At 45.5% G+C, this 56,743-nt stretch overlaps 2 protein-coding genes across 2 annotated transcripts; one reads left to right on the forward strand and one right to left on the reverse strand.

The window, feature by feature from the left end:
• The first annotated feature begins 3,350 nt into the window (after window positions 1–3,350).
• Window positions 3,351–7,176, forward strand: LOC122944242 (filamin-B-like). The gene is made up of 4 exons (XM_044302477.1): window positions 3,351–3,462; window positions 4,291–4,350; window positions 4,612–4,815; window positions 5,880–7,176. The coding sequence occupies exons 1-4, from the start codon at window positions 3,351–3,353 to the stop codon at window positions 6,065–6,067; spliced, it is 564 nt and encodes a 187-aa protein (XP_044158412.1). The 3' UTR covers window positions 6,068–7,176.
• A 15,475-nt stretch (window positions 7,177–22,651) lies between these two features.
• Window positions 22,652–55,527, reverse strand: LOC122943784 (deoxyribonuclease gamma-like). Its single transcript, XM_044301815.1, has 8 exons — window positions 55,361–55,527; window positions 52,292–52,380; window positions 37,163–37,252; window positions 36,445–36,557; window positions 32,126–32,229; window positions 30,421–30,578; window positions 22,969–23,065; window positions 22,652–22,884 (listed from the first exon to the last, which is right to left on the reverse strand). Exons 1-8 carry the CDS (start codon window positions 55,490–55,492, stop codon window positions 22,801–22,803), a joined length of 867 nt encoding a protein of 288 aa, XP_044157750.1. The 5' UTR covers window positions 55,493–55,527; the 3' UTR covers window positions 22,652–22,800.
• Between the last annotated feature and the right edge of the window lie 1,216 nt (window positions 55,528–56,743).

Below are 56,743 nucleotides of genomic sequence, written 5' to 3' on the forward strand. Positions count from 1 at the left end.
GGACCCTTATAGAGCAGCAGCAGCTGAGCAGATTGATATATAGTTTTGTGGGAAAAGATGGAATTAAAACATGTCATTTAATACATTTATATCTCTTTTTCTTAACTTAGATGACCTGTCACCTCTCCTGACATGTCTATTTTAGTACCTATTTGCATCCCCCATGTAATAACGATCCTGGAGCATCTATTCTTACGGCTCTATGTTGTGCCATTCCTTTATTATTTCTACTAGAAGTTATGAATGAATTACTAGCAGTCTGCAGTAAGGGTACAGAGGGGTGTTACTAGTTGGGGATGTGTCTCTGCAAGTGTCTGACTCTATCCAATCTGTGCTGCCATTGTCAGACTCTGCAGGGACACCCCCCAAACTGGTAACACCCATCTGTACCCTTACTGCAGACTGCTAGCAATTCGTTCATAACTACTAGTAGAAATAATAAAGCAATGGCACAACATGGAGCCGTAAGAATAGATACTCCAGAACTGTTATTACATGGGGAATGCAGGCATGTCAGGATAGGTGACCGGTCCTCTTTAAGACCACCCCCATGTACAGTTATCAGCGAGTGACAGCAATCTCTGTATACACACTTACACAGAGAATGCTATCAATCACTGATGCCACCTCCCTTGTGTACTGAGAGCTGTTCACGGAGGTGGTCTTAGGTTAGAAAAATCAGACAGAGATATAAAGCTATAAATTACAATTTATACTGAAGACTGTGCAGATTGCACTGCATTTCACGGTGACATCCCTGACATCGGCCACCATACGTATCAGCAGGACTGGACAATACATATATTAATGGGTATGGCCGGCTGTAGCTTCTGTTGGCCTGTTGATTTTATTCAGCCTAGCAGATGACTAAGGAGCCACATAACTCGGCAACTGCAGAAACCAATACTTATAATAAAAAGGAACTCATGATTAGTAATGTATCCATGGCATCATAAAAAAGAGAGCGTGTCCTTTCTTTATAATCACACTTAGGATCTGGAAAACTTAAAAGGATTGCCCGGGCGTTAAATACTGATGACCTGTGCTCAGGATAGGTGATTAATATCTGATGGGTGGGGGCCGGCTCCTAGCACCTCCACCAATCGCCTGTTTGAAGGGTCTGCAGTGCTCGGGCAAGCGCTGCCTATTCCTGCTCGGCTTTTGGCGTTACATGGCCTTTCTACAGCTCAGTCCCCTTCAAGTGAATGGGACTCTGCTGCATTAAAAAGCACAGCCGCTATGCAATGTAAGGAGCGGTGCTTGGTATACTATGCAGGTGCTGCGCCAGGAGTCAGATCCCTACCGATTTAGATATTGATTTCAGTTTAAACATGTAGTCATGCAGCTCCTGTGTCATATGTGACGTAGGGCATTGTACATGTAGTGAGCAGTGAATACTTTGAATAGAATGGTGTCCTATCCAACAGCGCAGGACTTGCATAAACAGGATCAGATTGACCCATCCGATGGACCCAGGCTCTGATACCATAATGGACCAAGAGAAAAGCCCATTTGGCTTCCTTTAGAGCCAGTTATTTTCACCTTTTGGAGCCGGTTTTTTGCACTAGAGTCTATTTTTATTTTTTTATTCAAAAACCAATGAAACTTTATTGATGATAAAGGGGTTTGGCCCTAGGAACCCCAGTCTGACACTGTACATGAAGGTTATCTTTTTCCATATAGACATAATATATGTTAACGGTCATTGTCCTACTACAGATTGCATTATTTATTTTACACCGATCCTACCCTGGTTTATAGTCCAGAGCTGCATTCACTGTTCTGCTGGTGGCTGTTGGAAACTGCTGATAAATTTATCACGCTCCTTTTTAAAGGGACTCTGTCACCAGTTTCTGACCCCCACTTTTAAAAATATTGTTCTGTCCATGGAGCCCTTGTGATTACTAAGGTGTTGTTATAAGCTAAATCTGCTGGCTCGTTTTGATAAAAAAACGTTTTATCTAACCTGTCAGTCATATAGTTAAGGTGCCCAGGGCGTTTCTCATGGCCTGAAGATGCCGCCCGCCGCCGTTGGTGCCCAGCTCCTCCTCTGCTCTTGTCAGCGCCGCCTGAAAATCATGAGATACGCCTCCGGCTCTCCCTCACTCCCCCCTCCTTCTTTTCTAAGATCCCGCGCGTGCGGCAGTGTTCGCGTTATCGGGAGGTTGAACCGAAAAGTCCGCACGGGCACATCAGGCACAGGCCTAGATTTTTGTACTTAACGTGAACTTTCTCTTCTGTTCATTGGGGGGGACACACTTGACCATGGGTATAGCTGGTGCCGCTAGGAGCTGGACACTAAGCACAAAGGTGTGAGCTCCTTCCCTTCAGCTATACCCTTCCTACAGGGACTAAGCTAAATCAGTCAGTGCAAAAGCATTAGGAGAAGCAACACAAAAAAATCACACCATGTACAAACCCAGAACCACACAGGCCAGCAAATGCCCAAAAACACGAGAATGGGTGGGAGCTGTGTCCCCCAATGAACGGAAGAGAAACAGATTTTATAGTAAGTACAAGAATCTAGTTTTCTCATTCGTATCATTGGGGGACACAGGCTTGACCATGGAACGTTACAGAGCAGTCCCCGCGGCGGGCCTAACGAGAAACCCTCCTGCCAATCGGAGAACCGCCGTCTGCAAAACTCTACACTCCAGAGACGCGTCAGCAGACCCAAAAGTGTGTACCCTATAAAATTTGGAAAAGGTGTGCAAAGGCGACCAGGTCGCCGCCTTGCACACCTGAAGGGCCGAAGCCCCGTGATGCACCACCCAAGAGGCCCCCACTGCCCAAGCAGAATGAGTAGTCACCCGGAAGGATGGAGCCCAGCCCTGAAGGCGGTACACTTCCACAATGGACGTCTTCAACGCTGCCAGCCCCGTCTCGGCCCCTCTTGAATAACAGGGAATCTGTCTGCTGGAAAGATGCCGTCTGGGACAGACTCGAACGGCCCGTACCAAATCCAGAGTATGGAGCGACCGCTCCCGAGGATGAGACTGTTCTCCCTTCATTTTGTCAGGAACCAATCTCCTCATTTAGATGGAATGCCGATACCACTTTCGGAAAGAAGGACTGAACAGGCCAAAGGACTACCTTATCCTGATGGAGGATCAGGAAAGGCGACCGACATGACAGAGCTGCGAGTTCAGACACCCTCCGGATAGAAGTGATTGCCACCAAAAAAGCCACCTTGTAAGACAGGAAGCGAAGCGACACCTGCTGCAAAGGCTCAAACGGTGAAGATTAAGATCCCAAGGGTCCAACGGAGGACGGAGAGGGGGCGCAGCATGCGCCACCCCTGCAGAAAAGTCTGAACCGCCAAAAGCGAAGCTAAATTCCGCTGAAAAAGAATGGAGAGAGCCAACACTTGCCCTTTGAGGGAGCTGAGAGCGAGCCCCAAGTACATGCCCGACTGCAGGAAAGCCAAGAGCCGCAGCAAAGAGAACCAAACAGGAGACAGCTGTAGCAACCCTAAATTTGGGTGGAAGATCGGCGACTGATACAGGAGGTCCTCCCGAAGAGGAAGGCGCCATGGCTCTTCGGCCAGGAGGGTGACCAGAGACGCATGCCACACCAGGCGTGGCCAATCGGGGGGCCACAAGAATGACGGGCAGTCCTTTGGACCTGGTCCTCCGGAGGAGACGCGGAATGAGAGCAGGAGGCGGGAACACGTAGGGAAGAGTGAACGGAATCACGAGCACGTCGCACGCCAGGGCCAAGGGGTCTCTGGACCGCGCGACGAAGTCCTCGACCTTGTTGCCTACAGACACTAAGCTAATAATGGATTTAGCTTGGTCCCTGTAGGAAGGGTAAAGATGAAGGGGAGGAGCTCACTGCTTTGTGCTTAGTGTCCTCCTCCTAGTAGCAACAGCTATTCCCGTGGTCAAGCCTGTGTCCCCCAATAATGTGGATGACAAATTCAAATAACCGGCGCAGGCTCTGACCAGTGAGCAAGAGAAGCTGAGAGATTTCAGCTCTGAAGCATCCAGAATTGTGAAGGCAGCTATGAACTATGTTACAGACTGTAATGCTGCAGGAGTACAAGATTAGGAAAGCAATGTTTTTGTAGAAAATGACAATCCTAAAATTGTGTTATGTTCATGGTCTGTAAGCCGTAGTCACAGTTTCTATTGAGCCGTGCATCTCAACCGCCCCATTGTTTCAGGAGATTGTCCCATGACAAGGACGGCCTACAATGCGATTCGGATATTGGTAGATATGAGTAAAATTATTTATTTAAAATTTGCCCAAACTTGCTGTAATACTGCTTTGAATACGTTTGTTATTTAGGTCAGTTACCCCCTTTATGGCATGAGGGGATGGAGGTGCAAAGTGTTTCTCTTCAGGAAGGTAATAGAGAACATGGACTGTACTAAAATGCGTTAACACATCTTATGTGTTGTAGTAATGTCCGATTACAAGATGCCAAAATAACGGCCTAACCACAGCTGCCCGTAATGCTGTAACCTGTACGCTGCGCAATGCGGTTTAACAGGAGTAACTGATGTGAAGCTTTATGTTTGATGTGTCTTGATCTAAGTGTTTGATGTATCTTTTTAATTTTCCCTTTATTCTGAGTATTAACTGTGTGTCCCATCTCTAATTCTGTAGGTCAGCGACTAGTCAGTGTTGGCGGTGTCAGTGAGACGTCATCGATAATCGTGCAGTCCGTCACTCGCGCCTCCACAGAGACCGTATACAGTGCGCTGCCTAGGTTTGCTTCAGACGCCAGTAAAGTCACATCCAAAGGAGCAGGTCTGTCGAAAGCCTACTTGGGCCAGAAGAGCAGCTTCACTGTAGACTGCAGTAAAGCAGGTGAGCATTTAGTCAGATGCTTAAAGGGGTTATCCAGTAAAATTTAATGATGACCTATCCTCAGGATAGGTCATCATTATCAGATCGGCGGAGGTGTTAAGGGGAGCCACCGCTCACCAGAGCTCTGGCCGGGATCTCTCCCAAGCACAGCGCCAAACATAGTATAGTGGCAGTGCTTGGTATTGCAGCCCATTCACTTCAATGGGGCTGAGGCGCAACCAGGCCATGTGAATAGGATATGTTATCAGTATGAGATTGACGGTGGTGCGACTCCTGCCAATCAGCTGTTTGAGGAGGCCGGTGAGCACAGCAGCTTACCAAGCACAGCGCTATCCATTGAATAGTGGCCGTGTCTGGTGTTGCAGCTCAGCCCTATTTACTTGAATGGGACTGAACTACACCTGTAGTGACCGATTAACATGATGTCACAGGCCTAGGAAGAGGCCGTATCTCTTCAAAAAGCAGGTCAGCAGAGGTGCCGTGAGTCGGACCCCCACCAGTCTGAAATTAATGACCTGTCCTGAGGCTAGGTCACCAATATCAAAATTTCAGACAGCCTCCTTAAAGAGCTTTTACCCTTGAATGTATGTGCCCACTGAACCCGCCACTCTCGGGTGCTTTATAAGAATGATATTACCTGTCTGACCTCTATTGAGAGGATTATGGGGCAGGACCAGCCTGAGAAATGTGCAACCTGTATCTCCTCACCTTTCATGACCAAAGGGGTCACCATTGGCATCGATGGCCTGGGCACTTTTGCACCCTTTATCTCAAACTTGATGGCTGAACCTATTGCCAGGCAACTGCACAGAATGTGGTTTTATTCCCTAGGGGCACTATATGATATGGTCTACCTTACCAGAAGAGGTTGCATTGATAGAAGGTATTGCACATGGGTCCATCCAACCCAAGGTTGGCTTTGACTTGGACATTCGTTTGAGTGGTGGAAGCTGGACAGGTGGTTACATCCCCTACCTTCCCAAAATGACATTACCCTCATTGAAATGTCTGAAATTATTGGAGATTGCACAGTTGGAACCTAATTTCTACCATTTTCTCCCCAGGTTCTAACATGCTATTAGTTGGTGTACATGGGCCCACAATACCTTGTGAGGAGGTCTCAGTAAAACATCTTGGAAGTAAGCAATATAACGTCTTCTACCACGTCAAGGAGAAAGGAGATTACACTCTGGTTGTAAAGTGGGGAGAGGAACACATCCCTGGCAGCCCCTTCCATGTCACCGTCCCATAATGTAGAGAACCTCCCAAATCGGGATTCAGCAAGGAGAAGAGATTGTCGTCATTTGATCGCGCGGAGCTGACATCTGCAGATTGTATGAAGTGGAAAGACTTCCAGTGTAATTTTATATGTGACTTTTTTATACTAGGGAATTGGAAAATTTGTATGTGTGTTTTAGGTGTCCATTTGGTAATTTAATAGCAAATCTCTACTGCTGGAAGGGCTTATTATTTATACTTGTCGATATTGTGTAACTCCTCCGATGCCAAGTAGAATAACCTGTTCCTGGTAAATTGAATGAATCATTTAAGAAGGGGACCAATGACATTTGTCTAAGGATCAATATGAAATAAAACTGGAATTATTTCCTGACTATTCGATATGTAATAGAACTACTGATTGCCCCAGCTTGTATTCCTCAGCCTAACGTTCGGTCAAGGAAAGTAGTGAGAAGTCTGGTACTTTCTTTATTAGCGCCTGTTGCTCACTGTTCAGTCATTGGGATGAGCAGTAAAAAGTTTATTTTAATTTTTTTTTTAAATTTCACAATACCATTGAAGTGATAGGAGTTTCTCAGTGACACTAAATTATAGTCCGGATTAATCTCGGCCCTTAACATTTTAGAGGAATGTGCATTTTTGCTTTTGTTTTTGGACTAAAACCACCAATTTACTATTGTCTTTTTCTGAAATGAAAAAATAAATAAAAATCAGCACTTAAAGGGGTTGGCCTATCTCAGGCATTGATGACATATCGCTAGTATATGCCATCCGGGTGAGATAGGTGCTGGTCCCGCTCCTTTCTCCAGAGCAGGGCCTCCAAAGTGAAGAAGATAACTCCGCGCCTGTGCGAAGTGCACTCTTTTCACTTCTATGGGAGTTCTGAAACTCCTATAGTGTTGAATGGACAATGCACTGTGTGTGCTCAGCTATTTTTGGAACCAGCCTTGAAGGGGAAAATAGCCACGCTTGCACAGAGTGCTCTCCTTAACTTTAGGGGATCCTTTCTGGAGATACAGTAGGAGCAGGGGCGTAGATAAAGGCTCATGGGCCCTGGTGCAAAAGTTCAGCTTGGGCCCCCCTTCCCTCAGTGCTTTGTGGCCAGGGAAGAGGGGCCCAAGATGGCTGAGGCAAAAATTGAAACGGCACCTCCCCCCCCCCCCCCCCATGTCAAATTCTCGACCTAACCCCTTCCTTCCAGCCAGATTAACAGTGTAACTTGACCAGCATGCACTTTCTATAATACTAGTGTCGTCTTATGTGGCACATGGGTCTTTGGGCCCCCTCAGGCTCCTGGGCCCGGTAGCGACTGCTACCTCTGCACCCCCTATAGCTACGCCCTTGAGTAGGAGCCAGTCCTAGAGGTGGAACCTGCACCTGTCTGACATTGATAGCATAAGCTGACAATGTGCCATCAATGTCTGAGATGGGCCATCCCCTTCAAATGACTGTTACTAAGGCCTCGTGCAGATCAACATATTAGGGCTCTGTAAAACCTCCTATGGGTACAGTATTATGGCTGAGTACAATTAAAAGTCTATGGGACCATACTATACTTCCCATACGTGGCATGCTCCATTGGATGCCATATTGCAGAAATATCCGGAGTGATAGTTCCACCTGTGACGGAATGATAATACATTTTTAATACATGAGGATTCTGTTGCAGATTTGCCACAGATTTCACCCTATACATTGGAAAGGGGAAAATCTGCTTGGAAAATCTGCACCACAAGTCCATTTCTGTGGCAGATATTTCCAGAAGCATCTGTATGAGTTTTTAAAAAATAAAATAAAAATCTTATCTGCTTTGCTGCTAAAATACATAATACAGTTTGGCTTGTCTACCTGCAAATCCAGGTGTAAAATCGTCAGTGAATCACCACAAATGTGAACATACCCTTAAAGTTTTTCTGAGATTTTAATACTGATGATCTATCCTCTGGATCTGATCGTTGGGGGTCCGACACCTGGTCCCCCCGCTGATCAGCTGTTTGAGAAGGCAATGGGGCTCCCGTGAGTGCCGCGGCCTTCTCCGTGCTTAGCAAGCACAGTGACGTATATTGTATAGCAGCTGTGCTTGGTATTGCAGCTCAGCCCCATTAGGCCACGTAAATGATGAACGTGACATCACTGGCCTAGAAAAGCAGAGAGAAGGCCATGGCGCTCAGAGGCGCACCTAGGGTTGTTGCGGGTATCGAAATATTGATACCCAATCGATACTTTTGTCCCGGTATCGATACGATACTGGGATTTGACATTTATCGATACTAGGCTGCGCTACTGCGCAGCCTAGCATCACAGAACATGAGCGCGCTGCTGTCAGCGCGCACAGTGTTCTCCTCAGCAACACAGGGGAGAAGGATTCGCTCTCTCCCTCCCCCCTGTCCCGCTGCTGCTGCCAATAAGAAGAGAGAGGGGCGGGCGCACTGCGCCACAAATGAAAGTTAACGTTTAATACAAATACAGGTGCCTGCAGCAGCATCACATAGCTGCGATCAGCGGCAGTTAACCCCTCAGGGGTGGGTCCCAGCTTTGTGATTCTGCTGCAGGCACCCGCCTCCTTTATTAAAGGTTAATTATCATTGGTGGTGCAGTGCATCCTCCCTCCTCCCTAGTATTAAAATCATTGTTGGCAGTGGCCACAGGGTCCCCTCCCCTCCTCCTCATTGGTGGCAGCTTCTGTGTAATCCTGGGACTCCGATCAGTTACCATGGCAGCCAGGATGCTACTGAAGCCCTGGCTGCTATGGTGAGCTCCCTGCTGCTGTGTGCACAGGGCAGCAGGGAGAGTGTGAGATCCCATTCGCTCTAATAGAGCTCTACTAGGGTGAATAAGAAAAGTGATAAAAAGATCCCAGGTTCTAACCCCTAATAGTTATTAAATAAAAAGTAAACAAAAAAAAGTAAAAACAAAAACAAATTATTAGTATAAATCACCCCCTTTCCCAATTTTACATATAAAATATATAAACAATAAATAAACATATCACATATCACCATGTCCGAAAAGTCCAAACTATTAAAATATAAAAAAAATCTCCTAATGCGGTGAACGCCGGCACAGAAAAAAATGTATTTTTTTTAAATGCGGAATGCACATTTTTTTGGGGTGTTTTATTTTTTTAACGTGGTATCGAATGGTAACAAGTATCGCAATACTTTTTTATGGTATCGAAATCGAATCAAAATTTTGGTATCGCAACAACCCTAGGAGCACCACTGCTGATCGGATCTCGGATCGGATCCTGAGTAAAGATGATCAGTATGGAAATCTTGGAAAACCCCTTTAAGGTTACACTGTTTACAGATGAGATGCGTTAGGTCACATACCGTATACTGTAGGTCCATATATTTATTTTCAGAAACATGCATGCATCTCGCCATTTGAAAAGGGAATATTTTTTTTCCTCTCATTTGATCAATTTCTATTTTTCTTTAGAAATATATGGACCTAACATAGAATGAAATTACAGCCATTTATAAGTGCTCAGTCAATAAATTTCATTGTTGAATTTTTTTTTGCCTCCTCAGCCCCTTCCAGATATCACACTAATATTGTACCACCCATGGTGCTTAATTTATGTAGTTTGTTTTAATTTTTATTATTATTATTGGTAGGTCATATCAATGACAATTCTTATCAGCCAAAGCTATTTCTTCTCCATGGCTTACTGCATATGGAGACATCTGGGATATAGAATCAATCTTTATTAATTGGATACCAGATATGGTCAATTCATAGTGACATTTGTATTGTTAACTCCCTGAGGGTAGCAGATCATGTTTTTAGGCTATTCTGTAAACTATTTGGTGGGTGCAGTAAAGCATGTTAACCTGATCACAAAACGAAAATATCAAAATACTACCTTGTAACCTGATGACTATGTATAGGAATTAGCTGCATTTACCAGATATGAGCACAAATGGGGGGAAAAAAAACAAGGTTAACCCAGGTGTGTGCATTGTGTAGGTACCCATTGCGGTTCCTCAAATTTCTTTATTCATGTAGAAAATCTTAAGGTAAAATCTTTTCATGGGAGGTTTTCAATGATAAAACAGAGTCCTTTTTTAACAAATGAAATGTATTTTGTTTTGTATGTAAAATATCTTTAAAGCAAAATGTTATAAACTTTTCTAGAAAATTCTGTATGTTTTTAACACTATTTTGGAAACCCTATAAAGCAGAACTAGATAGAAGAAGCTTTTTACTGTGCATTGTGCCTCACTGTGAGCTCACTACTTTGTAAGCCCCAAACAGAGAAACCAATAAACTGGAATAAATTGTTTAGTATCAAATGCAAAAACTCTTGGGTGTATATTTGTGTTCAACTTTTTAACTAATATAAAATTAAATCTATGGGGGAAATGTATTAAAAATGCTGGTCCTGATATCCCCATGCATTGCCAGAGGCTGTGCTTAATTAATGACTAGGTGCACTCCTCATCATAAATTAGGTGCAGCCTCTGAAAATCCATGCGCCTAAACTAAAATCTATAACAACCCCTGGCGTAGAAGAAAATAAATATGCTGGGGCCGCTGGCTCCACGCTTACCATGCCCCCTTTTTGGGAGAGTGGCAAGGGCAGCAGAGAGCAAATTCATTGCAAGGGGTGCTAAAGTCACAAACAATATTTTGAGACACAGACCTGTGGGCATTGGTTGTAATTGATGCCAAACTGTAACTTGCTTTATCTAAAACCAGGAGCAATTTAAAGGGAACCAGATATTCCATGTTGTAAGCCAGGTTGGGATCAAGTCTTTAATGGTGGTTTCAGGTAGTTTCACAGTTCTGTTTTGTTTTTTTTGGGCTCAGTTTTTTTCTGGCGTTCTTTAGGCAAAGTAAAAAACATCTATTGGAAATGGTGTAAACCTGTGTGGTCTTTAGATAGGTGATACCTGTCATTGTAATCCTGCCTGTGATAATGAGATACATGCTGACTGTGCAGAATAGGAGGTATCAGCCTGTTATGAGGCTCAGTAGCCTGTGAAAACTGCAAGATCTCAGGATTATTTTTTTTATAGATGGTGACTCAAACATTAGGTCATTCATCACTGATGAAACAGCCAGTTCCTTTACAGGGACACTGAACACAGAAAATGCACACAAAAAAATTCCAGCTCTTTCCTTCGTCTCCTCCTTTCCATTGATCCTAGTTTTTCTAAACACAGTTAAAACTGAAAAATAATATAAAGAAATCTTCTCTCTGTGTCCCAAGAGGTCAGCCACGCTCTTCTCCTCCTGTCATGTGACTGTCTATAACAGGGGTGGGCAACCTGTGGCACTCCAAAAGCTGGGGTGCCGCAAGTTGCCCACCCCTGGTCTATAAGATTTCTGACTATTACAGAAGTCTCCTTACCTCCTCCCTTGTGGCCTCTTGGATACGTCCTGCCCTCTTTAGTTAGTCTCTAGACCAACATGAAGCAGATCAGTAGGAAATAGACCCCTGTGTTCTTTGTGGGATTTTTACAAGACTGTTCGATAGCATGTTCTTCATGCCTCTTCCAGTGAGGAGCTCTATTTTTTATTTACTTTTAGCATTCATTTCTAGGTTTTGGGTTCCTTTTAAGTCGAGAAATGTGCCAATATTTTGCCAAATAAAATGATCCCTCAACTGGAACCAAAAGAGAAGGTAAAGAATGGTATTTCACGCTCGAGGAGCAACCTGAGAAGGAAGGATGGGAGTCACTACTAGAAACGTTACCTAATGCTGGAAGCTTGTGCTTGTAATATATTTCCTTCCTGTCTGTAAGTTGTGCTCCCCTCAGCCATAGCCCACTGTCTTTGGGGAAAGGGGTGTTGTCCAGTCGATGGTAAAGGAGATGGCCACCCAAGTAAAGTCAGTCACCCAAAGGCCCACATATACCTGGTGTGGTGCCTTTATGCCTAATAAATGGCACAACAAGAAACCAAAGTGGTTGCTGACAGGCACTGTCACATACGCCCCACAGGAGAAAATCATAATCGTTGTGTCACTTAATGATTAACGTCTTTTAAAAAATGCAGTTCCCCAGAATAGGCTACTTGCAAATGGCTTCTTGTTGTGTAATGTTCTAATGTATTTTACAACCCACTATAGCTCTGTATGGATCAGTCAAGGTTTTTTTGGTTTTTTTTTACTGTAGATTTTTATTACATTTTTATATGTCAAAGACACTAGAAAAAGAGAATGAAGAAGGTGCATCGTCTCATAATGAAAACAACCCGGAGGACATCCAGGGAAAAAAAGCACTTAATCAGCATGTACAACAGAACATACTTCATATTGATGACAGAGACATACACTTAATACAAGGATATATGACAGACGAGCACAGGAAGAACATACAAGGAAGGGAGAAGGCCCCTAAGAAGGAGAGGCACACAGCAAGTAGGAATCCCAAGTAACCAGGTAGATTGAAATTGCTCAACGGAGTTATTAAGGGATGCCATACGTTATTCCAGGGATCTAAAGTCTCAGACTCTAGCCAGAAACATGGATTTTGTATGAGGGCTAGTCTGTCTCCAGAATTTAGCAATCATGGATTTAGCCGCAGTGAGAGAAATGGCCTGGAGGAGCGCTTACCCAGTCCCGTAGGTGGGAGGTTGAGTAAATATACTTTAGGGTCCCATGGCACAGGGGACACAAGAGATTCGGCCTCAGCCTTAACCTGTTCCTAGAATGGAATGATGCGGGGGCACGTCCAAAAAATGTGATAGAGGGAGCCCACTTCATTCAGACATCACCAGCAAAGAGACGGAGTGTGGTACCAGTACATAAGCAGCTTGTACTGGATTTCCGTATAGGTGGTACAAATAAAGGACTGAGCCGTCCTATTCCATGTGGTTTGCCAGGTGGTGCGAGAGAGTAGAGACCCAAGGACGTTAGTCTATTTATCCATATAGGAAGGTGATGGAGAAATCGGGGCTCTCATCCCCGCGCCTAGTCTGCATAAATGTTTAAATGGGGTGGGGAGTGACCACATAGTGGCGGATATGAAAATGGTGAAAACCCTCAGTTGCCAGAACATTTGACTGTACCTGCAGCTGCACAAATTATTTAACCAACAGCACAGGAACCTCCACAATATCTGCCAGGCAGTGACGCACATAGAGAAGTAAGGGTTCATAGCAAGGATCAAACCAGGCCCCCCACACAGGACAGAAGGGTTTCTGCCTAAACACCTTTCAATGATCCTTGGGCCATTTTTTTCCACTGCCTCATTTGCTAAAAGTTGTTCCTATAGAGGGTAGAGTCCTGACCAAGTTTTCACCCCCTGTAGAAGAGGAGATATTCCCAACTGGGGCCCCTCTTGTCCTGCTCATAGCAGTCTCAAAGTCTGCCAATATGGTAGTTACGCCCCTGCTGCCAGGCGAAAGAGACCCAACAATGACCAGACCCGGACCAATGAGGAGGACAAACTAGAGGGAATAACCAGATTATACAGGACAGAAATCATGGAAGAAAGCGGAGAGGCTAGGGCAAAAAGTCTGACGCGTGTCCCATATATGTTTAGTGAAAGCCATAGGGCCCAAAAAGCCAGTGTTCAGGAATTTGATGCCACAACAGGGCATTATGGTGGATTAGGGCAAGCCACAGTTTTTCAATCTCGACCCACTTGATGTATGCTAATTGAGATGCCCAGAACGGTATCGCACGGAGATGAGTGGCCCAATAATAATGTGTAATATTAGGGACCGAAAGCCCGCCTCTATCCGTGGCAGTGAGCATAACTTTACGAGGAATGCAATGTTGTTTTCCCTGCCATAAAAAGTTAAAAATAGTCTGTTGTAGGAGGCGCAATTCCGACCTGGGCACACATACTGGGGGAGTCTCAAAGTAGTAAAGTAATTTCGGAAGAAGGGACATTTTCACCACCGCTATATGGCCTAGCAATGATATATAGTGGCTTCCATTTAGCAAGGAGGGACTTAAAGGGGTTATCCAAATTTAAAAGATTATCTCCAATAACCGGGCACCCCGTATACATTATACTTACCTGCTCCCCGGCCCCCGCGTCCCTCCGGATCCCTGCACAGGCGCCGCTGCATCTCCCTGTTGTACGGACGCAGGTGCCTGGGCGCAGGTAAGTATAATATATACGAGGGGGTCTTTTAGAATTCGGATAACCCCTTCAAGCTTGCGGAGGTTAGTCAGGGTGAGAAGGACATCATCGGCATAGAGGGAGATCTTGAATTCTTTGTCTCACACTTTAAGTCCATGAATATCTGGGTGTAACCGAATATGGGCAAAGATAAGTGGAGAGAGTGGACATCCCTGACGCGTACCGTTGGAGATAATAAACATTGCAGAGGAGCAGTGGGGTAGTTTCACAAGCGCCGATGGAGCGGAATAAAAACTGAGAATAGCCTGTAGGAAGGGTCTGAGATGCCGAAGGTTTGAAGGGTTTCAAATAAAAAAGACCAGTTGAGCTGATTATAGGCCTTTTCAGCGTCAAAGCTCAGTAACAATGTAGGGGTCACAGTTCGAGTCGCCATGTCAATCAGGTTTAGGGCCCGGCTGGTGTTGTCTCCTCCCGGCTGACAGGGAATAAACCCCACTTGATCCTTGTGGATCAGGGTAAGGAGCCAGACATTCAGACGGGTCGCGAGTATGTGACTGAAAAGTTTAAATCCACATTGAGCAGGAATGATCGGCCGATAATTTGCACAGTCTTGGGGATCTTTACCAGTTTTGGGGATAACTACAATGTGAGTAAAGCATAGACGATGAGATAGGGGAGCCTGTCAGGAACTAATTAAATAAGGCTAGTAAATGAGGGGAGAGTTCAGACCGAAATGTTTTATAGTACATGTCTGTGAAGCCATCAGGCCCTGGGGATTTTCTTGCGGGAGGGCCTTAATCATTTCTGTTAACTCCTTATCAGTAATGGTACTGTTAAACGAAGCAACAGCCTCCGGCGAAAGTAAAGGTAATTTGCAAGAGGATGAATATTCCCGAATGCAGGTTAAGGAGGGGGGGGAGGGTTCACGTGTTCCCTTGTCGGTTAAATTCTATAACTTAGAATAATGTCTGTGAAGGTTCTCATTTATCCAGGTCATGGTATATCTGTAAAGAATAAATCAAGGCAACTGGACTTGCTGTAGATTTCTTGAAAACGTTTCACTCGTTCTTCCAACGAGCTTTCTCAATTCTGAATGACTGTACAAGAATTCTCTGGGAATAAATATCTAACTGAGTCAACATCTGGTAATTATACCCAGCATGGGGTCAGAGGTCATTATACCCAGCATGGGGTCAAAGGTGTTGATTCCATTATCCTAATTGGAGTCAGTAGGTGATAATGACCTCCCAGAAAAAGGTGTCAAGACAGCATTGTATGTGGCAGACAATAGATGTCTAACCCCCCCCCCGCCTCTATTCAAGCTTGGCTTCTCCATTTTTACATAGATGGCCTCCTTCACACCTCGTTTGTACCAATCGGCCTCCTTATCCAAAACACGTACTTGACGGTCTTCAAAGGTGTGACCTGTTTCTTTTAGATGTAAGTACACGGCTGAATCTTGACCAGAGGTTTCGGCTCTTCTATGGTGAGCCATACGCTGATGTAGTTGTTGTTTTGTTTCGCCGATATACAGTTCTGAGCATTCCTCATTGCACTGGACTGCGTACACAATGTTGTCCATCTTGTGTTTAGGCGTTGGGTCTTTTGGGTGAATCAGTTGTTGCCTCAGTGTGTTGCTGGGTTTAAAGCAGACAGGCATGTGATGTTTATTAAAAATCCTTTTGAGTTTCTCCGACACCCCAGCTACATATGGGATAACCATATTATTGCGTCTGTCATGCTTCTCGCCCTCACTGGTAGTCTTGGTGCAAAGAATTCTTGTACAGTCACTCAGAATTGAGAAAGCTCGTTGGAAGAAAGAGTGAAACGTTTTCAAGAAATCTACAGTACGTCCAGTTGCCTTGATTTATTCTTTACAGATGTAACTTAGAATAATAATCACAGAACAAACGAGCGATAGCTTCAGGGTGGTATTTAGGGCAGCCTGCCGAGTCTCACGGCCTGGCGAGCGCGTTTGGAGGCGGCATCACGCAACTGATGAGCCAGAATTGTATTGCATTTATTCCCCTTCTTATAGTAACACTGCCTAGAGTAAAGCATTAGGCGTTCGACATTTTGTATGGCAGCTTCCTTCAGTTGTGCGTGGGCCGCCACGAGCTCCTGAAGGAGGGAGTGACTCGGTTTAGTAAGCAACGGGACTGCAAGGAGTCAATCTGCGCCATGAGTTCTCTGACCCGCAGAGTTCCATGTTTTTTAAGACTCGAAGCCAGCGCGATCCATTGGTCACTTACAACATCTTTTTGGGCCTCAATGTACAGCCAAAGAGGAAACCGAATTAGAATTTCCGCGAAAGAAGTTGTGACTATATCTCTCGACATCGGTTCATGTTTAAGCCCCAATGACAGGTGCGCTGGGGTGTAGGCAGGGAGGAGAGAGTGAGGGTAACCAGGGCGTGATCTGACCAAGAAATGGGCGCAATGGAGACATTGCGCATCATATTCAGAGTCGGAGCATTGGCAAAAAAATAATTATCCTAGTGTGGAGGTTATGAGGGGACGAGAAAAACGTGAACTATCTACCAGAGGGGTCGATAGTGGGCAAAGTGCCGTATTTCACTGAAAACCTCTGGCCAGGCGACATTGGGCTGAAGGGGGAGAAATGGAGAGAAGGGACAACCGGTCCACACCTTCAGAAAAAGGCATATTAAAATCGCCCCAAAGTATCCACGCAGCGGGTGGAAGTCGCTGAAGCTTACCGAGGACGCGGCGTAAAAACAGGAGTTGGGCGGTGTTTGGGGCATATATATTACAGAGTATGATAGGACGACCCTGAAAAACCCCTTCAAGGATAATAGAAAGACTGACTGGGTCCGTATGAGAGGAGGTCACCGATATTGGACAAGAGGGCGACAGCAAAATAGCAACACCTGCTTTTCGACGATTGTGACCAGCTAAGAATGCGTGTGGATAAAAGTGCTGAGCGAAGCTGAAGGATCCTGTCAGGTCGAAGTGGGTCTCCTGCAAACAGGCCACATCCGCCTGTAATTGCGGAGTTCCTGAAGCACCAAATGCCTCTTGACATTAGAGCCTAGCCTAGAAATGTCTTTGTAAGTAGAGGGTGCAGGGACGGAGCAGTGACTGCACCGCTCCCCGTCATTGTACCCCTCAGATGCTGTCTTCATAGTTGATTGCAGCATCTGACAGTAATAAAACAGTGTAAAATAACGATAAATACTTACCTCATCCATTTGCTCGTGACGGCTGCCGCTATCTTGATTGAAGATCTAACTGTGAATCTCGCACAGCCCGTGATGATGTCATCATGTTGGCCGGCGTGGTGACATCATACGTGATCACGCACGGGATTTTGTGCGAGATCTTCAAGAAAGAAGGCGGCTGGCCGTCGCAAGCAAATGGATGAGGTTAGTATGATTTTATTTTTTTTTTTTTTTTTTTTAACACTATTTCAGGTAAAATCGATTCGCTATTACGAAGTATGAAGAAATTCAGCTTTGCGGCGAATCGAACTTATCCTGAAATTTCAACACTAGTCATTAATATGTACTGGCTGCACAACCCCTTTAATAGGATAACCCCTTTAAGTGCCTTAAGTGAGGAGATTTCACAAAATAGCACCACTTCTGTTCACAGGCTGTGTCTGGTATTGCAGCTCAACCCCATTCACTTAACATGCTCTTAGCTGCAATGTCAGACACAGTCCACGGGCAAAAGAGGTGCTGTTTCTGGGTGATAAAAATCAGTCGCCAATTCTCTTAATTTTATTCTTAATTCTTTGTATAATTTTGTTGTTATATGACGGTATTCTACGGTTAAGTTACACTGAATTATATTAGATGTATGCTACACTTTCGTGTAACATGTTATACGGTGAGCCAGAATTCTGCCCCATTTTGCTTTCTCCCGATGTATGTTATAGACTTGGTCTAAGGGTCTCATGCTGTACAGCCCTTGCTTTCAGTGTAATAGAACCTAATACGTTCTTACATGCCTTTTATTTATTTATTTGCTGCGATTTGAATAAAATGAACGATATAAAATATTAGAAACATTTCTAGAACGTCAACCATAGTTTGGAATCAAAGGTATATGAAGGTATACGGAGAGGAGCTGTCCTTGCATTAGTTCTTGATATTCTTGTGTATTATTGTGCTTTTCACTTATTCATGTCTTGTTTTTTGAGTTTCCCTGTTTAGTGCTTGTCCACACAACCCCTCCCTGCCCTGTCCCTCTGCTCGGCCGTCTCCTTGGAGATGTCAGTAAACTCTGACTGAGCTCCTGATCACATTTCACAGGCCTGGCTGCTGGTATCCTCGTCTTCTTGGATCTCCTCCATTGCCCCCCATTAAGAAGCTGATTACGTAATTCACTCCTCAACATGAGAGACCTGCTGACAACTAGAAACCAAAATTGCTGGAAAGAACTCATTGAGAAGGAGACGTTAAGCAGGATGTCCTGGAAGATCAAATATAGCAAAGAGCACCCAAGGCAGCACCAACTGGAGACCACCAAGAAGAGGAGAGAGGTGTTCATTCCTCAGGTTACGACCAGTCTTCCTCCTTTGAATAAGACGCCTCTACCCTTGGTGAGCAGGTCTGAGGAAAATGACTACGACCAGTTAGATATACTGAACTTGGCTGAAATGAGGCCGGTCACACCTCACGCCTCCCATGTACTTTATGATGGTTTCTCAAAGGAGGGAAAAGGAAGGTCCCTGTATCTGAAAGTGAGAAAACAGCTGGGTCCGGAGGAGAAGTATCCACACCCCCTATTGTCCTCCTGGGATTATGGCTGGAGGCTCGGTAAGAGGATGTATGAACTTAGTTATGTGTTCCTGTTGCTTAATTCTGACCCACTTCAGTTCCAAGCCGTTGACATGATGTTGAGTCATTGCCTTAGAACTACTTCTAAAATCTGGCTTGTTGGCACCATTTCTGGCTTCATCCCCCTGCTAGTACCCTCTTAGCTACATGTTGATGTTCTAGGTCTATGTCTAAAGAGGTGAGCCTGGTTTTCATAAGTCACAATGAAAAATTTCTCTGGTGCCAACTTGAGGACTCTGCTCATATAAGACAGTGGAGGCCAAAATACAAATCCCCACACAACGGCATTGTCTTATATGGGGGGCTCCATCCCCATAATGGTAAATTATTGATAGCTGGTCCAACTCTAGTGAGAACACATATTGTAGTGCAAGTGCAGTCATTGACCACACAGTGCTAATGTAGCATGACATGCCAGCCATTTAAATAGATGGGTACCCAATACGGGTCAAGTCAGCCAGATAGACCACCAATGTTTGCAGCAGCTCTCTGCTCTGGGGGGGGGGTCCTAAATGGACTTATGGAAAGGCAGACACACCTCTACTGATTGGCGTGATATTAATATAGGTAATATACAGAGGTTTCTTACAGGTTTGTGTGCGTGGATCTGGTTTTCCAGCTTCCATTTACTTCTATAGGGATAACTACAGAGACGTGATGCAAATCTGTAATATGGTTATTAAATCTAGTTATTGTCCTAATAGATAACCGTATCGGTGTAAGGCTCACTGTCCGATATTTCCATTTCAGGTGACGTAGTGAACGAATTCAAACTTCCGTTCCATGGAAGGTCCCGAATTGTGAAAGATACCTTCTACAGCAGGAACGGGATCCTTTCTATCCCCTCCAGCAATGACCGGATGCTGTGACACATCCTGGAGCACATCCTTCTTTATGTTCAGTTTCCGATGGGCGTAATATGGGCACACTTTAATATCTGTATTACGGCTGCTCGAGCTGGACCCCTCGTAAAACCACTGAATTGACCTTACATCACCATAGGCTTCTAGGATCAGTCGGTTCAGGAGACCCATGGCAGGTCCAAGTCTTAAGGTTTTATGGTGATCAGTCGGTTGAGCAGACCCGTGGCAGGTCCAGGTCTTACGGACACGATACAGATATTCTAATGTGGCCATATTATGGCCTGTTTCCGGTTTGGATTTTTTGTCATTACTCTGATCTTTTTAACAGCTTGAAATGAGCAGTCAGACAATAAATGGCCAAGTGTCACCCGACACTGTAATTAACATTATGTGGCTTGTCTTTATCCTGTGTATTATTTCTGCATTGTGTTCTCGTATATTAGAAGCCTCCGAGCAGTTACTAAGCAGAGACACAACAAGGACTACCAACAGGCTATACCAAACCGGTTCCCCAGAAGCAGCTCGAATCTGGCATCGTACTCCTTTCTACATTGTATTTAAAGCCTTCAGGAGGTCACACTTGTTGCCTTAGGCTGGACTCACACATAGTTCTTTACTGGTGTTTGTGGTGTTTTGTTGTCTTTACAAACTCTAGACTTTAACTTAAAGACTCTAGAAATTATGAAATACAGGGCATACAATCTAGCATCTTAGTTTTCATAGTTCTGTAGATTTTGTGGTAAAACAGGGAAAAATTGCATCCACACATTTGTTTTGAGAAAAAAAACCTAAAAAAAGCAGGCAGCTTTTATGGTGTGTTTTTTTTATTTTATTTTTTTATGGTCAAGAAAATGCCATATAAAATTGTTGTGTAAAGAAGGAAGCCTTAAAGGGGTATTCCCAACAGTAGGATAAGCCATCAATGTAAGATAGGTGCGGGACCTACCTCTGGGACCCACTTCTGTCTCCAGAACAAAGCCCCCAAAGTGAAGGGAGAGCAGCCATGCATGCCATTGACCTCTATGGGATTTCTCCGTTCACTGCTATGGCATTTCCAAAAATGGGTTGAGTGCACTTGCTGGACTATTTTCGGAAGTCCCATAGCAGTGAATAGAGAGAATGCTGCTCATGCGCGGCTGCTATCCTTGATTTCGGGGGCCCCGTTCTGGAGATTGGAGTGGGTCCTACCTATCTGACACTGATGGCATATCATAATGATGTACCATAACTACCAGGGATATAGATCATAGTCTTCACTGTGCTAGACTTGGATGATTTTCAATACTATCTGGCCGGAGGCTATCTGCTGCTTTTTAGTCAATTATTAGAGTGTTGTACATTAATATTTATTTGATATGGTTCTGTATTGCCTGGCTTCAAGGGAACAGGTCCCAAGGTGCCCCCTCCCTGGCTGCAAGCACTTAGGGTACGGCCACACGGTCAGGTTTCCTGATGGAGTTTTGGAAGCGAATATCATAAAAGGAGAAAAGGTAAAAAGAACAGATACAATTTTTTTTATTTTAATTTCACTCTGGTTTTGGCATCCAAAACTGCGTACAGAAACAGACTGTGTGGCCGTACCCTTCAAGAGATCATTGGCAGTGATGCAGCTGAAAGTTATGTGCAGGCCATAGCTGGACAGCGGGTAGAGAATTTTGCCAGGAGGAAAGGGCCAAAGCTTAAGTTTAGACCATTTTATATGCCTAAGGCCTCATGCACACGACCGTTGTGTGCATCCGTGTCCGTTGTTCCGTTTTCCGTGATTTTCTGACTTTCAATGGGTCAGTTGAAAACTCGGAAAATGCACCGTTTTTCATCCGCGTCCACGTCCATGATCCGTGTTTCCTGTCCGTCAAAAAAATATGACCTGTCCTATTTTTTTGACGGACAACAGTTCGCGGACCCATTCAAGTCAATGGGTCAGTGAGGCACACAAGATTGTCATCCGCGTCCGTGATCCGTGTCCATTTTTTCCTATCATTTTCCAGGCAAACTTGACTTAGATTTTTTTTCACTTTTCTGGTCTGGTGATCTTCCAAAAATCAAGGAAGACACACGGAAGAAAAAACAGACACGGATCATGGAACAACGGAACCCCGTTTTGCGGACCGTGAAAAAATACTGTCGTGTGCATGAGGCCTAAAACAGACATAGAAAATGATGAGACAGGCCTGCCGGTCTGTCCACTTCCCTGCCCCCTTCTTTAGACCCGGTGTGAACTGGGAAAATTTCTCTTAGTAAATGACCCCAAATTTATGCTAGATTTTGCAATTTCTTTGAGGATAGGTGATCCTTATTTGATTGGTGGATGTCACATACTTCTCAGCCGTCACAATGAGTCAGTCTAATACAGAGACATAGGGGGTCATTTACTATTCTGAAATACACCTAAATTAGGTGTATTTCAGGTGCAGATGGTGACGACTTCTCCCCGCACACACCAGGTTGTGGGTGAGGCGTTGGCGGGGAAGGGCCGGCAGCTCGGAAGCTGTCTTACATTTAGAACTGGCACTGGGTGCACCAAAGCTATGGAGGCTGGCACCTCTTGATAGGCTTATTAAGACTGGCGTCTAAAATGCTGGTCTTAAAAAAATGTGCCCCATAGCATCATATTTAAATCCCCGCTACACTGGCAAGGCCGTTTTTCCTAGTTTGCTATCCTTTTTCTAGATATTATGGCCAAGGTCATGTGGCGCCCAGCAACCTGTGCACATACCTAGGCAGCCACTTCCCAGCGACCAACCTGGGTTGATTGCCCCTTTTGCCCCCCTGATAATCCAGCCCCGCCATGAGGGCCATTACTTTTTCAATCACTGGCGTCTTGTAGCTAACGGAAGCAATTCCCAGTCACAACATTGTACTAATGAATTCCAGTTCAGAGCCTGATGCATGATTACATTAGTTATTTTATTATTCACTTTATTTTTATTCGAAAGTGGTTTATCCGTTCATTAAGAGTTAATAGCATCATCATCTTCATCATCAATAAAAACATAAAAAAGCCAAGAATCTAGCACATTGTCCCTTCTCAACGCTTTCATCTTGAAGTTGAGGAAGTCTTCATTTTACGCATCTGGTTCAGCTGGAATTCCACAGGGTAGTGGTCACTGATTTCCAAGGCCTTCAAATTCAACAGAGATTCATTTGTTATGTAATTGCAAGCACTATATGCATGAAATGATTGATGAATCATGTCTGCTCTAACCTGGGCTTCGGTCAGTCCATAGGCCTTCATGAAATCAAACACAGTGGCAGAGCCTGGCTCTACAGAGTTGATCAGCCTCTTGCCGTGAAGTACGATCCTGCAACGGCCAGTCAAAAATCTCTGGTTACAATGCATAGGAGAGGTTTATACGACTATACGGGGTTAGGAAAAACGAACATAATCAATGGAAATGATTGGCAAGTGATTGGCTCCAATGTCCAAATGGCACTGTATTCTACTGAACCTTTGGGGCCCTCTTGTATTAGATGTCTATTACTGTATCAGGGCCCGGGGCACTGGAGGATTCTCTATTACTCTAAGGCCTCATGCACATGACCGTATTTTCTGGCCATATCCGATCCACATTTTTGCAGATGGAACGCGGACCCATTCATTCCTTTTGGGGTCACAAAAAATATATAAAATGTTGTCTGCATCCGAGTGGCTAGAACATGTCCTATTCTTATCCGTTTTCTGGACAAGAATAGACATTTCTACAATGGGGCCCGCAAAAAGTGTGGTTTGCACACGGGCCAAATCTGTATTTTGCAGATACATGATTTGCGGACCACAAAACGGATACGGTCATGTGCAGGAGGCCTAATGGACCAGTCCTAGGGGCATCTAAAATAATTCTATCCCCTGAGCTAAATGAGTCTGCACATGGCTGAGCCTATCTGCAATTATAGTGAGAGGGAAAGGTCTATCCATCCTATAAGAGATGAGTACGGGAGGAGGGAACCAGTTGTGTCAAATCCTACAAGTTCGTAACACTAAAATTGGTCTAACCCACCAATTTCGGGGGATTGGATAACTGTCTGTGTACATGTTGGTACTGACTTTCCACTGACAGATGTTGACAGGGGAAAGAAGGATCGGGCATGTTGAATTTCAACACTGGATCATTTTGTTCTTAAAGTGTCTTTGTACTTAAAACAAAAAATAATAACTTTTGATGTCATAGCGACATATCAAAGGTTTTTATCAGTGGGGGTCTGAGCACTAGAACGAGGAGAGAGAATCGCTCACATAGAGTGCTCCATCCTTGCTGCCGGAGACGATCTCAAGTAGTAGTCTATGAGCCTATCTCGATTTATTCTCCTGCAGCGAGGAATAAAAACGCCCTGTGTAAGCGCTTCGCTCTCCTCGTTGGAATTCTCAGCACTTGGACTGATCCAAACCTTTGATATATCGCTATGACATATAAGTTTTTATCACAGTGTAGATACACTTTAAAGGGGTTGTCCCTCTTCGGGGCCTTTCAGGCAGACTCTTCCCTCATATGGCCAGACCTGTGGAGGGAAGCGTTCCCCACCGCTGGGTTCTAGATCCTTTGCGCCTCTGCTGCGAACCATTCCCTATGTGTCAACTTGTGTTTTGAGAACAGTCCTTCACTGGCTGCAGTGGTGATTCAACCCCCTCGGGACCCGAAAACCAGATGTGGACACGCAAGGACCAGAATTCGGCAGTGGGGGCAAGGTAGAAGAGGATCCAGCACACAGTGGCAGGGAACAGATAAATATGCTTCCCTCCGCAGATCTGGCCACATGGGGGGGGGGTCTTGCCGAAAGACCCTTGAAGATGAACAGTCCCTTTAAGGCTTCATTCACATGACTGTATTTATGGTCCACATTCGATTCACATTTTTTTGCGGATCGGATGCGGACACATTCATTTCAATGGGGCCGCAAAACGTCCGTATGTCCCGCAAAAAAAAAAGATGGACAAGAATTGGACATGTTCTATTTTGCAGACAAGAATCGTTAATTTCTAACGATAATTTGTTTTCCCTTAGTCCTAACAGCAGCACAGATGGGGGTTAACTGCCCCTGTGGACTGGTAGGACCGGCGGAATTTTAATGAGCCCAAGAACCAATAAACGATCTTCAGCTCCCTGAAAGGGAGGAGATCACCCCCCAGCCCACCGTGTCTTTAACAAGTATGATGTAAGTTAGGGAGGGATATTTGTGTGCTGCTGTTAGGACTAAGGGAAAACAAATTATCGTTAGAAATTAACGATTCCCTTACGTCCTACCAGCAGCACAGATGGGGAGATAGCAAGATAAAACCCCTAGGGAGGGTCCTCATGCCTGGCAGAAGTAAGAACTGTCTGCCCGAAAGCCGAAAACTCTGCCATCCTAGCATCTATCCTATAATGGGAGATGAAGGTTGACTCAGAGCTCCAGGAGGCCGCCTTACAGATCAACTCTAAGGGGAGAAGGCTTCTTTCCGCAACCGAGGTGGAGACCGCCCTAGTAGAATGGGCTCTCACAAACTCGGGAGGATCTAAGGTTTGGGAGACAAAGGCTTCCTTAATGGCCTCCTTGATCCAGCGACTAATGGTGGCTTTAGACGCTTTACGGCCTTTAGACTTACCGGCAAACAGGATAAGGAGATTCTCATCTATCCTGAACTCTCTGGATCTATCCACATAGATCTGGAGGCATCTAGAAATGTCCAGCGGATCTCTGGCTGGAGTATCAGAGGAGGAGGCTGTAAACAAAACTGGTAAGGAGATTACCTGGTTGATATTTTGAAAAGTAGGCACCTTAGGTCTGAAGTATGGTAAAAACTTCAGGAGTACTCTGTCCTGTAAGAAAATAATATATGGATGAATTGCAGAGAAAGCCTGCAATTCAGAGACTCTTTTGGCTGAGGCTATAGCCAGAAGAAAGACCATCTTTAGAGTTAAATATTTGAAATCAACCTCCTCCAAAGGCTCAAAGGGGGGAGATGCTAGACCCCTGAGCACTACTGAAAGATCCCACTGGGGAATGGGTTTCAGTATAGTAGGCTTTAGTCTTTCCGCTCCCTTCAAGAAGCGTCTGATGAGTGGGTCCCGAGAGTATGGCCTGTTGAGACAGGCCGAGATGGCACACATTTGTACCTTCAAGGTAGCTGGAGATAGGCCTCTATCTAATCCGTCCTGAAGGAAATGTAGTATCGCAGGAAGGGGCGGATCTGCAGACGCCACCTGTTTGGAATCACACCATGCCACGAAGATTCTCATGATCCTGGAGTAGGCCTTGTTTGTAGACTCTGCTCGAGAATGCGACAAAGTTCTCAGGACCGACTCGGAGAGCCCTTCTATGTTGGGAAGGGGCTGATCAACCTCCAGGCTGTCAGGTTGAACCTGTGCAGATCTGGGCAGAGGTGAGTGTCCCACGACACCAGGGTCTGCTCCGGGGGGAGTCTCCAGTATTGTCCCCGACTCATCTGAATGAGCTGGGTAAACCAGGATCTTTTGGGCCAAAACGGTATGATGGCTATTACCGAGGCCTGATCCTGACGGATTTTCATCAATACCCTCGGTATCATGGAAAAGGGAGGGAAGATGTAAGCCAGCCTGAACCTCCACGGTATCGACAGAGCATCTATCGCCAGGGGGTTGTCTTCCCGGTACAGGGAACAGAACCTCAGCACCTTGGCGTTGAACCTGGTTGCCATGAGGTCCACCTCTGGCATACCCCAACTGTGAACTAGCTGCCTGAAGACCTCCGGATGCAGAGACCACTCCATGGTCGGTAATCCTCGACTTAAGCGGTCTGCTATCATATTGAGGGAACCTCGGATATGAACGGCAGATAGATGGGAAAGGTTCAGCTCTGCCCACCGAAGGATCACCCCGATCTCTGATAGAAGGGGTAATGACCTTGTGCCTCCCTGCTTGTTTATATAGAGAACCGCAGTCATATTGTCTGACTGGACTTTCACCGCTTTGCCCCGAATCTGAGGGGCGAAGTGAAGGAGGGCTAGCCGGATAGCTCGCATCTCGCGAAGATTGGAGGAAAGATGCCGCTCCAGGGGGGACCAAGATCCCTGCACTTGGGATCCGTCCAGGTGAGCGCCCCAGCCTACAAGGGACGCGTCTGTAGTCAATATGACCCAAACTGGTTGGGTCATAGACTTCCCTGCTGGCAGTCGAAACCACCATCTGAGGGAATTCCGGGTTTGACCGGACAGGGAGCACAGGGAATCTAGCCCCGCAGGGCTGCCGTTCCATAAGTGTAAGACCTCCGACTGAAGAGGACGGAGGTGCCATAGCGCCCAAGGGACTGCGTCCGCAGCCGCTGACATGAGCCCCACCATCTTCATGAGAGTCCGAATAGAGACTCGACGAGGGACATGAAGGACCTTTGCCAGGTCCTGAATCCGTGCTTTCCTTTCTTGAGTCAACCGGAGGGACATCTCCACAGAGTCGACCACGAATCCTAAATATTGGATTGAAGATGATGGGCTCACATTCGACTTCTGCCAGTTGATGATCCAGCCTAGGCGGAGAAGAAAGGAGATTGCGATCTGAAGATGGTGGGTAAGGATCGGAACTGAAGAGGCTATGAAAAGCCAATCGTCCAGATAAGGAATGATAGTCAGCCCTTGGAGTCTCAATGCTGCCACCACCGATACCACCACCTTGGTGAAGATAAGGGGGGCAGAAGAGATTCCGAAGGGGAGCGCGGTGAACTGAAAGTGCCTGCGAACCCCTGAAATCTGGACCGCGATCCTGAGAAATTTCCGGAAGGCGGAATGGATCGGAATGTGAAGATAAGCATCTTTGAGGTCCAGAGTAGCCATGACATCCCCGAGGTTGAGGATATGGGTGACTGACCTTATGGTTTCCATGCGAAACCTTGTTTTCCTTAGAAATCGATTGAGAAATCTCAAATCGATGATAATCCGGAGGTCTCCCGTCTTTTTGGGAACCAGGAACACTGGTGAGTAAATACCTAGGCCTCTCTCCCCTGCCGGCACCTCCTCTAGGGCTCCCTTGGAGATATAATCCTGGATGTAAGATTCCAGGACCATTTGTTTGGCCGGCCCGAAGTTTCGTGTAGCGACGAATCTTTCTGGGGGGAGAGAGAGAAAGTCTACCCGGTACCCGAAGGAGACTAAGTTCAGAACCCAAGGGTCTGCGATCAACTGACTCCAGGAGTCTTTGAAATGGGAGAGACGGCCCCCCACGGGCGTTTGGGGGAGTGGTGTGGGAAAGTCTAGAGGAGACACTGCAGGGACAGCAGGGCTTATCCAAGAGCCTCGAAGAGGCCCATAGTCAGGAGGGATTTGCCTCCTTAGCGGGTTTACGGGAGCGCCTCGAATACTTACGAGACGGTCCCCCCCAATCTCTGCGCCTAGATTGCTGCCCCGGACGTCCTTCGCGCTTCTTTCCCTGCCTGGGGCGTCCCCGAAAGGGCTGCTGGGGGAGGCTCTTCCCCTTTTTGTCGGAGAGCCCCTCCATGATTTTATCCAATTCGGACCCAAACAGCCTGTCTGGTTCGAAGGGGAGCCCACAAAGATTAAACTTGGACGCGTTGTCCGCGACCCAAGGTTTCAGCCAGAGTGGTCTGCGGGCAGCCGAAACTAAAGCCATGGTTTTGGCGGCCAGCTTCAACTGCATCTGGGTGGAGTCGACTAAGAAATCCATAGCCAGGTTGGCTGACTTGAAAGCTGCTAAGATGTCATCCCTGGATACGCTCTGGTCCACATCTGTCTGGATCTGATTGAGCCTAGAGCGTAGATAAGTGGCCACTTCAGTGGCCGCAATTGAAGTTGATGCGGAGGCAGCGGCCGCCGCATAACTCCTTCTGAGGGTGCACTCTGCCCTCCGATCTAGAGGGTCCTGCAGGCTAGACCCATCATCTGCAGGGACTAGAGTGCGCCGGGACAACTTGGCTATCGCCATGTCCACCTTGGGAATGGAACCCCACGATTCCACCAAGGGTTTAGCCATCGGGTACATGAGCTTGAACTTCCTAGTGAGAACTGGGCCTTTCTCAGGCTTTCGCCATTCTGTGCGCATCACAGAAAGAAGGGTCTCATCCGCTCTGAAGACACGCTGTGTCCGTACGGCGGGATCGGAGGACTCCCCAATGTCAACATCATGGTCCCCGACCTGATGGACTTAAGTAACTTCTGCGTCTTTTCTGGAGGGAAAAAGCAAGAAGTGATCTCTTCTTCCTCAGAAGAAGACCCCACCGAACAGGGGGTGGGTCTTTCGGGTGGTGCGGCTGAAGCGGCCACATCCATGGGAGTCTGAGAGGGTCCTGGTAACCTCTCATTCAATAAGCGCACCACTCCCTTAATGGAATCATCCACATATGTCTTCGTCCACTGAAACATCTCCTGCATCGTGGGATCCGTGGACGCCGTGCGACAACTCTCACACCTAGAATAGGGACAGCCGTCGTCTAAGGGCGTGTTACAATCAAAGCACGCCAAATGCTTCCTCTTGGTCCCGGATTTTCGCTGATCCGGATCGTTGGGGGAAGCCATAGTCTGTAATTGGAAACAAAAAAGACAGGTCATAACACCAACAAAAAAATTGGAGGTGGAGAAACGAGACCTTAAGGGGGCCCACCAGCACTAGAGAAATATAGAGCTGCAGAAGGAACACACAAACCCACGGTCAAGTAATATAAGGATATTACAAGGCACAGGGAACTCTGGAGCTAGCTTGTCAAAGCAATGCAACCAGAGCACTGAATGACAGGCTCTGGGCGCTTAAAAGGAAGAAGCCCCGCCCCCTGGGCGGGTCCCAATCGTAAATATCTTAAGATATAAGAGGGCTAACAAAACCAGCTCAGCATGCTCTGGATAGCTGCCCCAGGTCATCCTGGATCACAGGATATCTATAGGTAAATAATTCTTAAAAAAGGGGGGAGGATAGGACCTCAGCCGCTGCGGAAAAAAACCGGAAGTGACGTAGCGCAGCTAGTGCGCGTCACTTCCGGAAGATGGCGGCGCCCATAGCGCCACGTGTGTGTGGCGATGGGGGAACGGGAGACCAGGAGAAAACTGAGAAGAAGAGGGGAGGGGGACACCCCGCTCCCAGCGGTCCCCAGGTATAGCAAATCGCCGCGATCCGCCTGAAAATAAAGGCAAAAGAGAGAGCCATGTAAAAAAATCGGGGTGATCCTTTACATTAGAAAGAAAAAAGGATCCCCTAACTCTCAGCTCCAAAAGGGAGCGATACGCCAGTCCAACCTGTCCAAAGGACAGAAAAAAACACGGTGGGCTGGGGGGTGATCTCCTCCCTTTCAGGGAGCTGAAGATCGTTTATTGGTTCTTGGGCTCATTAAAATTCCGCCGGTCCTACCAGTCCACAGGGGCAGTTAACCCCCATCTGTGCTGCTGGTAGGACGTAAGGGAACAGGCATTGTTACAATGGGTCTCCACAAAATGGATGCAACATGGACATTATCCGTGTTTTCTGCCGGTCTACATTTTGCATACCGCAAAATAAATACAGTCGGTAAGGGAGATAAACTGACCCCAAAGATAGCTGCCAGTCTTACTCCCCTCTCCACATTGCAAACACACGCACGTTTAGCCAATGGGCAAACAGCTATTTACAGTATATGGGCACCATAAAATATAATCCCCCTCAGCATTTTACTCATTAAAGAATAGAACCATGTGCATGTAAATCCGTCCACTCTCCCCAGGAGGGGTTACCTGTCGTAGGCACAGTTGGTGCTGCTTTTTACTGTTGTATCAACGTTGTCCTCAATCAGCCAAACGAATTCCGGCTTGGTCCTGAGACGAATGTTCTTCCAGTACTTCTTGGGGACATAACTACAGGCAGCGTTAAAGTCCCCCATAAAGATAAAGTTCTACAAGTAACCAGGATACATATATATATTAAAAGGAAGTAAACCATAAATTATAGACCTCAGCAAATAATCTCCAAGACTCTTTTGTTTTTCAAGCTAGCGAAAAGAGAAAGCATCGCCAATACGGAAAACCAGTTGTTTCCCCACATTTGTCGGTATGATCGCTGCTATTTTACTGATATTTCCCTTTTCTCTTGTCTAACGGTAATTCATATTTATACCAAATCTACACAGAAATTCCCCGTTCTTTTTGCACACTTCTCTTTTCTTAATATGAAATAAAGAATAAAGTAAAAGCCACTGAGACAATAAACTCCCTTTATAATTCACTCAAGGATATCTGAGCCAAGGGCTATCTAGAAATGGGAACAAAAACTCAGTAACCCAAAGCTGCACATCAATTTCATATAGGACCTCTCACCGCTCCTGACAGGCCTGTTTTTATAGCTTTATGCATTCACCATGTAATAACAATTCTGGAGCATCTATTCTTATGGCTCTACGTTGTACCATTCCTTTTGTAAGGGATCACAATCACAGATGTCTCCTCTGACAACGGGGTTCAAGTCCAAAAGGTGCTTTATTTTGGCACTTCAGCACCATCACACACATAAACATTGAAAACAAACACCTGCCCGTCTGGGCTCTACCTAATACACGAGTTGTCTCTACCTCACCTATAGAGCGCCGTTCACACACTGGATTAGATCCGGCTTCCTCAGCCATATACAGTCCAGCAGCCTCCAGGCTGTGACCACACTAGCACTCTTAGAGGGAGATGGTCCAGAAGTCCTACCGACTCTGAACGTGCGACCCTCTTTTCGGTAGGCGTCACTGGGGCCCCCCCCAAACTTCAGGCTTTACAAAGCCTTGTGGCCCCTCAGCCCTCCTGGCTAAGACCACACAGAGCCTCTCAGGCTCCCTCAGCTTTTCTCCCTCCAAGTCATACACAGAGGGTTGTTTTATCCCTCCTTGATTTCAGCGACGGGCCTCACCTGCGATCACCTCCAGCAAAGGACAATACATGTAGTGGAAGGGTGTGGACTGGCAGATCCCACTACCAAACCTATACCTCAGTCCACATGAAATCCAGCCCAGAAAAACATCTAGACAAAACTACACTTTGCTGAAACCACTGCAGCTTTCTGGATTTCAGTTATCTCACCCAGCTGAGGTATCTGGGTAGGATATACACGCCTCCCAGCACTTATACTGTACACATCACCACACTTTATTATTCCTACTAGAAGTTATGAATGAATTTCCAGCAGTCTGCAGTAAGGATACAGAGGGGTGTTACCTGCACAGTCTCATTCTATCCAGTCAGTGTTGCCATTGCCAGACTGTGCAGGTGACCCCATCTATTGTGGCCCAATTGAAATGAATAGGTCTGCATCTGTTCTGTGATATGAACTCAAATATATGGTCGTGTGAATTGGCCCTTATAGACACAGTGACCGTGACTGGGCTGTATGGCAGAAGCTCCATTGTATCTGTGACATGTTTATCTACTACTGTCTATATACAGAATATTACTTCAGACAAACCTCCGTTTTCCATTTCCCCTTCACATCAACGTATACATCATAGAGTTCATCAATTTCACGGACCGCAGCTTCGGGTGTTGTATGCTGAGGGATGATCACAAAATCTTATGGGAAGAATACAGGACAAAAGGTGATTCCGATGTAATATACACATTGTACCTGCATTGAGGGCAGCTAATACTGAGTAGTATTTAAAGGGGTGGTTTAGCTTTCGACACGTCCATAGGAAATTGGGTCCCTCCTGAGACCAGTTGATTATGAGATGAAGCTGCAACACCTGAACTGAAGTGAACTCGGGCTGTGTTCACACTGCTGCTATTTGAAGATTGGACAGAATGTGCTTTTCCTCTAAACAAAATGAGACCAGAAAGTAAACAGCAGAGCTGGCTCAGGGTGGCAATGATTGGGGCACAATTACCCTTTAATGGAAGGAGGTGGATAAAAAAGGACGCCACACGTAATAGTGAGTTACCACTGAGGAAGGAGTCAGTTTAGACCCCGAAACGCGTCTGGTAAAACTACGATAACCGCATGTCTAGAAAAGGACCACATATAGCAACCTAATAGGAAGCGCTTCCCTACACTACGCTAGCCCGCATATCCACTAACAGCCTCCCCGGCATATGTAACCACGTGGGACGCCGAGTCAATTTAACACCACGTGGGACGCTGAATCTGTCGCACGCGCGCATTGAAAGAATACAGCGAACAGCAAACCCTGACCGGACAGCTTGCTGGAAGGAAGCGGCTGCATACATAGAAGACGCCGGAAAGGTAAAGGCAGGCAGCGTATTGCCTCCATGTGGGACGCCACAGGAGTGGTACAAAGAATACCTGCCCGCCATAGATGATAAAACATTTAATCCAATACAATATCCGCGTTATCTAACGTAACAGCCGCATTCATTGTAAAGCCGGACATTTATAAGGGGAATAGCTGGGACTCAGCAGCTCTGCTCCACCAGGGACATTTGAACATGATATTAATACCACACTGTGGATATACGGAAACTAAATGACTATATCTATATATTCAGTGGACCACTTCTGTCTGTACAAATACTAACTAACCTGCTGATCAACTGATACTTCTTAACCTCTGTAGGCTGAAGTAGCCGTGAAACAGCAGCTCCGGTCCACCAGGGACATTTGAACATTATATTATTGCTGCTAACGTCATTATGGATACATAGCAATTTTATTACTATACTATATATCCAGCGGATGATACCTGCCTGTACAGCTATCAACCTTAAAGGGAGTCTTTCACGCCGATTGACCCTATTAACCTATTAATACACTTATGTCCACGGCATCCCCCCTATTAAAACTGTTCTTACCGTTAGTTCCCTGCTAGCATCATTCGTCCAAAAAACACTTTTATTCCATATGCAAATGAGGCTGTGAAGGTGCCCAGGGGCGGCCTTACAACGGCCGGTGCCCAGGCCCCTGGGTCATTTTCATACCAATTCACTACCCCTCCTCCGTGTCTGCCCGCCCATCCGCTGCGTCTGCCCGCCCATGGTCTCTTCTCTATCTTTCCTCCTACTGTCCGTAATCCTGCGCATGCGCCGATGACCGCGATATCGGCGCGTGCGCATTGAATGACCACAGTCTGGCCGGGGCATCACAGTTTAGTGTGCGCATGCGCCGACCCGGGCCTAACTTACGTTCTTGCCGTGATGCTGTGATCACGGTAAGAACGTAAGTTAGGCCGGTGCCGGCGCATGCGCACACTAAACTGTGATGCCCCGGCCAGACTGTGGTCATTCAATGCGCACGCGCCGATATCGCGGTCATCGACGCATGCGCGGGATTACGGACAGTAGGAGGAAAGATAGAGAAGAGACCATGGGCGGGCAGACGCGGCGGATGGGTCAATCGGCGTGAAAGACTCCCTTTAAGGGTACTTTCACACCAGCGTTTTTCTTTTCCGGTGCTGAGTTCCGTCCTAGGGGCTCAAATCCGGAAAATAACTGATCAGTTTTATCCCCATGCATTCTGAATAGAGAGTCCGTCCTTCAGGATGCATCAGGATGTCTTCAGTTCAGTCTTTTTGACTAATCAGCTTTTCAGAAAACCGTAGCATGTTGTATTTTTACCTCCGGCCAAAAATCCTGAACACTTTGACTGAACGCCGGATCCGGACTTTTTCCTATTGACTTACATTAACGCCGGATCCGGCGCCGTGTGTTCAGTCAAACCGGATCCGGCTTTTGCATGTTAAACCCGAAAAATGGCGGATCCGTTTTTTCCAATGCATTTTTTCATTGTGATCAAAATCCTGATCAGGATTCAAATGTAATCCGTTTTCACACGTTTTTCCGGATCCGGCGGGCAGTTCCGGTGTCGGAATTGAACGCCGGATTTAAACAACGCTAGTGTGAAAGTAGCCTGAGGCTACATGCACACGACCGTATGTGTTTTGCAGTCCGCAAATTGCGGATCCGCAAAAAAATTGCGGATTCCGTATGGCAAACTAGAAAAAATAGGACATGCACAATTTTTTGTGGAGCAACGGACTGGACATACTCATGCGGACAGCACATGGTGTGCTGGCCGCGTTTTTTGCAGACCCATTGAAATGAATGGGTCCGCATCCTATCCGCAAAAAAAAAAGGTACGGACACGGAAACAAAATACGGTCTTGTGCATGAGGCCTAACAGTGACTACCCTGCTGACCAACTGATACTCTCAACAGAAGAATTTGTTATCTTTGGCCAAATTAACTTCTATTTCTTTCTTTTCTCCTTTGTGGAGATAGTTTTTTACTTATACTTATTTTATATATCCTGTTGGATTATCTAATTTTTTTTTCATTTTATTTCTATATATTTTAATTATAAAGGGGGGAAAAGTATTTATATCAAATACAATCGGTCTGCTCTCTACTTGTTACCAGCTATAGTGGGCCAGTCTATCAACCAAAATGACAATAATCGCAACAAAATCTGATGGACCCCCATGGAAGGCCATAGGGTCCATCAGGTGCCAATGGTATCTGTCGTACAACAGATCCGGTGTTCTAACAAAAAACCCTACAAAAAACCCTTACCCCTAATGCAAAAAAAAAATTATGACCTAATGCAAAAAGACACTTATGTAATATACAATCAAACGGAGCAATAGAAATTATTCCAAGAAAACCACCAACTGATTATCCTTAAGAATAATGTTTCCATTCACTCACTGCAAGCTGAGATCTTAAAAATTCTGCAGAATTCAACGGAGCAGACCAAAACACCAGTAATAAACCAGGCACAATGCTTGTAGGCAGGGGCGTAGCTAAAGGCTCATGGGCCCTGGTGCAAGAGTTCAGCTTGGGCCCCCCTTCCCTAAGTGCTTTGTGGCCAGGGGCAGGGAAAAACATAGCCTTCGTGCTGCCTCGGGCAGAAATTGAAACGGCACCTCCCCAATGCCAAATTCTTGACCTAAACCTTTCCCTCCAGCCAGGGGTGTAATTGCTGAACCAGTATGTACTTTCTATAATACCAGTGTCTTCTTATGCGGCACAAGGGTCTTTGGGCCCCTCAGGCTCCTGGGCCCGGTAGCGACTGCTACCTCTGCACCCTCTATAGCTACGCCCCTGCTTGTAGGGCTAGTTGGTCTGAATGTAATGATACCTTTTACTGAGCAATCTGTTGCTTCATTCTGGAGAAAAGGGTACTTTCAATCCATATGCAAAATTAGCAGTTAAAGATGTCTCATCTCAGACAATGGGGGCATATCGCTAGGATATGCCCCCATTGTCTTAGAGGGGCGGGTCTCACCGCTGGGACCCGCAACTATATCGAGAACGGAGCCCCGCAAGTGGTGGCTGGAGGACTCTGGTCTGGGCTACCACCAAGCACACTGCCCTTAGAAGTGAATGGGAGCACACTGCCAGTGCTCGGCTATTTTCAGCGGCCTCATAGAAATGAATGGAGGGCGGCTTTGCGTGCACAGTGCACCCTCCACCACTTTCGGGGCTCCCTTCTCGATTTAGGTGCTTGTCCCAGCGTTGGGACCTGCACCTATAAGACAATGAGGGTATATCCTAGCGATATGGCCCCATTGTCTTTGATGAGACATTCCCTTTAAGTTCCCCGAGGGTGCCCCAAGCCTCTCTGTGCGCCCTAGCTCCTTCTTCTACCTCTGCCAGCCTCCTGCCTTCTCCTTGATTGCATAGTCTGGCAGATTCAATCAGATCTGCTTCTAAAATGGCTTTTTTTAATAGCTTATATCCGGTTTAAAAAATAAATAAAAAACTCAAGAAGAATAATGATGCGTGCGCAAAGGGTTAACTATTCATAAGAATTATAAATCCATCCGGTCTTACCGCTTTTGTAGGTTTTAAACCAGACAACAAAAGGTTCCCTGGAAAAGGCATCGACATCTCCGTCCTGGTGGTCCATGTACTGATAAATGCCTTTCACTGTGACCAGCTGCTTCCTGCAATGCATATTGTATCCATGCGTTAAAGGGGTTGTCCCACAAAAAATTATATTGCAGTTTTCAAACCAGCACCTGGGTCTGAATACTTTTCTAATTGCATGTAATTAAAAATGTTGCATAGCCACTGAGCTATTCAATAAAATGTATCTGTATAGCGCCACCAGCTGATTGTTCTTTTTTCTCTGTCCACCTTGCTGAGGTGGACGCACATGCTCAGTTCAATCCTTCAACTGCCTCCTGAGCTGTGATAGGGAGAGCATGGACACGCCCCCATAGCTGTGATAGGGAGAGCATGGACACGCCCCCTGAGCTGCAGCAGAATGGACACTCCCCTAATATAAATCTAGCAGAGCAATGAATGAGGAGATCTCTGGATCCATGTGAGGTACAGGGCTGGTTCTAGCTTTCTTAGAAAGAGATTGTCATGTACTGTATGATGTCTGATTTTCATTTTTTACATTAATCATGGGATAACCCCTTAAATATTAGCTGTCACCATTCTCCCGGATGTGGCCTGGTGTGATTGAAGTCACCTCTACTAGTTACAAACAATTCAATGAACATTGACAAGCTGGCCCCCATAATGCCCGTAACCCACTTACCTATAAATAAATGCATACTGCTCTTTGTAGGTCTTGCGTCCGAGCCTCTGGCTGATGATTACGCTAAATTCATCTTTCATCTCTGGCTGGCTACAAGTAAACAGAAACAAGGTCTCAGATACTCCTTCCGTAATCTCTTGAGATCGAGTGGGTAGAGGTCCACATTAGAGAACTCATCCACTAATCACAACCAGTGCAATTGCCCATTTGTCTTCTTCTCCAGCATTCTACAAATGACATATAAATCTGCTAATCGCTGATTGTGTCTTTTGTCACTCATTGTATGAACCAGGAGGATCAGGATTAAAGGGCATCTGTCAGCAGATTTGTAAAATGTGATCACGCCTGCCTGACACTGTCTATTAAAGTACAGAGGGTGCAGCAGTTGCAGAGAGAGCAGAGCCTCTAGGTGTAATGGCAACGCCCCCGTTGCTCCTAGAGGCTCATTTGCATATCATAAAACATTGCTTTTCTCAGCAATGCGGGCACATATGAACATGGGACCGACACAGATGCCTTCAGCTGCCAAGCGCACATGTAACAGGTCAGACAGTGTCATAGGTACAAATCTGCTGACAGATGGGCTTTAACATCAAATTTGAGCCTGGAAGATCTGGATTGACAATGCTATAGGTCCCCTCTACGTAGAGGCTGCACAGGGTTAATTGTAATTGCTGCATCTTTGGCTGCATTCCTCGTGGAATAGCTCTTTGAAGTTGACATGGGCAATTTGGGGTTACATCCAGAGGGGCGCTTATGTACTCCACAACCCCTAGATGCAACTGTAATACTAGGGGTGGTAACTTCCCTGGGAAATAATTACTATGTAGCAATTATCCTTTATTCGAGTACATACTAATTCATGGATCAGCAACCAGCTACAATTTCCCAACATGCTCCATTCACATCTCTGGTCATTCGGAGAGAAGCCAAAGCAAGTATGCATGATAGGGATTGTAGTTTCTCCACTGACCCCCGTACTAATACAGTACATTCTACAGAATGCGACTTCCCTCCTCCGACAATCTCAACAGAATGACTTTATCAGATTTACTTGTTTATTGCAATCAGATTCTGTAATTGATAACACGTGACAATTTGTGCTATTTTGTTGCTTTTTTCTCTATGTATCAAAACCACATAACGTCACAAGGGAAGAGCAGCCATGGACTATGAAGGGGCACGCATTATGGATCATATATGATATAAGAACAGTTGTGTTAACGTGTAGGTTTAACCCAAAGTTATTGGTCTGCCTTTTTTCGTATACTTGACCATGTCGACTATACAGGGAGCACATATAACTGATGTAGGGTCCATGAGGAGTGGGTCCAGTTCAGGTTGACCTCATGCCCCTGAGGAGTAGCAAACCTGTAAAGATATCCCCTTCCTTAAATTTGGAAGCATGAGAAGAGTGAACTGGTTAAAGAGTGACACCAAGTGGTGTATCTACATAGAAGCAGATCCAGGGGGTCCTATTGGGGACCTTGTGGAGAGGACGCAAGGAGTCTTATAGGCCATGGAATGCTAGTTTGGCCAAAAAGTATAGAGGAGCATCTATAAAACTACCAAAGCTCCTATAAAACTACCAGGTGGTCTCTGCAAGGGGAAATAGTAGCCATTAGATCCTCCACAAAGGCCTTTCACCCACCTAAGTGGGGTTTCTCTGCTCTGCACTGATGAGGGGCAATCACCCTGAACCAGCTGTTTGCAGGTGAAGTATTGGCTTGGCTATGATCTTAAGTTATGTCTCGAGGCTTGTTTAAAAGGCTGAACATTCACTCATAGGATTGCTACCTTCCAATAGCTTCCAGGAGCATCCCATGACCTTAAAAAACTCCTTATGCCTACTAGGTGCTCCCCAGAAGGAGAAATAGTACACCTCAGATGCCCGACAAAGGCCTCTCAGCCAGCTAAGCCAGTTTTCTCTGCACTGATGAGGGGTAATCACTCTGAAGGAGATGAGTTACTGGCTTGTTTTTAATCCTAAATTATATCTCAAGGCCTGTTTGAAAGGCCGATCATAGTTCCAGAGGCTCAGCTTCTTTTCTTTTTTGGAATGTGATAATTTACATACATGCATGCTACTGTTATGGGGGTCCGACATTGAACAGCGAATACCGTAGCAATGATCAGCTGTTTTTGAGGGCTAGAAGCTAACTCAAAGACAATTACAATGAATCTAATGACCGGCAATGCTGCCGGTGCTGGGGACTAGGCTGTAGGCAGTTATGTCCGGTGTGGTGCACACAATATGATGGTCATCATCGAGCTGAGCATGCATGTACTGTATATCAGGAAGGCGGGTTCAGAAGGAATAGCTGTTGGCCTAATGCGCAAGTTTTGGGGGCCAAGAGTGAAGGGAAACCTAGCTAGGCCTCTGGCAGAAGGAAATTCGGGGCTATACATATAAGAACCTATGAAAATCCACTGCCATTTTTTTACTGACTGCCTCCTGCAATTCACACTCCTATATACTGTATGTAGGAAAAGCTTCATCTTCAAATGAATCATCAGAAATCGGTAGATCTGTGTAGGAGTGACTGACAGAGCATGGTTAACGCATCTGCTAAATTGCTGCTGAAGAAGAACCTAAAGTAAGAATTTATATCTTTTAACACCTAAAAAGATATTTTGAAGAAATTAGTTGTTATCAGGAACTGTGCTGCAGAGAGAATCTGTCTTTATATGCACACACCTATATAACGGTATATATGGACGTACCGCATGTGCACACACATACTGAGAAACATGGCCGGCAGCTGCCGACCCCAGTGCCTTGAGGAGGGAGATGTATATTTACTGCTAAGCTAAAGGATTTCTCTGGGACTTTGGGAAATTGCTATATGTTGCCAATGATAGACGCAATGTGTACATAGGCTTCAATTTACACAGCCTTGTTTTATGGACACGTTTGTGATTATACTGAGTGGTCTGGAGGCAGTATACATTTAGGTGTATGGGTTATAATTGTGTGATAAGAGGGGGTCCCACTTCTGGGGTCCCATGTTTACGGTCTTCTTCATAGAGCTCTTTTGGTGACCCCCATAACCACCCAGTGGCCACCTCTCCATTGATTTCAATGGTAAAACCAGCAGATGAAGGCCAGATTGAGTCTACAACAGGGAACCTCTTATTTATTAGGCATGTATGCCATATCATATGAATCTGATATAAATGCTGGAATACCTCTCGTCAGTGGGATCAGTTGGTTTTCAAAATGTCACTGACTTAAAAAAACAAGATAAAACGTTATACTGGCTTCTCAAGCATGAAAAAGAGATTACACAAACACAAAGATCAGCTTATCCGGATAACAAAGTGGAAAAGTGAGTTTCTGGATGTGATATAATAAATAACTGATGAATATCTATTAAAAGAGCCTTTTTACAAGGGCCGACTGAGCGGACAATAATCAGGAATGAAATGTTTCTTCCCCATAATTGCCTGATATTAAGCAGAGGTGAGAGCTGTATTTACATGTAGCAATCACCTCCACTACATGGGGATGAATGATCACTCACTGCAATCGCTCGTCCCCAAGGGTCATTGCATCTGGGGAGCAGATCCCTGTTTACACAGGATGATCTGCTGCCGGAAAACAAATATTTTGGGTGGCGCATCAACAATGATTTCACCAGATGAACAAGCGTTTGCTCTTTCATTGGGTGATCAGCGGCACCTTGACACAGGTCAATTATCAGGAACGAGCACTCTGTAATGTTTGGAATACCACATGTGTTACAGGAAAATATGGCTCTCAGCCAGAACCTCAGCCTGATGACCACACAAATATGCCTAGTAATTGAATATAGTGTATATTGATATCCAGTGGTATTCACCCATTCAGTGATAGCAGTATGGCCAGTAGCCATTTGTAAAGGGACAGAGGAGGGGACAAAACCCCCCAAAAAAGAGTGTTAGTCACAGACTCCTTTTGGATAGAATCCAAAAAAGTCTTGGAGTAACTGCCGGGTGCCAAAGGGGAGGAGAAAGGAACATCAAGTATTACGGTAGATGGTGGGAAGCTGCCAGAGGTGGCTGAATATGCAGCAGAAACTGCTGCATATAGCAATGAGTAAAGGACAGGAAAAGAAAAAAAAAACAGCCACAACGAGGGCGCCAATCACCTAAATGTAATATTGTGGAAATAAAGTGAGGTGAAGGAGAAGGTAAAACTCCGAAGGATGTTCTCCAAAGCTTTGCGATATAAAGAAATCGGTCTGTAAAAGCAATAGGTGCATAAAAGCATAAATAAAAGCATAAATATAAGTAAATATATATCTGAGTGACTCACTTCACTGGGGTTGATAGTCTATGGGATAAGCTCAAGACACCCATAGGCTTAACTCCCCTGCCAGGATCGCTTGCAGAATCTCTGTAAGAACCGCAGTCCCCACGGAAGGCACTTCTGGAAAATTCCCTTTACGCGTTTCAGGGGTTTCTTAGCAAGTACCCCCTTCCTCAGGAGCAGTCAATATACATATACAATAAAAGCATAAGCATATAAGAGTGTGTCAAATATATGGGTCTTATATACCTCTGTGTAATGTGTGCCAGCTTGAGACATGCACGTGGGGAGGCGGGATAAGGAAACAACATCACTTCCGGTTTCGGGAGAACATGGGTTCCACAGTGGAACGCATGCCCGTTTGCCCATTTTTGGGTGGCTAGCATAATTTATTTCTGAATTATATGGCTATTCATATTCTCATAAAACTCAAAGACTAGGGATGTGCCTCTCCTAAAAAAAAGTGTAGGGATATAGAGAATAGGGGAAGGTGTCATGGCTTGGCCGAGGGAGCGCATCTGTGGAGTGCAGAGGCTCATGTGACTTCCGGTTCCGGTTGGAAAAAGATGCAGCGGCCGAACGCCGGGAGATGGGCCCGCCTACCATCAAGGGGCGTGCGCTACCAGGATGGGAGGAGGGGAATAACAATGAAGGCCATGTCCACTCCTCACCAGAAAGATCCCCTACATACCACCAGTGGCGACTCTAGGAACAATATATAGGGGGGGCACAAAGATACCACAGTCAAAAATGGGGGGGCAAAAACAAAATAAGATTACAAAATACGAGAGAGTTGCGGTCTGCAGGGATACAGTTATAATAAAACAATTTACTTACAAAAGAAGCTATTCAGTCGTCTGCTGTGCCGTCCTCTGCTTGCTTCCACGGATTCTTTCCCCTTCTTTCTGTCTCTCGTCAGTGCACAGGCGCACTGTTATGGTGGATCTGTGGAAGACACACTGTTATGGGGGATCTGTGGATGACACATTATGCCTCTCATTAGCCCTCATTATGCCTCTCATCACTCCCATATCAGCCCCCATATAAGCCCTTATGCCTCATTAGCCCCCATTATTCTTCTTATTAGCCCCATTGGCCCCCATTATGCCTCATTAGCCCACATTATGCCTCTAATTAGCCCCCATTATGCCTCTTATTAGCCCCCATATGCCTCCAATTAGCTCCATATGCCTCCAATTAGCCCCCATATGCCTTCAATTAGCCCCCATATGCCTCCTATTAGCCCCCATATGCCTCCTATTAGCCCCCATATGCCTCCTATTAGCCCCCATATGCCTCCTATTAGCCCCCAATTAGCCCCCATATGCCTCCAATTAACCCCATATGCCTCCAATTAGCCCCATAGACCCCATATGCCTCCAATTAGCCCCCATATGCCTCCAATTAGCCCCCAATTAGCCCCCATATGCCTCCTATTAGCCCCCAATTAGCCCCTATATGCCTCCAATTAGCCCCTATATGCCTCCAATTAGCCCCCATATGCCTCCTATTAGCCCCCATATGCCTCCTATTAGCCCCCATATGCCTCCTATTAGCCCCCATATGCCTCCTATTAGCCCCCAATTAGCCCCCATATGCCTCAAATTAACCCCATATGCCTCCAATTAGCCCCATAGACCCCATATGCCTCCAATTAGCCCCCATATGCCTCCAATTAGCCCCCATATGCCTCCAATTAGCCCCCATATGCCTCCAATTATCCCCCATATGCCTCCAATTAGCCCCCATATGCCTCCAATTAGCCCCATAGACCCCATATGCCTCCAATTAGCCCCCATATGCCTCCAATTAGCCCCCATATGCCTCCAATTAGCCCCCATATGCCTCCAATTAGCCCCCAATTAGCCCCCATATGCCTCCAATTAGCCCCATAGACCCCATATGCCTCCAATTAGCCCCCATATGCCTCCAATTAGCCCCCATATGCCTCCAATTAGCCCCCATATGCCTCCAATTAGCCCCCATATGCCTCCTATTAGCCCCATATGCCTATTAGCCCCATATGCCTATTAGCCCCCATATGCCTCCAATTAGCCCCATATGCCTCCTATTAGCCCCATATGCCTCCTATTAGCCCCATATGCCTCCTATTAGCCCCCAAATATGCCTCCAATTAGCCCCCAAATATGCCTCCAATTAGCCCCCAAATATGCCTCCAAATGCCCCCATACATCTCCAATTAGCCCCCAAATATGCCTCCAATTAGCCCCCAAATATGCTTCCAATTAGCCCCATATGCCTCCTATTAGCCGCATATGCCTCCTATTAGCCCCCATAATGCCCCCAGCAGCCACATTTTTTATAAAATTAAAAAAAAAAAACACTTACCTCTCCTGCTCCTGGACGGACGCCGCCTGCCATTTTCTCCCTCCTCAGTCGACTGTGCGTGCTCTAAACTGGCGCGCACAGCGTGAGGTCACAGAGCGACCTCACGCTGTGCGCAGCCCTGCACAGCCGACAGCCGAGGACCAGGAAGTGGTGAGTACAGAGCGTTCACCACTTCCTGGTCCTTCTGTACTAATGAGCGCTTCCTTAATGGAAGCGCTCATTAGTATTCACTCGGGGGAATCAGCGGGGGGGCACCTGGGGGGGCAAGGAACAACATAGGGGGGGCAATTGCCCCCCCTCGCCCCCCTCTAGCGACGCCACTACATACCACTTCCAATAACCTTAGCTTCAGCTAAATAAGAGCCCTAAACAACCTAAAACAAAATAGAAATATAGTCATCAAAAATGCCGATAAAGGGGAGGGAACGTTATTATGAATCTTAAGTATTATCTACTTGAATCCAATATAATCTTATCCGACAAAGAATATTACAGGATCCTTATTACAGGGCCCTTCAAAAAAGTCCTTTCCGAACTTATTGAATCCGGATACGAAGCTGGATTCATCGATACAAAAGAAAATACATTTCTCATGACACCCCATCCGTCCATGTCCCATTTCTACTTTTTACCTAAAATCCATAAGTCCTTAGAGAACCCCCCCAGGGAGACCCATCATATCTGGGATCGGATCCCTCACATCCAATTTGTCTGCATACGTCGATAACTTCCTTCAGAAATATGTCATCCAACTACCCTCATATTTGAGAGACACAACCCATCTCATAAATATTTTGGACCCTGTCCAACGGAAGGACGGTTTTATATGGGTCACTCTAGACGTGTCCTCTCTATATAGTAGTATCAAACATGTCTTAGGGCTCCTAGAGGTTAACTATTTTTTGCAAACAGACCACTCCATGGCCGTACCTCAAAAGGATTTTATTCTCGGAGCAATCAAATTAATTTTATGCCATAACTATTTTTACTTCAATGGGGTCTTATGTATCCAGAAGAAGGGCACCGCGATGGGTACTAAATTTGCCCCATATTATGCAAATCTTTTCATGGATCTCTTTGAAGACAGATGTGGCCTACTCTCCCACCCAAACATTAGACTCTATCGCAGATACATTGATGAAATCAATGTATTTGGGATGTGGATGTCGAAACACTTTTGCCTTTCATAGAAACACTAACAATTGGGGACTTGCGTTTAGCCTAGAATATACCCCCACAGATGCCATCTTTTTCGATATTCACCAATCCCTCTGCAGAAAAGAAATGTATTGGATCTACCGTCTCAACACCTTAATCTCCGTTCGGACTCAATGAGTCCTTGGAATACACCAACTATTAGACATTTTTCGGGTACCATCAGTATCGTATGCTTTTATTGCTTATACGTCCCACAGTGTACAATCCGTACTCCCTAGAGCATACAAGTTCCATAGTGTATAATCCATTGTTTAGGAATCAGTCCTGATCTTATCATGCGGTCTACCTGTCTATTACAGTAATTGTATTTTAAGTAATTGTATTTTAAGGTGCCAGTACCTTTTATATGCACCACTTATGCACTGATTATATAACAATGTTCTATATATATATATATGTTGTGAGAGGGGTATGGTCTGGAAGGACAGGTATTTTCCTCTCAGTGTGTGCTGTTGGGCTGATTTGCAGCCAGGTGGGGTCAAACACCGGACTGGATTTTAAGTGCCGGTCCGGGTTTTGACAACACCTAGCTGTCCTTAAAAGACAGCTGGGCTCAACAGCAAGTTGTCCGGTGCCGTGCTAAAGGGCTGAGAGCCACACGCTGGGAAACAGGCCCCTTAAAGCCTGCTGTGGACCGCTGGGGATAAAACAGCCAACAAGGTGATATTTTTGTTCTGTGGACTTTGCATTGTGGGAACTAACACCAAGACTGTACAGAGTCGTTTTACTTTTGCCTTATGTGTGAATAAACACCGAAGTTTTGCTTTACAAACTTGTTTTCGCCTCTGCACTGTATCCGCTTACTCTGCCTACCAGAGCAAATCTTAACAATGCGTGTATATATATATATTTAAAGAAATTCTGTTGCCTGGATTTATTGAACACACCATGTAAACATTCACAGTGCAGGTGGAAAATGTATGTGAAACCTTGGATTTAATAACTGGTTGAACCTCCTTTGGCAGCAATAACTTCAACCAAACGTTTCCTATAGTTGCAGATCAGACGTGCACAACGGTCAGGAGTAATTCTTGACCATTCCTCTTTACAGAACTGTTTCAGTTCAGCAATATTCTCGGGATCTCTGGTGTGAATCGCTTTCTTGAGGTCATGCCACAGCATCTCAATCGGGTTGCGGTCAGGACTCTGACTGGGCCACTCCAGAAGGAGTATTTTCGTCTGTTTAAGCCATTCTGTTGTTGATTTACTTCTATGCTTTGGGTCGTTGTCCTGTTGCAACACCCATCTTCTGTTGAGCTTCAGCTGGTGGACAGGTGGCCTTAAGTTCTCCTGCAAAATGTCTTGACAAACTTGGGAATTCATTTTTCCTTCGATAATAGCAATCCGTCCAGGCCCTGACTCAGCAAAGCAGCCCCAAACCATGATGCCCCCACCACCATACTTCACAGTTGGGATGAGGTTTTGATGTTGGTGTGCTGTGCCTCTCTTTCTCCACACATAGTGTTGTGTGTTTCTTCCAAACAACTCAACTTTGGTTTCATCTGTCCACAGAATATTTTGCCAGTACTGCTGTGGAACATCCAGGTGCTCCTGTGCAAACTGTAAATGTGCAGCAATGTTTCTTTTTGGACAGCAGTGGCTTCCTCTGTGGTATCCTCCCATGAAATGCATTCTTGTTTAGTGTTTTACGTATCATAGATTCGCTAACAGGAATATTAGCATATGCCAGAGAGTTTTGTAAGTCTTTAGCTGACACTCTAGGATTCTTCTTCACCTCATTGAGCAGTCTGCGCTGTGCTCTTGAAGTCATCTTTACAGGACGGCCACTCCTAGGGAGAGTAGCAGCAGTGCTGAACTTCCTCCATTTATAGACAATTTGTCTTACCGTGGACTGATGAACAGCAAGGCTTTTGGAGATACTTTTATAACCCTTTCCAGCTTTCTGCAAGTCAACAATTCTTAATCGTAGGTCTTCTGAGAGCTCTTTTGTGCGAGGCATCATTCACATCAGGCAATGCTTCTTGTGAAAAGCAAACCCAGAACTGGTGTGTGTTTTTTATAGGGCAGGGCAGCTGTAACTAACACCTCCAATCTCATCTCATTTATGGGAGTCCAGTTGGCTGACACCTCACTCCAATTAGGTCTTGGAGATGTCATTAGTCTAGGGGTTCACATACTTTTTTCACCTGCACTGTGAATGTTTACATGGTGTGTCCAATAAAAACATGGTAACATTTAATTCTTTGTGTGTTATTAGTTTAAGCAGACTGTGATTGTCTATTGTTGTGACTTAGATGAAGATCAGATCACATTTTATGACCAATTTGTGCAGAAATCCATATCACTCCAAAGGGTTCACATACTTTTTCTTGCAACTGTATATATATAAATGAGGCAAGTAAGGTGTTCAAGGGACTGTTACCAACGTTTCTGGAGCCCAGCCGCGCCCACTGTGAAGGAGCCCAGCACCGCCCGCATCCTCCAAATCTCCTCCTTGCTCCCCGAGGTCACCAAGAGCATTTCAGGATTTTTGGCCGGAGAGAAAACTGCAGCATGCTGCGGTATTTTCTCCGGCCAAAAAACGTAACAGAGACTGAACTGATGCATCCTGATGGATTGCTCTCCATTCAGAATGCATTAGGATAAAACTGATCAGTTCTTTTTCGGTATTGAGCCCCTAGGACAGAACTCAGTGCCGGAAAAGAAAAACGCAAGTGTGAAAATACCCTTAGATGTCATCCTATATTAATTGCAACACTAAGTATGTTGTGTATCTCATTTGCTGCACTTCCTGTAAATTGCAGTACGTGGGATGCACTAATACTTTAAAAACAAGGATCCGTAAACATTTATCCGATGCGAATAATGAGAATGCACTGAACGCCTCTGCAGTTTCCAGACACTTCCGTGATGACCACAGGGGTGATTTATCTTTTTTCACCTTCTGTGGAATTGAAAGGGTTTTTAAACCATACAGAGGGGGCGATCATAAGAAAAAACTACTAGTAAGGGAAACTTTTAGGATTTTTATGCTTGAAACCAGATTCCCAACAGGTTTAAAGAGGAGACAGGACGTTATATACCACTGTTAACATCAGGGACTTTATGTATATCAATTTATTGCTTTTGTTTTTAGTGTGTTTTCGATTATATTGCAAAAGCACCTCAAAAGTATCTGAACAGTGCTCTACAGGTGAAACTAGAAAAATTAGAATATCGTGCAAAGTTAATTTATTTCAGTAATGCAACTTAAAAGGTGAAACTAACACGAGACTCATTACATGCAAAGCGAGATATTTCAAGCCTTTACTTGTTATAATTTGGATGATTATGGCTTACAGCTTATCTCAGGTCCCCTTTGCTCAGGGGTATGGACTAATTAGCTGACTAGAGCGTGACACGTTGAGCCCAGAATATTGAACCTTTGCACAAAATTCTAATTTTAAGTTGCATTAATGCAATTCTTTTTAATTAGCATTACTGAAATAAATGGACTTTTGCACAATATTCTAATTGTTCGAGTTTTACCTGTATATTCTGCTTTGAAGATTTACTGAAGTGTATTTCATTCACAGGTGGTTGTTACCCTGAGGCTAACATTAGGTTGCCTTCCCACTATGTTATTAAACTTTTCTCCTGATAGGTGGATCCATTTTCTAAACGTGTATTTAAACTTTTGTATGTTCATTATCATACCATTCTTTTGACAAAGGGCCTGGGTGCCCAAAACGTGTCAAGAAGATGATTTTATTTATTGCTTGAGTGTTTACTTTTTTCTACAAATAAAGTGACCAGTTTGGAATATGGCAGTGCTGGTTTTTCTCAATCTATACATAACCCATTATCATATATTCTATATAGTGTGCATTTTATAATGTATATATTTTTTAGGGACAGATACGCCTTATTCATTTTGAGAGTAGATATATAGTACTATTTTAGGGGTAGATAAATCATGTGTTTTTAGGGGCAGATACTTATACCATACATGACCATATGCTAGGAATGCATCATTTTTATCATTTTATTATATTATAATTATTATTATTATTATATTATCAGCATGCCTCATCTTAGCCTAATCTAGTACTACAGTATGACCCTTTTTTTAATTTTTTCATATATTTTTTTTCTAGGGTTTTTATGGTTCACTTATTTATTTATTTATTTATGCATATACTGTCGAAATGATCCTTCTATTTAATGAGGCTACATTCCCCTTTCTCTATCTTATACTCCTGAATATATGTAGAGGTTTAGGTCAAATAAGACTCTCTCATCCCCCAAATATACGGTACTCACTTTACATAGACATTGTTATTCCCCTCCCCATCTCAGTTCCCAGTCCTGGTAGCGCATGCCCCTTGACGGTAGATGGTCCCATCTCCAGGCACTCGTCTGCTACATCTTTTCCATCCGGAAGTCAAGTGGGCCTCTGCGCTCCACTGATGTGTTCCATCAAGTCGCGGATATCCGGTCTCGGCTGATCCACGACACCGTCCCCCATTCTCTATATCCCTACACTTTTTTAGGAGAGGCACATCCCTAGTATTTATTAGTTTTATGAGAATATGAATAGCCATATGATTCAGAAATAAATTATGCTAGCCACTCAAAAACGGACATGCGTTCCACTGTGGAACCCATGTTCCCCGAAACCGGAATTGATGCAATTTCCCTATCCCGCCTCCCCACGTGCATGTCTCAAGCTGGCACACATTACACAGAGGTATATGAGACCCATATATTTGACACACTCTTATATGCTTATGCTTTTTATTGTATTTGTATATTGACTGCTCCTGAGGGAGGGGGTACTTGCTAAGAAACCCCCAAAATGCGATGAGTCTTGATACAAATAAAGGTAATTTTTCAGAAGTGCCTTCAGTGGTGGCGGCGGTTCTTCCTGAGATTCTACAAGCGATCCTGGCAGGGGAGTTAAGCCTATAAGTGTCTTGAGCTTATCCCATAGACTATCTCCCCAGTGAAGTTAGTCACATATATATATATATATATATATATATATACTTTTATTTATGATTTTATGCACCTATTGCTTTTACACACCGGTTGCTTTACATCGTAAACCTTTGGAGAACATCCTTCGGAGTTTTACCTTCTCCTTCACCTCACTTTATTTCCACAGTATTATATCTGGGTGATTGGTGCCCTTGTTGTGGCTGAGTTATTTTTTTTCTATGCTTTACTCGGTAGCCATTTGGTCATTGTGTCCCTTGTTAGTATATCAAAGGCAGGAAGGGCACGGTGAAAAGCAGTTGCACAACATTCTCTTGGCCAACAGAATGGGAAGATATTTAAGTGGTCACAGGGTGGAGTCCATGGTGGGGGCTGGGACACAGGAACATACAGGTGACATGAAACTTGAGAGTCTCACTCTTCCTGCCATCCCCTGGACCAGCAACACTTGAGGAGAAAGCTGCTATATGTGTGTATGTATACAAGTATATTATCCCAGTAGACTTTGTATGTACATATAGATATTTGTAGTCTGCGATTGTATTCTAGATGTGTAGATTATATATATATGCTATTTATGCAAGGGGGGGGGGGCTTGGGGTTTTTATTTTTTTTTCTGTTACGGCGCTCACCACATAGAAAATGTTTTTGATATTTTAATAGTTTGGACTTTTCAGATGTGGCGATATGTAATATGTTTATTTATTTATATATTTTATATGTAAAATTTGGAAAAGGGGTGATTTCTACTTAATATTTTAGTGTTTTTTTTAACCTTTTTTTTTTTTTCTTTACTTAATAACTATTTCCCCCCTTAGGGGCTATACCCTGGATCTTTTCATCCCTTGTCCTATTCACCCTGACAGAGCTCTATCAGGGTGAATAGACTTTACACTCCCTGCTGCTCTGTGCACACAGCAGCAGGAAGCGGACTATGGCAGCCAGGGCTTCAGTAACGTCCTGGCTGCCATGGTAACCGATCGGAGCCCCAGGATTACACTGCTGGGGGCTCCAATCAGAAGCTGCCACTGCACCACCAATGAGGAGGAGGGGAGGGGACCCTGTGGCTACTGCCACCAATGTTTTTAATAGTGGGGGGGGGGGGGGGGGTGCACTGCGCCACCAATGATAATTAACCTTTAATACAGATACAGGAGGCAGGTGCGGCAGAATCACATAGCCGGCACCCGACCTCTGACAGGGAGCTGTGATCAGCGGCAGTTAACACTTCAGTTACCGCACCCGCCTCATGTATCTGTAAGAGGACCTTTCATGGGTCCGGACTTTCTTAACTAAGTAGCAGGACATGTAGAGAGGCGCCCAGGGATCTCCCTGCACTTACTATTATCCCTGGGCGCCGCTCCGTTCGCCTGCTGTGCCCCCGTTACCATCTCCTGCGCTGTATGATAATTACTACTATCGGAACACCAGGGAGGAGACATCAGCTTCTCTCCTGGGCGTTCCTTCTCCCTGGCTGTAGCGCTGTCCAATTGCAGCCCAGAACTTCACAGCCAGAGAGGGGTTTTTTTTTCTCCCTGGCTTTTGACGCTCTGCGCAGTGATTGGACAGCGCTACAGCCAGGGAGAAGGAACGCCCAGGAGAGAAGCTGATGTCTCCTCCCTGGTGTTCCGATAGTAGTAATTAGCATACAGCCCCTTTAAGGTACCTAGAGTTCTCTTCTTCAGGGTGCTTATTCTGGAGATAGACATGGAGGATGCTAAGCGTCGCTGGTGATTTACATCCACTGACTAGCCAATTAATGGCTCAGTAGGGTAAAAAAAAAAAAAAATCACATTTGAATAATCAAAATCACCCATATGTTCCCTCCATGTCAGTTTTGAAGGAAGTTTTAGACCAGCCCCCCTCCCCCCTTGCCGCCACCACCAACAAAACCCTGAAAAATGCAACTTCTTAAAGGGGTTGTGCACTAATTTCCAGACCTCTCAGACTGGGGGGACCCGCGTTGATGACCATGCTTACTTGATTTTCAGCACTAGGTCCTGGCTTATTCGCTCCCTGGTTTGACCACGCTGCAACCAATCACTGGCCGCAGTGGGGATCTGGTCCCCTTGCGTCATATGATCATGTGACAGGATGCAAAGGGGAGCAACGGCCAGTGATTGGCTGCGTCAAGCAGGACATTTACATGGAGGGACCTGAGACCAGCAACAGAGACTGGGGAGCTAATGAGGCGGGACCCAGCACTGGGGATCAAGTAAGTATGTTCACCTACATGGGTGCTGCCAGTCTGAGACGTCTGGAAATTAGTGCACAACCCCTCTAAATTTCCTGGTGCTTCGCCACCTCCAGGTACCACGACGATGGGACCTTACCTGTTCAGTTTTGTCATTAGTATGTTAATCGCTTTGTTCTTGCTGTCTTTGATCTCCATCAGTAGCATTATGTCGCAGCGAGATATAACCTAGGATGAGATATAATTGCCAACAATTCCGTTACCGAGTCATCAAGTCATGGTGGACAGAGCAAAAAAAGCGGCACTATTTTTCCCATTACAAAAATGGACTGTGGGGGGGGTTGGGTGCATCGGACGAGCGGGTGTCTGGCTTCTGTTTTTGCTCAACTTTTCAAATCTTTTGCTTTCTTTGTTATGAAAAATGACTATTGAGCGGATATCCAATGCGATGCTAATGATTAGCTTGCAGCCTGGAATGCGGTAATGAAAAGATATACCTTTGACCATGGCAACTAATTACGGTAGTAATGACACATTGTGCCCAGTTTGAACAGACTTCAAAGAATGGGCAAGTTGGCATCTGTTGCCCAAATTGAATATCCCTATGTCCTGAGTTCACCTTCATGGGGGTCAGTTGAGTCTGAGGCATGTTCCCTTGCAGGAGCAGAAAAGACTACGCCCATTTACATCTTTCTGCTATTTTCTCCCTTTTGCTATTTTTGTATGCCTCATTTTATGTTTATGTTTTTACGTTGCTGAACATTGCACTTTTTTCTGTTAAAGCTTAGAACTTTGGTTTGTCCTTGTATGCTCTAAAAGAATCCATAGCCTTTCAGAGAGTGTTTAACCATTTGACTGCTGGAGTTTGTGTTTCGGGCTAACTAGAAGCCCCCCCCCCCCCCCCCCCCCCCCCCCCCCCCCAGAATTCACAAGGTGGTAGCAGTGTGTATTTGTGAAATGTGGACAGTGTTGCTTCATGCTCAATTTGCACCCTGAGTGGAAGTCAAGTGCAACGTTGAGTAGCTGGAGACAGATTAAGGCTACTTTCACACTAGCGTTCGGCTGTCCGCTCGTGAGCTCCGTTTGAAGGGGCTCACGAGCGGACCCGAACGCGTTCAGCTGTCCGCCTGTCCGCGCGGAGGCGAGCGGAGCGGAGGCTGAACGCCGCCAGACTGATGCAGTCTGAGCGGATCCGCATCCATTCAGACTGCATCCATTCAGACTCCGCTCGCCTCCGCGCCTCCGGCTGTCCGCTCGTGAGCTCCGTTTGAAGGGGCTCACGAGCGGACCCGAACGCGTTCAGCTGTCCGCCTGTCCGCGCGGAGGCGAGCGGAGCGGAGGCTGAACGCCGCCAGGGGTGTCCGCCTGGCCGTGCGGAGGCGTGCGGATCCGTCCAGACTTACAATGTAAGTCAATGGGGACGGATCCGTTTGAAGATGCCACAATATGGCTCAATCTTCAAGCGGATCCGTCCCCCATTGACTTTACATTGAAAGTCTGGACGGATCCGTACGAGGCTATTTTCACACTTAGCTTTTATATGCCAAAATAATGCAGACGGATCCGTTCTGAACGGAGCCTCCGTCTGCATTATTATGATCGGATCCGTTCAGAACGGATCCGATCGAACGCTAGTGTGAAAGTAGCCTAACCCATTGCCGCTGTTCCTGCATTATGTGCTTGGAAGGGCATACATGGCAGACGCCATCAGAAATTCCCATAAGGGCAGGGTTCCAAGCTCCAAATTATGTCCATCAGCCCCCATCTTATACAGCCCCCATCTTATACATTTTTGACACCTAAAGAAGGCTCCTTCAACACAAGCGCATAATTAAATATTAACAAGGACCCTTTCATTTTGTAAATTTTAAATTGTGCACCTCCATGGGGCGATTGGTGGGCAGGGGATGGCAAGTTGAACACCTAATTTGCCTGTGCACCTGGCAGCAGTACCATCTATATTTCTAGTACATGATAATCTCATGTGACAGAGAAAACACTGAGCCATTAGGGCCCCCGTGTCAGACTTGGAATGGCCTACAGGGGAACAGGTGAATCCCCTAGAGGGCACCTAGTCCCCTATTCCCTGCACAAGTCGCACATGGCAGAGTAGTCTGACCGCACCACATATGGATAGGCAGTGTACCGCTATGTAAAAAAAAAAAAAACAAAAAAAAAAAACCTGCACCTACGGTAGTTATTATAGAAGCAAATGGGTGGCGGAAATGACTTGTAGGTAATGAGTCAGGCTAGCGGGTATCCTCTTTCCCCAGGGACCTGCCCTCATAAAGTAATTATCTTGTAGCATCTTGCTGCTTCTGCATGTAGCTTTATACTGACCCCCCAGAATGAATTTTATTGGTGGGCTCTGGGCACCATAGTCCGACGCTGCCAGGCGTGAGTGAAGCTTTTGCACTCTTTGGATAAATGCACATGATGAGGATTGCGTGCGGATTTTCTGCGCTCAGGTACATTGTATTCTATGAGAATATGAAATTCTCATGCACACGATGCTGATTTTTTTTCCGCGCGGATGTTGACCTATGGTACGGATTTTAAAATCCGCAGCATGTCAATTTATTTTATTTTCCCTGTCCGGATTTTCTCCATTCACTTCCACGGGGACAGTAAAATCCGCACCAAATGATGCGGATTGACCGCGCGGATTCCCCTGCGAACGCCTGCAGATTTCAGTGCGGATTGTCTATATACATAAATCCTGAACGTGTGCATTTACCCTTATAATTCCACCCCTCCACGTTTGTAATGAACACACATTTGGTGGAAAATCTAACACTGCACATTCCAGAATTAACCCATTTCCAACATTATTCCAAACATAAACATAGCAGAAGTACAGATGCTTCGTTTAGGATGATAGATTATAACAAAACATGGCAACAGTTTTACTGTCTTTTTCCAATATGCAGTCTAATTGCAACTGTTCTTATACCACCAATGCCCATATCCCTGTCTACGAGGACATGCATCCTCGGGCAGAACCCAGGACTGTTATCTTCCACCGCTGATGTGTTTGCTTGTGTGGAGATATACAGTAATTCCTGGTTCCTTCCACAATGTCACATCAGAGGCAATCATCAGGGTTATTTTGCCTCTATGTAAAGTTGGATGAAGGTAGGTGATGCATAGTTCTGACTTGCAATGCCCACAGTATGGTCTGGGCAGTGCCTGGACGACGAGGACTCACCTTCACAATGACAGTCATCGCTTCTGCTTTGGCACACTTTGCCTCTCCAAAAGTCTGAACGTTAAAGGAACAAATTCGGAACGATGCAGCATTGGTGAAAGAGAGAGTTAGCAGCAGAGCAACAAGCTTCATGGTTGAGGATCAGACAAGACGTGTGCACAGCTGCCCCGTCCCTTCCGAAGTGTGGTGTGAACAGGAACTAGAAGTTCCTCAGCTTTTATTCATTGCACTTTGTTTTGCTTGGCAGGTCCCTCCATCTCCCATCAGTACGCGAAGATCCCATATTTATATGGAGAGATTTATTAACTGATAGGCCTGGAATAGGTCTTCTACATTCAGAAGACTAATTAAAATTCATTGGCCTTAATGCAATGTAGAAAACAGGCACAAGATATGTGTGCACAAGGTTCAAGATGCTAAAATTAATGTACATTAAGAATATTAAGAATGTAAGAATATGTACATTATATAAAATGGAAGACTCAGAACGGGGAAGCCACATTAGACCTTAGTAGGTGGTCACCTCAGAGGCATGATAACTGGATCGTAGGAACGACTAGCTGGGATTGGGGGGGTGTATAGATGGGTAAAGTTAGAGACGTGTCTTAATATGAAAAAAATTGTTGCGGAGCATGTAGCTGTTGTCCCTTCTTAGGCTTTTCAAAAGTTGGGAGATATAGGTATTGTATTGTAACGTAGATGTGTAGGGACCATATTGCAGGGCTGGCCAACCTGTGGCTCTCCAGCTGTTGTAAAACTACAACTCCCACCATGCCCTGCTGTAGGCTGATAGCTGTAGGCAGTCTGGGCATGCTGGGAGTTGTAGTTTTGCAACAGCTGGAGAGCCTCAGGTTGGCCAGCTCTGCCATATTGCTTTTGGTTCCCATGCAATGCCTCAAGTGGAAGTTCACATCATGAACCCTGCAGAGCTGGCAGGACAGGAGCAACGCGGTCATGTGGCACAGGGTAATAAACATGTCCACTGATGTACCACAGAGTCCTACAAAAGACCCTCTTAGATCTCAGTTTGCATTTTTCATCAGCTCAAAGAACATGCCATTCAGATGGTGAACATAGCCCAAACTGTGCCTCTGATTTTACGTAGAGTGACAGGTCCGGCTCAAGTTGTATGTAAGCTCTTGGGTAACAGAGCTGACATCGGGCCCCTGTTAATCCCAGTTTGACAAATGTAAGGTGCATCTCCCAGTGTAAACAGGGGCAATGTACAAACTGATCTTACCAACAATCATTAGGACCCCCCAGGGGTGCACCTAGCCTTTCTGATGCCTGGGCCGAAAACTGAAACTGTGCCAATTTCTTAACCTAACCCCTTCCCTTCAGCCTATGGCCCTTCGGCGGCCCCTCTCTTGCCCCTATCTGGTG

Source organism: Bufo gargarizans, chromosome 7 (genome assembly GCF_014858855.1).
Source record: "Bufo gargarizans isolate SCDJY-AF-19 chromosome 7, ASM1485885v1, whole genome shotgun sequence".
In the NCBI taxonomy this organism is placed as follows: Eukaryota; Metazoa; Chordata; class Amphibia; order Anura; family Bufonidae; genus Bufo; species Bufo gargarizans.

What these genes read in the sequence shown, in the direction of transcription:
- LOC122944242 (XM_044302477.1), top strand. Translation starts at nt 3,351, where the DNA reads ATGGAGAGAGCCAACACTTGCCCTTTGAGGGAGCTGAGAGCGAGCCCC. An exon ending in GAACCAAACAGGAGACAGCT is followed by an intron (nt 3,463 to 4,290) that starts GTAGCAACCCTA and finishes TTTGTTATTTAG; the next exon opens with GTCAGTTACCCCCTTTATGG. An exon ending in AAGTGTTTCTCTTCAGGAAG is followed by an intron (nt 4,351 to 4,611) that starts GTAATAGAGAAC and finishes CTAATTCTGTAG; the next exon opens with GTCAGCGACTAGTCAGTGTT.
- LOC122943784 (XM_044301815.1), bottom strand. Translation starts at nt 55,492, where the DNA reads ATGAAGCTTGTTGCTCTGCTGCTAACTCTCTCTTTCACCAATGCTGCA. An exon ending in GTTTAAAACCTACAAAAGCG is followed by an intron (nt 32,230 to 36,444) that starts GTAAGACCGGAT and finishes TCTTCCCATAAG; the next exon opens with ATTTTGTGATCATCCCTCAG. An exon ending in ATGGACTGACCGAAGCCCAG is followed by an intron (nt 22,885 to 22,968) that starts GTTAGAGCAGAC and finishes TTGAATTTGAAG; the next exon opens with GCCTTGGAAATCAGTGACCA.